General features: G+C 44.0%; 4 protein-coding genes and 1 long non-coding RNA gene across 5 annotated transcripts; 4 read left to right on the forward strand and 1 right to left on the reverse strand.

Annotated features, from left to right (window-relative positions):
- Positions 1-512: 512 nt before the first annotated feature.
- On the forward strand, positions 513-1,631 carry LOC121559026. Its single transcript, XR_005998645.1, has 3 exons — positions 513-761; positions 1,365-1,480; positions 1,592-1,631. It is a non-coding gene; the product is annotated as an uncharacterized LOC121559026 (long non-coding RNA).
- A 6,943-nt stretch (positions 1,632-8,574) lies between these two features.
- LOC121559011 (nuclear pore complex protein Nup160) lies at positions 8,575-26,730 on the reverse strand. The gene is made up of 30 exons (XM_041872305.2): positions 26,625-26,730; positions 25,890-25,998; positions 24,064-24,274; positions 23,539-23,837; positions 23,286-23,400; positions 21,008-21,241; positions 20,726-20,823; positions 20,443-20,527; positions 20,061-20,213; positions 19,761-19,931; positions 19,480-19,579; positions 19,074-19,239; positions 18,755-18,888; positions 18,256-18,419; positions 16,950-17,086; positions 16,788-16,858; positions 16,398-16,560; positions 15,976-16,045; positions 15,667-15,765; positions 13,096-13,212; positions 12,627-12,914; positions 12,394-12,499; positions 12,042-12,263; positions 11,761-11,871; positions 11,451-11,574; positions 11,021-11,122; positions 10,729-10,870; positions 10,430-10,555; positions 9,400-9,495; positions 8,575-9,261 (listed from the first exon to the last, which is right to left on the reverse strand). Exons 1-30 carry the CDS (start codon positions 26,713-26,715, stop codon positions 9,178-9,180), a joined length of 4,188 nt encoding a protein of 1,395 aa, XP_041728239.2. The 5' UTR covers positions 26,716-26,730; the 3' UTR covers positions 8,575-9,177.
- A 6,451-nt stretch (positions 26,731-33,181) lies between these two features.
- Positions 33,182-36,649, forward strand: LOC121566192 (high choriolytic enzyme 2-like). Its single transcript, XM_041872308.2, has 8 exons — positions 33,182-33,209; positions 33,590-33,664; positions 33,852-33,897; positions 34,108-34,260; positions 34,672-34,789; positions 35,499-35,677; positions 36,005-36,086; positions 36,420-36,649. The coding sequence occupies exons 2-8, from the start codon at positions 33,599-33,601 to the stop codon at positions 36,544-36,546; spliced, it is 771 nt and encodes a 256-aa protein (XP_041728242.2). The 5' UTR covers positions 33,182-33,209; positions 33,590-33,598; the 3' UTR covers positions 36,547-36,649.
- A 14,357-nt stretch (positions 36,650-51,006) lies between these two features.
- On the forward strand, positions 51,007-53,936 carry LOC121559014 (high choriolytic enzyme 2-like). Its single transcript, XM_045205158.1, has 7 exons — positions 51,007-51,102; positions 51,290-51,335; positions 51,546-51,698; positions 52,035-52,152; positions 52,786-52,964; positions 53,292-53,373; positions 53,707-53,936. The coding sequence occupies exons 1-7, from the start codon at positions 51,037-51,039 to the stop codon at positions 53,831-53,833; spliced, it is 771 nt and encodes a 256-aa protein (XP_045061093.1). The 5' UTR covers positions 51,007-51,036; the 3' UTR covers positions 53,834-53,936.
- A 6,127-nt stretch (positions 53,937-60,063) lies between these two features.
- LOC123481387 (high choriolytic enzyme 2-like) lies at positions 60,064-64,685 on the forward strand. Its single transcript, XM_045205159.1, has 7 exons — positions 60,064-60,140; positions 60,689-60,734; positions 61,277-61,429; positions 61,766-61,883; positions 62,519-62,697; positions 64,125-64,206; positions 64,540-64,685. The coding sequence occupies exons 1-7, from the start codon at positions 60,075-60,077 to the stop codon at positions 64,664-64,666; spliced, it is 771 nt and encodes a 256-aa protein (XP_045061094.1). The 5' UTR covers positions 60,064-60,074; the 3' UTR covers positions 64,667-64,685.
- The last annotated feature ends 6,763 nt before the right edge of the window (positions 64,686-71,448 follow it).

Raw genomic sequence — 71,448 nt, forward strand, 5'->3', positions numbered from 1 at the left:
CGTTGACCCAGTTTCTCTGTTAGCAAAAGTGCACAGTTGGGTGCCAGACTGATCCCCTGGTCATGAACGGATGCCAGGACCTACCAAAAGGAGCAGAAGATGGGTATCATAACATGTCCAGCAATGTGATTGCAATGGTTTAGCGACCTCCAATAATAATTTCATTCACTGGTCACTTGCTATTTTCAAAGGTTGTCAGGCAAGACCTCAGAGTACCTCACAAGTACACTTGTCACCTCCTTCATTGTTGTATCCCTCGACTCCTATGAAAAGGACACGCCATCATAAGGCCTCTGACACAGACGGCTTCATCAACAACAACAGGTAATGTGTGTTATGTGAAATGTTGTATTAAAAAATACCCAGCTTGATAAGAGTGGGCTAATTCCCCAGCCAAGCAGATACTAGTAGTAATTTTGGTTGTGAAGTGCATTAGCAAAAGGCTTTGTCCTTTCTTTAGAACAAAATGCAATTTACCACTTGTCTGTCTATTATATAACCTTGTCACAGGCCCTCCAGTCAACATCACCTCATAAGATTGTCTGCTGCAGTTGTTAGAGAAATGTCCAGTTTGCTGCCGAACATGCAGCATAGAGAAGACCAGCAAGGGGGCCTTCATCAGCTTCATGTAGACATGCCCTTGCTGTTAGCATTCCTATGAATGGAAGAGTCAGCCACATGTTGGCAAGTATCCGGCCAGCAACCACCACCTGTCAGCGGCAACAGCTTTCACAGGCTCATCATTTGTACAAATACAGAAGGTAAACCACTTCGATACATTTAATATCCCAACTGTGAAACAATTGATGTAAACCAACATTATTTGTTGCCTATTTTCTCATTCTTAGGTGCATATAATGTCCAGGGCATAACCTAGCCTGGAGGAACCAGCCTGATCGCGGTGTTCACCATTCTATTTCACTTCACATTTTATGATTTCTGAAGTAGGGTTGGGCTGATATATGATTAAATTGAATATCGTGATGTTTGACATTGACGATATATTATGATGTGCAAGACTACTCTATTTTGAACTTTACAAATCAAAACTGCAGTTTTATCAGTTAGGCTGTATCAATATATTGAAAATGATGTCTAAATTAATTAGCTAAGCCTTTTCGCCATACTAAGATTATTGAATGAGAATGCGACTAATATTGTAAATAAGTGCAAACATTGCACAGTCTGGAATTATCTAGTCATTAACGGCGCAAAACGATTATCGGATATTTGAGGTCTCCCCAAATATCACCCAACCCTAATCTGAAGTGAAATAGAAAGGTGGACGCAGCGATCAGGTTGGTTCCACCAGGCTAATCATAACCACCATTGATAATGTAATCCGTGTGTGTGTGACCGACCAGTATCTTTGATGAGGGGCCAGGAGTTGATCTACGCTGCTATGCCCATCAATGGGGCTCTGGCAAAGACTTCACCTCTTGCCTGCTCACTAACAGTCGTCGATGGGGAACAGAATTAGGTAGGTTTAGTCTTGACTTGTTCAAACTTCAACATAGTACCTGTTTGTGTCATTACCTATCCAACCTGCCATTGGTAATAGAATAGTGACTATGTGTGTATGTGTTCACAGAAACATGTATGGAGCCAACACATGGAGACTTGCAAGATGAAGGCCAGACTGATAGACGGGCTTGATACTGATTTCTCTGAATGGAGAGAGACCTGGCACTCTGCATAAACATTTTACTAGACAACTTTTTACTCGTATTGCCCTTTTAAAATATTGAATTGAATGGTATCAGTCAATATGGGGAGGGCGAAACCATGTGTATTCTGCAACCGGATCAGGGAACTCCTGTTGTATACTGGACACCATTCACGAAGGTATGATCACTCTGACGTTTGCCAAGGTAGCCCCATTACCACCAGACAAAATGCTGATAGGCACAGTATCTGTATCGGCTGGGAATGACAATGAAAGGTGCACATTGGTATATTAGCAGAACACTGCTTCTATGGTATTATGTAAAGGGTTGTTTATTCTACATTTGAAAGTTATCATCAAAACACTGAATATCTACGTAAATTCAGCAATTGCGTTCTTCTCATATTATTCTGTAGGCTACTGACCTATTCAAAGCTTCCTCCGGCATCTCACCATACATCTGCCTGTTTTGGTTTGTTGTGATTGAGAGGGGGGAAAGGTTCTGACAGATGGGTGTGTCTTGGTGATGGCAAGGACACACCCAAGAAACACCCACATCAAACCACACCCCCAAGCCAACTCACGTTTGGCTTCTGTCTGGGCACTGGAATGTATAGTCCTGTGTGGCTCAGTTGGTATAGCATAGCGCTTGCAATGCCAGGGTTGTGGGTTCGATTTCCACGGGGGACCAGTACGAAAAAGTATGGAAATGTATGCACTCACTACTGTAAATCGCTCTAGATAAGAGCGTCTGCTAACTGACTAAAATGTAAATGTGTAGTGGCCGTTTTACGGTCTCCTGACCAATTCTGCTATTTTGTGATCTTCAACTTTTTTTTGTACATAATGTTTACGCCATCGTTTCCTAAAAAAAAGGAGCTTCTGGACAGTGGTCACTAACCTAGATTTTGATTAAGATTTCTACATCAATGAGTTGGTGGCGCAGGACATACTGCTCACCACGGACCAGGCAATAATCCCTGACACTCGGAATCACAACAAACCAAAACAGGTAGAGGCGATATAGTGGCCGACGTGTGGGTAACCTGATGAAACTACGGCGGCGAGTGAATAAACCGCCTCTACCCTCTGTTCTATTGGCGAATGTACAATCACTGGAGAACAAACTGGACGAGCTCCGTTCGAGACTAACCTATCAACGGGATCTGAAGAACTGTAATATCCTAAGTTTTTCTGAAACTTGGTTGAACAAGGACATGGATAATATTCTAGCTGGTTTTTCTATCCATTGGCAGGACAATGGCAGAATCGGGTAAGCTCAAGGGGGGTGGCGTGTCTCTTTCAGAAACAAAACAGTCTCTAGGTTTTGCTCGCTTGAGTTAGAATGCCTCATGATAAGCTGTACACCATACTATTTACCAACGATTTTCATCTATTTTTCGTAGCTGTCTATTTACCACCACAAGCCGATGCTGCCACTAAGACCACACTCAACGAGCTGTATAGGGCCATAAGCAAACAAGAAAATGCTCACCCAGAGGCGGCACTCCTAGTGGCCGGTGTTTTTAATGCAGAAAAACTGAAATCAGTCATACCTAATTTCTACCATGTCACCTGTGCAACTAGACGCGAAAACTAGATCACCTTTACTCCACACACAGAGATGCATACAAAGCTCTCCCTCGCCATCCATTTGGCAAATCTAACCATAACTCTATCCTCCTGATTCTTGCTTACAAGCAAAAACTCAAACAGGAAGTACCAGTGATGCACTCAATACGGAAGTGGTCCAATGAAGCAGATGCTAAGCTACAGGCCTGTTTCGCTAACATAGACTGGAATATGTTACGGGACTCATCTGATGACATTGTGGAGTTTCCCACATCAGTCACCGGCTTCATTAATATGTGCATCGACAACATCGTCCCCACAGTGACCGTACGTACATATCCCAGCCAGAAGCCATGGATTACAGACAACATCCGCACTGAGCTAAAAGGCTAGCTAGAGCTGCAGCTTTCAAGGAGCGGGACACTAACCCATTCGCTTATAAAGAAATCCCGCTATGCCCTCCGATGAACCTTCAAAGTGTCAATACGGGACTAAGATCGAATCCTACTACACCGGCTCTGACACTCATCAGGTGTGGCAGGACTTGCAAACTATCACGGATTACAAAGGGAAACCCATCAACGAGCTGCCCAGTGACACGAGACTTCCAGATGAGCTAAATTCCTTCTATGATCACTTCGAAGCAAGCAAAATTGAACCATGTCAACACCATCATCCCAGACACCTTGCACCCGGGTGTGCCAACCTGGCCATACTCGTAATCGTATCCGACAATTGATAGTCGGAAGGGATGATACTTGTGCTCTGAAAAAATGTTTTAAAATGCCTAAGTAGATGTTGTCAAAATACCTATCTCCCTGCATGTTTATAGACCAAAAAAGCTGCAGATTAGGAGCAGCGTGCAGAGGGGTGTGTGTGTCCTTAATTTGCAGCTGGCAGACAACTTTGCTGTCATAATGCGTATCGGCAGTTAATATTTGTTTCCTACCCTCGCCTAACTTGTTAGATATTATGCACATTGATAGCTTGCTAGGCTAGCAAACGTCCTCATCATTTGATTTATCACAGTAGCAGGCTAACAAGAGGCAGCAGCGATCTAAAGGATCAGACCGAAATATGCAAGAAGTGATAGGGTGAAAATTTTTAAGCGAAGCAACTGGACAGAGAAATACACCTTCGCTCTATCCAATCAAAGCAGCAGGATCAACGTACAGCCCTCCCTTCTCTTTACAAACAGGCAAACTAGCCAGCTGAGTTAGTTAGACCACTTAGCACTTGATTGAAAGATGCGCGCTGGCACCCGGAAATCTTTTTTTACGAAAGCGGATAATTACTAATAATACTCTGATCATAATCCTCAAGAAAATTGCCCATATCAGTTACAATACTCGTTTTGTCCGACTACTCGGCACTCCCATACCTACTCCAATTTGCATACTAACCCAACAGATCCACAGATGGCGCAATATCTATTGCACAAAAGGAACACCTATGTGAGAATGCTGTTAATTGACTACAGCTCAGCGTTCAACAATAGTGCCCTCCAAGCTCATCACTAAGCTAAGGACCACGGGACTGAACACCTCCCTCTGCAACTGGATCCTTTACTTCCTCACGGGACGCCCCCAGGTAGTGAGGCAACACATCCACCACGCTGACCCTCAACACAGGGGCCCCTCAGGGGTGCGTGCTTAGTCCCCTCCTGTACTCCCTGTTCACCCACGACTGCGTGGCCGCGCACGACTCCAACACCATCATTAAGTTTGCCGACGACACGGCGGTTGTAGGCCTGATCACCGACGACGATAAGACAGCCTATAGGGAGGTGGTCAGAGAGCTGGCAGTGTGGTGCCAGGACAATAACATCTCCCTCAAAGTCAGCAAGACAAAGGAGCTGATCGTGGACTACAGGAAACGGAGGGCCTAGCACGCCCCCATTCACATTGACGGGGCTGTAGTGGAGCGGCTCGAGAGCTTTCAGTTCCTCTGTCCACATCACTAAGGACCTATCATGGTCCACACATCAACACAGCCGTGAAGAGGGCACAACAATGCCTCTTTCCCCTCGGGAGGCTGAAAAGATTTGGCATGGGTCCTCAAAGTTCTACAGCTGCACCATTGAGCATCTTGACTGAATCACCGCTTGGCATCTGAACGCAAGGCGCTACAGATGGTAGTGCGTATGGCCCAGTACATCACTGGGGCCTAACTCCCTGCCATCCAGGACCTCTATACCAGGCGGTGTCAGAGGAAGGCCCTAAAAATTGTCACTCATAAGACTGTTCTCTGCTACCGCACAGCAAGCGGTACCGATGCACCAAGTCTGGAACCAACAGGACCCTGAACAGTTTCTACCCCCAAGCCATAATATTGCTAAATAGTTTGTCCGGCTAGCTATTTGGTTAACTATCTGCATTGACTCGTTTTGCACTCGTCACATACGCTCCTGCTACTGTTTACCATCGGTCACGTCATTCCTAGTTATGTACATATCTACCTCAATTACCTCATCCCCCTGCTCATCCACTCGTACTGGTACCCTTTGTACACTGCTCAAAAAAATAAAGGGAACACTTAATCAACACAATGTAACTCCAAGTCAATCACACTTCTGTGAAATCAAACTGTCCACTTAGGAAGCAACACTGATTGACAATACATTTCACATGCTGTTGTGCAAATGGAATAGACAACAGGTGGAAATTAAAGGCAATTAGCAAGACACCCCCAATAAAGGACTGGTTTTGCAGGTGGTGACCACAGACCACTTCTCAGTTCCTATGCTTCCTGGCTGATGTTTTGGTCACTTTTGAATGCTGGCGGTGCTTTCACTCTAGTGGTAGCATGAGACGGAGTCTACAACCCACACAAGTGGCTCAGGTAGTGCAGCTCATCCAGGATGGCACATCAATGCGAGCTGTGGCAAGAAAGTTTGCTGTGTCTGTCAGCGTAGTGTCCAGAGCATGGAGGCGCTACCAGAAGACAGGCCAGTACATCAGGAGACGTAGGAGGGCAACAACCCAGCAGCAGGACTGCTGCCTCTGCCTTTGTGCAAGGAGGATCAGGAGGAGCACTGCCAGAGCCCTGCAAAATGACCTCCAGCAGGCCACAAATGTGCATGTGTCTGCTCAAACGGTCAGAAACAGACTCCATGAGGGTGGTATGAGGGCTGACGTCCACAGGTGGGGGTTGTGCTTACAGCCCAACACCGTGCAGGATGTTTAGCATTTGCCAGAGAACACCAAGATTGGCAAATTCTCCACTGGCGCCCTGTGCTCTTCACAGATGAAAGCAGGTTCACACTGAGCACGGGACAGACGTGACAGAGTCTGGAGACGCCGTGGAGAATGTTCTGCTGCCTGCAACATCCTCCAGCATGACCGGTTTGGCGGTGGGTCAGTCATGGTGTGGGGTGGCATTTCTTTGGGGGGCCGCACAGCCCTCCATGTGCTCGCCAGAGGTAGCCTGACTGCCATTAGGTACAGAGATGAGATCCTCAGACCCGTTGTGAGACCATATGCTGGTGCGGTTGGCCCTGGGTTCCTCCTAATGCAAGACAATGCTAGACCTCATGTGGCTGGAGTGTGTCAGCAGTTCCTGCAAGAGGAAGGCATTGATGCTATGGACTGGCCCGCCCGTTCCCCAGACCTGAATCCAATTGAGCACATCTGGGACATCATGTCTCGCTCCATCCACCAACGCCACGTTGCACCACAGACTGTCCAGGAGTTGGTGGATGCTTTAGTGCAGGTCTGGGAGGAGATCCCTCAGGAGACCATCCGCCACCTCATCAGGAGCATGCCCAGGCGTTGTAGGGAGGTCATACAGGCACGTGGAGGCCACACACACACTACTGAGCCTCATTTTGACTTGTTTTACATTTACGTCATTTAGCAGACGCTCTTATCCAGAGTTTTAAGGACATTACATCAAAGTTGGATCAGCCTGTAGTGTGGTTTTCCACTTTAATTTTGAGGGCGACTCCAAATCCAGACCTCCATGGGTTGATAAATTTGATTTCCATTGATAATTTTTGTGTGATTTTGTTATCAGCACATTCAACTATGTAAAGAAAAAAGTATTTAATAAGATTATTTCATTCATTCAGATCTAGGATGTGTTAGTTTAGTGTTCCCTTAATTTTTTTTGAGCAGTGTATATAGCCAAGTTATCATTTCTAATTGTATCTATTACTTTTAGTGTTTTGCTTTATTTCTTTTTCGCTCTGCATTGTTGGGAAGGGTCCGTAAGTAAGCATTTCACTGTTAGTCCACACCTGTTCTTTACGAAGCATGTGACAAAATTTGATGGCAAGCCATTTGAGAAAGCCAAAAGAAACAAGGCCAAATCAGCGGGTGCAGTTCCCCTTTAACGCTGCCAAAAAAAAGACACTATTGGCTCTATTCTTCCAAACTTTGACCCTTCCTTGAGGGTTGCTTACATTAAGTAAAAGCCAAGTGTCAGTCTTGAATATACTTCCCTGTGTATTTTCAGAAAATTTTGGAGCACAGAGTTCTTGTTGATTTTAAGTAGGAAGTTACCTCACTGTGTATGATGTAATGTTGCCAAGTCTACCTTTTTTGTTTGTTCAAGTACTAATAAAATGGCATTTAGGACAACTTAATAACAAGGAAAACTTTAATTGCATTACAATTTACAACAAACCTGATTGTGAAAGTTCACAGGCAGCAAAGTACAAAACGATTATCACAATGTACCTGTATAAAAAAAACAAAAAAAACCATTCAATCTCCAGAGGTGAATACACCTTATTGTTAGTTGGAACTCAGACAATATACACTCACCAGCCAGTTTTAGGTACACCACCCTGTTCACGAAAATGGATGGCTCCTACAGACAGTCACGTGGCCTGCTATATTAAGCAGGCATTCAGTTACTGTTTGATTTAACGTTAGAATGGGAAAAACAAGTGACCTAAGCGACTGAGCGTGGTATGATCATTGGTGCCAGGCGCGCCGGATCCAGTATCTCCGAATCAGCCGCCCTCCTGGGCTTTTCACGCACAACAGTGTCTAGGGTTTACCGAGAATGGTGCAACAAACAAAAAAACATCCAGTCAGCAGCAGTCCTGTGGGCGAAAACAGCTTGTTGATGACAGGTCGAAGGAGAATGGCAAGAATCGTGCAAGCTAACAGGCGTGCCACAAACAGACAAATAACGACGCAGTACAACTTGTGTTCAGAACTGCATCTCCTTGTCACAGATGGTCTATTGCAGCAGACGCCCACACCGGGTTCAGTGGGCACGCCAAAAAACAAAAATAATCAATAGGTGTGGGGAATGTTTTCCTGGCACACGTTAGGTCCCTTGATACCAATTGAACAAACGTTTGACACCTTGTAGAATCCATGTCCTAAAGAATTCAGGCTGTTCTGGAGGCAAAGAGGGGTCCGACCCAGTACTAGATGGATATACCTAATAAACTGGCCAATGAGTATACAGTACATGTAAGAGCAACAAGCAGGTAAGACAGACACTATTGACCTATTCCTTTCTTCCATATTCTTGAGCCCTCAAGACAGAACTCTCAACATCACCCAGAAGTTGAATGCACCAATTTGTAAGTCGCTCTGGATACGGCGTCTGCTAAATGACTTAAATGTAAATTAGACGACACAAAATGTCTGCCACAAAACAATTGGCGAAGTGCATACAAATAAGTCTTCAATTTACCCTTCTTCCATTGAGTCCGTTTTGTGTTCCAGAGAGTCATGGCCATAGTGAGACAGCACCATATGTAGGGGCAGTGGGGCCAGGCTGTACCCGATTCTCCACCCACCTCCTAAAGTGTGCACCTCCACCTTCCCCGTCATGGATTTAGCAATGGCAGAAACATCCTCCAGCTAATGATTACACCAATCCAATGCTTTTAAATCCATGACTGAGTGTGCGAGTGCACACTAGTAGTAGAGTAGACTCTGGATGCAAGCAGTGCTGTGTTCTGACAGACAGACGTGCTACTGGGCCTGGAGCCTTCTCCTCGTCGTCTGGTCCACCAGTTTGTGATAGTCATTCAGCTTGTCCTGCAGTTTCTTGTACATCTGAGAGGGAGAGGACAAGTAATGAGAGGAGCATGGTGGTGCGTTTTAACTTTTAAACTGAGGACAAAGTCATGTCAGGTTTGATGTCAGCACAGGTTGTCAAACAGATTTCAAAAATAGTATTTTGAATGGACTTACACTGGCGTTGGTCTGGGTCTTGTTGAGTGACTGGAGGAGCTGGTCGATGGACGTGTATGGGAGCCACACCAACGGTGCTGTGGCCGAGAGGGGCCTCTGTACAACACAGCATTACCAGAAAGAAACACTTAAAGGACAAACATTTGACTTTTCAATCCCTATTACATTTACATTTTAGACCCTTATCTAGAGATGAGAATCAAGTGTATTCAACTCAAATGTATTTATAAAGCCCTTTTTAGATTAGCAGATGTCAAAGTGCTATACAGAAACCCAGCCTAAAACCCCAAACAGCAAGCAAAGCATGTAGAAGCACAGTGGCTAGGAAAAACTCCCTAGAAAGGCAGGAACCTAGGAAGAAACCTTGAGAGGAACCAGGCTCTGAGGGGTGGCCAGTCCTCTTCTGGCTGTGCCATGTGGATATTATAAGAGTACATGGCCATTAAGGCCAGATTGTAAGATGGGTAAAACAACCACACATCCTAAACATGGAAGTGATGTACAAAACATTAGGAACACCTTCCTAATATTGAGTTGCACCCCCTTTTGCCCTCAGAACAACCTCAATTCGTCGGGGCATGGATTCTACAAGGTGTCGAAAGCGTTCCACAGGGATGCTGTCCCATGTTGACTCCAATGCTTCCCACAGTTGTGTCAAGTTGACTGGATGTCCTTTGGGTGGTGGACCATTCTTGATACACACGGGAAACGGTTGAGCGTGAAAAACCAAACAGCGTTGCAGTTCTTGACACACTCAAACCGGTGCGCCTGGCACCTATTACCATATCCCGTTCAAAGGCACTTAAATCTTTTGTCTTGCCCATTCACCCTCTGAATGGCACACATACACAATCCATGTCTTAATTGTTTCAAGGCTTAGAAATCCTTCTTTCTCCTCCCCTTCATCTACACTGATTGAAGTGGATTTAACAAGTGACATCAATAAGGGATCATAGCGTTCACCTTGCCAGTCTATGTCATGGAAAGAGCAGGTGTTCCTAATGTTTTGTACACTCAGTGTATAGTGTACCTCGATGCCAAAGTACTGGTGTCCCTTCCCCAGGAGGGCGTCTACATACTCCAAAACCAGCTCAGCTGCTGCCTCCAGCAGGTCATAGTTCAGGTAGAGCCTTAACAACGCTGCAGCGTCCACCCCCTGACAAAACAAGCTTGTGTTATCATACACAGGGAGCAAATGCAACTACAAAAAGGTACATTTATGGACTCCATTTAATTCATTTCTAGGTGTCCTTCTCGGAAAATGTGTATTGTATTTAGTATAATGTAAATGCATACAACAATATTTGCACAAATACTATGCTCTCTCACCTTGAAGGCATTGACCAGCCAGTCGGGCAGCGGTACGCCATGTGACAGCAGCTTGTTGAGGACACAGCGATGGTGCTGAGCATTCTGGGTAGGGTGCTTCTCCAGGTAGGAGGCCAGAAGGCGCCAAGCCTCGTCTGTCGCACTGGAGGAAAAAAATATATGTTTTTTTACTCACACGATTTCACTTCTATTTTTATTGCACTGTTTTTAATATTCCCAACAGCACCACAAGGTGGACAATGTGGTATTTTCTAGCCAATTTGTACCATGAAGAGGTCATAATTGAACCAACCTTGATTGTTTGGTTGTGATGATGGTAGACAGCTGATTGGCAGCCAGCCAGTTCCAGGCTCCATTCTGTTTCTCCTCTCCACCATACTGTAACTTTATACACCTGGAAATACAAAAAGGTGGATATTTGTAGAAACACAAAAGAAAATGTAGGGAGACATTTTTTTAAACACTGCCAGCATCACCACAAACAGGAAGAAACCCCCTGTATCTACATTAGTTAGTTAGGACAAGGCAAGACTAATTACTTTGGTGTGATCACTACAGGCTGAATACCAACGCTACAGGCTGAATACCAACGCTACAGGCTGAATACTAACTGCATGCATAATTAGGAAATTCACGTCAATCATGCTTTGTCAACGAGGGATATGCGCATAAATTCAAGTCCATCTGTGCAGTTGACTCTGCCCTAACAGCCTGTTACTTACTTGAAGGCAAGTCCCTCGAAGATGGAAGTGAGGGAGAGTTTGAAGGTCTGGCAGAGAGAGAGGGCACAGTCGAACAGTCCTGATTGGACCAGTAGGGACACCATCTCCACTGCAGAGGCGCTGCCTGCAACACCACACACAGACCAACAGATAGTACTGTGTTACATTTCTGGTGTTGTGAATTTGTTTCCTTACAGGAATAATGTTCTGCCCTTTAAATTATCATCACATTAAGAGGTATCAAGGCAAACAATCATTGGTGATAGCTTACTGACAAGTCACCTTTCATTCACTTTTGGGAATATGTTACCTGCGATGGCAGCGGAGGGTGGGTGGTGCTGGGCCAGAGTGAGGCGGCTACGGGCCAGGGCATACTCCTTCTGAAGGTCCTTCAGCTCCAGGATGTCTATCTGACCACTCACTGCAGTGACACAGACATACAATTACAATACTGTACAACTTAGAGCCTATCATCATACACATTTCACACCGTTTACCAAACAAATAGTGGTGTAAAGATGGTAATGAACAAACATTTACAGAGGTAATTATAATAATCACAAATCGATATCTATGCCTATAGTGGCTCACCTGGACCAGTAGCAAACTCTCCATCGTAGTTCCTCTTTGGTGATGCGGCGGGCCTCTCATACACCGCTCCAGAGGAGGGTTGGACGATCCAGGCGTAGTCAGGTCTAATGAGTCGTAGACAGTTGAGGGAGGCCAGGCAACAGTTGACCTGTTTCTGTAGACCGAGCTGTGTCCTTACCTCCCGGCCCAGACGCATGCCGTACTCAAACATCACCGTACCCGCTGGAGGACAGAACACACACACAGGGACAAACACACACATAAATGGAGAGTGCGTAAAAAGAAATACCGCCACCCTCATTTCCAAACAAAGTGCTAATATCTGACAGAAAGAGTCCCAGGCTCCTCTCACCTTTCCTGTAGTTGTGTCTGTTGATGTGGAAGGCGTAGAGCAGTTCGTAGTAGTTGTGGGACATCAGGTCCACTGCTCTGGCTCTGGACTCTATGATGCTGACCACCTGCAGCCAGAGAAAGAAACAAGAGGAGGGTCAAACACTTCATCTGATTGATCTAATACAATTATATAGTCCATAATGCGCTCTACTGGGCTCTAACCAAATGTAAAGAGAAAGTAAGTGTGTCTACCTCGTCGTGCAGGTTGACGTAGGAGAACTGGACCAGGTCCTGTAGCTGAGAACGCTCACACAGAACCACTACAAGCTGACGCAAACAGTCTAACTGGCTGCTGGAGTCAGGGTTCTGTGTGAGGGCTTCGTAGGCTTGGCTGTTGTGTCCCAGGTCCAGGTGATGCTTGAAGATGCGGGTCCACAGGGCAGCCTGACTCCTGGGGTCGTTGACAGCCTCTGTGATGGCCAGAGTGGCTAGATGGATGACCAGCTCTGGCAGACCAACATCCTCCAGCAACCGCAGCACCTAACACACACACTTGAGAATAAGTAAAACACTGTACCAAAAACCCCCACTAACATACACCACACGCATCCAGATTATTTTATTTGAAAGGGTTCATTGGGCGTGAGCAGCCGCCTACTTTTAAGAAATAATCCAAAAGAGCATGTTATTCATTATCTAAAGAACGGGTTCCAATAGTAACCTTGTTGTAGTACTGTAGTCTCGGTGCAGCCGCAGCCTCCCCCTCAGCTCCTGTCAATCTCAGAAGAAACTCCTCCTTCTCCACCTCTGTCGCCGCCTCCTGGAAACACTGCAATGCCTGGACACAACATGCCACAAATGGGAGTAAAAAAAAACACCTACTGGTGCTGCTCGGTCACACCTGTGAAGCAACAACTCGTAGAGAAATATTTACATATTTCACGCTTTCAGCCACTACACCTTCAGTACTACTGCAACAACTCTTCCATAGTCATAATGGCACGTTGAAATGAAACCGCAACCCTTAAATGGAACTGACAGCATTTTAGCAACATTAAATCTTATTAAAATCTGTTCATATACACCCCCAGGAAGAATGACACTTTAACCATTTTATGACAAGCGAGCACTTAGTATACGTGAACTTGAAAATGACCATATCTAAGGCATTTGTGAAAGTTCTATAGCAATATAGAGTGGGAAAGCGGCCGTGCGTTTGGACAATTAACTACAGTAAATAAAACATCTGTCTCGTCCAGGACCAGAGTCTACGCAGACCGGTGCGCCATAGCCAATCAGAGCTACAGTAGGCCTTTATTTGCCACACAGGCCTGCCATCATTCACTTTGAACTGGACTGTGTGTTTACAGGCAATTGCAACAGCGCGACTTTTGATCATTAGAACGTAGTCGGCAAAAGCCACAAAATACACCCGAATGGATTTCTGCAAATATGTCAATACCACTTGGGAGTCCTCTTACATTTGGGAACTTTACAGTCTCATTGATCAAACAACCATACAAAAAGGTAGGCTCGCTCTCCCTCAGTTATGCACATCAACAAAAATATCAACTAATGCTAGCCAGAGAATGATGAGCTAACATCTAACGAAGGAACATTAGATACACCCTCTCAAACTTTTTCAGCTAGTTGGCCGTCAAAATTGCACTGAAACGATAGGGAATTGTAGCCTATTCGTCCTTCTGCAGCTTTCCTGCCAACAATGCATGCTTGTCCCAACCAAGCACCCAATGCTAACTGGCTAAAGTTGGCTAGCTAGCTAGCTACTTCCAGACATAAATGAGAGAACACCTTACTCTGAATTTGCGAACGCAAGAGATATGCTAACTGGATAACAGTCGTTCAAGTTCTTGCTAGCTAACCAAATGACACCTGCATCACGCACCCACTCCTCCAATGACATGACATCTTCCAAGCAGCTAGCTAGCTAATGTTCCGTGTTTTTAGCTTGCTACATAAAGACACGATAGCCTTTTAGCCATGTTATGACTGACTTGTGATCGCCCTTTTTAGTTTGATTGTATTGTCATTCCCAGCCTTTGTTACATTCATCCAAAATATTGAGCCATTTAAACAGTGCATCCCGAATGGAGGCAGCAAACATTGTACCAGGCCAGCTGTGATTTACAACCTGATAGCAATATTATTTTGACTACCAAGAAATGTATTGGTGAATTATAGCTATAGTGGTCCTCTGTAGCTCAATTGGTAGAGCATGGCGCTTGTAACGCCAGGGTAGTGGGTTCGATCCCCGGGACCACCCATACGCAAAAATGTATGCACACATGACTAAGTCGCTTTGGATAAAAGCGTCTGCTAAATGGCATATTATTTATTATCATTATAGACTGAACCAAAATATAAAAGCAACATGTAAAGTGTTGGTCCCATGTTTCATGAGCTGAAATAAAAGATCCCAGAAATGTTCCATATGCACAAAAAGCTAATTTCTCTCAAATTTTGTGCACAAATTTGTTTACATCCCTGTTAGTGAGCATTTCTACTTTGACAAGATAATCCATCCACCTGACAGGTGTGGCATATGAAGAAGCTGATTAAACAGCATGATCATTACACAGGTGCACCTTGTGCTGGGGACAATAAAATGGCCACTAAAATGTGCAGTTTTTTTTCACAACACAATGCCACAGATGTCTCAAGTTGAGGGAGCATGCAATTGGCATACTGACTGCAGGAATGTCCACCAGAACTGTTGCCAGAGATCTGAACGTTAATGTCATTTTAGAGAATTTGGCAGTACGTCCAACCGGCCTCACAACCGCAGACCACGTGTAATCAAGCCAGCCCAGGACCTCACATCAAGCTTCTTTACCTGCGGGATCGTCTGAGACCAGCCACCCGGACAGCTGATGAAACTGAGTAGTATTTCGGTCTGTAATAAAGTCCTTCTGTGGGAAAATAACTCCTGATTGGCTGGGCCTGGCTCCCCAGTGGGTGGGTCTACTGAATTAATTTCAATTGACTGATTTCCTTATATGAACTGTAACTCAGTAAAATCGTTGAAATTGTTGCATGTTGCGTTTATATTTTTGTTCAGTATATTAATCATGCATTGAACTGCATTAATCTATTCTGCCAACAATGCCTTAGTGTACGTCATGGAATGTTGAGGCAAATATAACCTATTTTCAAAACCTCTTATAAAGTTGGTTTTGTAGCATAGACTGGGAATATTATATTTTTGACTGATATGATTGTTTCATATCTGATAAGTAGTTAAAACGCTGTCAGCTCCACTTTAAAAACACACCTTCTGTCCCTCTCCATTGGCCAGGTAACACTGTCCCAGCATGAAGCGGCAGGAGCCCACGTTAACCTGACACCACGGCCGAATGAGACGCACATACTCCTGGAGAGAAAAGGAGAGGTTAAAAAAGTACTCTATTTAAAAATGCATCAGTTGGCTTTTTAATTAAGTCTGCTTTGGGGTTCAATCAATAAATATATCTATTGTTCCAATTGGGAAATTGTTTACGCAGTCAAGGTTAAAAAAACAACAACCATGATCCAACACAAATAGTGTGTGAGAGGGTTGTTGAGTCCGTGGGAAGTGTCTCACCTGTAGTTGTGTGTACTGGCAGTTGCCCATCAGACACTCAGGGAACTGGAAGCCAAGGTTGTTGGGCCAGCTATAGAGATAGTGTTAAGGGCCAACCTTGACATTATTTACAGTACACCTCATTGCAACCCTCTAAGGTTAATAGTCAAATCGTTGCCTAAACACATACAATTTAGTTTAGCCTAGCTTTAATAGCATAGCATGTGCTAGCCATGTGGTGCGTAATAACAACCTTGCCTAAAGCATATTAACTCTAGCCTCGACAAGCCTAGCCGTGTAGGAGGACAGGAATAACCTTGCCTAAATATCAATTTTAGGGCTCACTTAACCTAATGTAAAATATGCCAGCCGTGTAAATAACCTTTCCTAGGGAAACATATCAACTCTTGCTTAGCCAAGCAGTCATGTGTGTAGTAGGATACAGTTGCTGAGCCAGTAGGGTGACTAAACTGGAGACCATGTGGGGCCAGTGGAGCAGGGCTGTGCCCGGGGAGGGGCTGTGCTGCCGGGAGTAGATCTGGCTAATGATGGCCTTTCGCGCTACGCTCTGGTAGAACAGCTCCACCACCGTCTGGGGGCTCAGGACTGAGGGGGAAGGAAAACAGAGTTGGATACAGGGATGTGATCAGGACAATATAGACAATCAGGACATTTCTGACAAAAGTATGATATTGGTTTGGGTTAGCTAGGCATATTTCAATGATGTATGAATAGAGGGCAATGTCAGAAGAATTCCTGATTAAACAGGAAAAAACAGTTGTCGCTTAGAGAGAGGCTTGAAGTCAACATTTAGGCTACACATAGGCACTGACCTGATCTGTTGCTGGCCATAGCAGGAGAATCAGACAGGTCCAGGACAGACAGGTGCTGTAGGTTGGCATCTCTGGAGGGAGAACACAATAAATGTCAACCAGACTGAATTCAATACGTTGCGTTGTTGGAGTGTATCTGCTGTGTGTTGTGTGTGTACGTACATGATGTGGAGGGGCACGGTGGTGGTCAGGCTCTGGGTGATGTGTTTGAGGAGATAGTAGGAGGAGAGAAGCTGAGAGGAGCGGGGGATCAGGTCCTGTTGTAACTGGAGCAGCTGAGCCCCTCCACCCAGGAACACCTGGAGAACACACACACAGTTAAGTAAAAAGAGCAGACTGACATGGGCGTGTGTGTGATGTAGGGGCGGACCCCATTAAGTCGACTGGTCGATTGTTTGGTCGATAGGCTGTTGGTCGATAGGCTGTTGGTCGATAGGCTGTTGGTCGACCAAGATTTCTTTAGTCGAGCAGTAACAAAAAACAATTATTTTCATGGTGTACAAGACACCTGTCTGAGTGGCGCCTGTCTGAGTGGACTAATCTATTGTGGAGGCCGTGGAGATGGCAGTCCATCACCAAGACATGCGCTATTGTATAAGGGTATATTACCTAAGAACAATGGTGCAACACTAGCACAAATATTTTATAACAAATGCACTTTCTCCCGCATTGGATAGTAGTCGCTGTCCACGGTTCTGAAACATCAACGTGCCGTTGAATTGGAGCCTTTTCCTAGACCATGTTGCTATGTGCATAACAGCAAAGTTAACCAGCATATTGGTGTTAAGAACAATGCGGCGGAGGCAGCAGCGGAGTTAAGAGAAGAGAAAACAGCACTTGCCTTAATTGTCTAAGAAAAGTGAGGAGAGAGGAAACGCCAACTACTGTATCAATCATTCATTCGTTAATGTCATCACACAGCATATGAATTTGTGTATTTTTATGCATATGTGTCACGTAAAGAGAGCAAAGGTTGAGGGAATAGGGAATGTTTTTCCTAAACAAATGAGGGATTTCGGTAACAGAAATTCAGTCAGAAATGGCTGTAATTATGTTGCAGCTTCAGCAACATGCACAGCGCGATAAACACTGTTGATGTTCTGTGGTGGTCGCTGCAGCAGGTAGGAGAGGGAGACAGTAGGTGCTGTTCACAGCCACTCGCTGTCATTATCTTTTAACACAGCGCAGCAAGTCTTAGCCCGGCCCGGCACAATCAAATCAATTGCGGTCAGACTCCCTCTAGCCATTTGTGCGTCTTAATTATTTCATCAAACAGTGCACTTAAAGCATCAGACAAGCACAGTGCATATAGTTGATTTGATGAAAACACATAGGATGTCTATATATGGAAAAAAAAGTTGTAACATTTCTACCAATCGATTGACGACTCTGTCGACCACGATTTTTTTTTGTCGGGGTCAACCATAGTGTGATGCGTTTGTATTTCTGTCTCAGTGTGCGTACTTACATTGTCTCCTAGGCGTAGGTAGAGCTGCTGCAGTATGAGCAGGTCCCTACAGAACAGGGCTCTGGTCATGGCCATCTGACAGACAGCCTGACACACCACAGCCACCGCTACACTGCTTCCATACAGCTGGGATAGACTGATCCGCACCGACAGGGACTGGCCTGCTGGAGCACACACACGCGAGACAGACGCGCGAGACAGACACACAGAGACACACACACACACACACACACACACAGGTCAAACACACGATCTCACACACACATCAGTTTAAACCGGTCCGTTTTCATTTGAAGGTCTGTCTGACCGCAGTTTGAACACAGACTGAGCTCAAACAGCATTCAGTTTAATTTTCTTCTCAAATAACAAGAAAACCTAAACTTACCAGTCAATAAAACAGGCACCATATAGCATTATCTAGGGCTAATCTGTGTTGATATATATTAGCCATGGTATAGCGTGGTAGGTATAGCATGGTAAAATATTATATAGGCCTTACCTGTGGTGAGAGACCCCTCGCCTCCTGGCTCCGAGTCAGTCTCCAGGTCCATCTCTCTGATCAGCACGGCCATGGCTGCCACCGGGTTACGGATGTCTTGTAGTTTGTTATGGATGTCCTCTATCACATTCTCACTACGATGGGAATGAAAGATACATAACAGTCAGTCACAAAACACGGTAATGCCTACATGTGAATGACCCATAGGAGGTCAAGAACGTTTGTTGGTTATTTTTCCAATTCATTAATTGACTTTCAAATTGGCCTCCATAGACAGTACATAGTCATTTTCAAAAACTGTTGAGGTGTGTGTACTGACTTGTCGTTGGCCAGTAGGTTCTCCAGCACCATCTCTGCAGCCCTCTCCGGTGACTGGAGATGTTCCAGGGCCTTCTCCATCTCGTAGGCCATGTCTCCCGGCACCGCGTCACTCACCAGCCTCAGACACTGCACCAGCTGCAGCACGTCACGACCAACCTCTGGGTCTGGACATAGGGAAACATGGTACGAGGAGAAACTGGGATGAGTTAGGGAGCCCCGCAGAGCCAAAATGGCAAACAATGTCTACCTTTTCAACAAGGAGAAACACATTCACATGGAGCCACTTAGAGCCATAATGGCTACATTGGCCACACTTGACAAAACCTCAGTAGGTAAAGAGCTCTCTGGATCTAAAATAGCTACTATACATTCTCAGTAGACACAGATAAATGAGAGGTCTTTACCCTCAGCCAAAGGTGTCTCTTCCTCTGAGAACAGGTACTCATCAAAAGACAGGTACAGGTGGTCCACAGCAAAGCAGGGCACCAGGAATGACACAAAGCCCTGGATCAAACACAGTCACTTATTGACTGCAATCCAGCAAAATTATTCTAATATGAAACATAAAAAGAGTATATGTTTTAAATGACCAGGTTTCCTATGTCCCCTTTTGGGTCACATGGTCCCAAATCAACTAAACGTATGCAAGAAGTTAGTGCAATGTAGTCTCTCTTCCATCCCGTACCTTCTTGAGCACACAGACCATGTGTGTATGTGGGTTGAGCAGCAGGCCCAGCGGTGTGGCCAGAGCCTCCTGGTATTGCAGACAGCAGGCGTAGAACTTGGACCAGAACTCCACCTGTAGCTGCCTGTACTCCTCCTGGCTGAACTCAAACTCAGTCACACTGCTCTGCAGCTAAAGGGGGAGATAGTCATACATCTAGGAAACGCAGCAGTGTCAGAAGGAGATTGTGTGTGTGTGTGTGTGTGTGAGTCAGAGGGGGAGAGAGAATACGCAGAAAGCAGGGAGTCTGGTCTAGCTTACCTCCTTCTCCACGGCCACCGTCACCTCTTTCTTGAGGGTCTCCCAGGGGAGATCAGTGATTCGCTCTGTGCCTCTCCTGTAAATCTGAAGGGCTTTGACTATAGCGGAGGCAGTGAATCTCAGGGAGGAGAAGAGCATGTCCAGGTAGGTCTCCTGTCATAACACAAGAGGACAAATTAGCTTGATTATAAAATCTAGTGTTTTTCTGATATGGGTAGGCACAATATGGAATAGGAGGATACTGATCAATTGCAATGATGTTTGGATAGTGGGCGATGTCATCAAATCAGGTTCTGATTAAATCAGTTCATTTAATTAAAATCGGATTAATCAATTCAAATCCCATTTGATATCAGTGATGAATGATGTGGTGTTGTCTTACCCTGGGGTCCTGGTGTGCGCCGATGTGGACCTCTTCCTCAGGGGCAGGCTGCACAAACACCTGGTTCCACTGACCTGCCGTGGAACTGTGATGTCACAATGGAGGTAAGCAGAGTAGGAGTGTGAAATGGACAGCAAAACAAATTCAATGTTTTTTATTTTACCTTTAACTGTTACCGCCCTCCAGTAACCTTTATTTAATGTTACAGATCATCTCTTGATATATAGGCATATAAGTCCATTACACTATCCAAAGGATAGTCTAAACAGCGTGTCATACTCACTGTTCGAAGTTGATGTATTTCACCACGGTTTGGTTGCCGTCGTCCAGCCATAGGCCCCAGATGGCCGTAGAAGTGAGAGCAAAGTCTACCAGTGTCTCCTGATCACACCACACACAGGAGAGGAGTCAGGCTGACAACACATTATATTTCTGAGATGAGACTTTCCACTACCTAACACACACAAACAATATCAAAATCCCAGACATTCTAAACCGACACACATTCTTCCCCAAAGACAACCCCTACTCACACACCCCCCCCCCACACCTTTCCTCCATGTACCTGTGTGGCAAACAGCGAGGAGATGTGGTCCAGGCTGTAGCAGTTGTTGTCTGTGGCCACCAGCTGCAGCACAGTGAACTGTCCCCTGGAAGGCACGGCCAGGTAGACTGCCAGACACAGCCCCGTGGAGGAGAAGGCTAGCCGCAGCCGATGGCCCTGTCCTGGGGAACGCTTCACCCCCCGGCACGCCGGCATGTATTCCAACATGTCAGCCTCCATCAGACATGCCTGGTCCTGTAGGGGGAGGGAGGGGGAAGAACGGACTTCTCATGTTAGCAAAACCTGTTTCAGTTCCAATTTTTGTATTATTCATTTAGTTGATATCCAGGTTAATATTCCTCAACATGTAATCAATTATGCTTACTTTTAGATCCAAATGAAAAAGTTTAACATCCTTCCTCTAAAGGACATTTCTTGGCACTGCTACATCCATTTGCGATATTACAACAAAGACGTTACTTTGAAAACAACTAACGCTGTTTTATTCCCTCGGACATCATTGCACACGCGATATGAAAAAGTATTTGCCCCCTTTCTAATATTCTCTACTTTTGCATATTTGTGATACTGAATGTTATCAGATCTTCAACCAAAACCTAATATTAGATAAAGGGAACATAAGTGAACAAATAACACAACAATTACATATTTATTTCATAAACAAAGTTATGCAACACCCAATTCCCCTGTGTGAAAAAGTAATTGCCCCCTTACACTCAATAACTGGTTGTGCCACCTTCAGCTGCAATGACTCCAACCAAATGCTTCGTGTAGTTGATCAGTCTCTCACGTCGCTGTGGAGGAATTTTTGCCCACTCTTCTATGCAGAACTGCTTTAACTGAGTGACGTGTGGGTTTTCAAGCATGAACTGCTCGTTTCAAGTCCTGCCACAACATCTCAATTGGGATTAGGTCTGGACTTTGACTAGGCCATTCCAAAACTTCCAATTTGTTGCTTTTTAGCAATTTTCATGTAGACTTGATTGTGTGTTTTGGATCATTGTCTTGCTGCATGACCCAGCTGCGCTTCAGCTTCAGCTCACAGACGGATGGTCTGACATTCTCCTGTAGAATTCTCTGATACAGAGCAGAATTCATGGTTCCTTCTATTAAGGCAAGTCATCCAGGTCCTGAGGCAGCAAAGCATCCCCAAACCATCACCACCATGCTTGACCTTTGGTATGATGTTCTTACTGTGGAATGCAGAGTTTGGTTTTCGCCAGGCAATACTGGAACCATGTCATCCAAAAAGTTATACTTTTGAATCATCTGTCCATAGAACCTTCTTCCAAGAGTCTTGATGATCATCCAGGTGCTTTTTGGCAAAACTTGAGTCAACTTTTTGGACGAGATGGGTCCCATTATGTCTGCCGAAAACCAAACACTGCATTCCACAGTAAGAACATCATACCAAAGGTCAAGCATGGTGGTGGTGGTGTGATGCTTTGGGGATGCTTTGCTGCCTCAGGACCTGGACGACTTGCCTTAATAGAAGAAACCATGAATTCTGCTCTGTATCAGAGAATTCTACAGGAGAATGTCAGACCATCCGTCTGTGAGCTGAAGCTGAAGCGCAGCTGGGTCATGCAGCAAGACAATGATCCAAAACACACAATCAAGTCTACATGAAAATTGCTAAAAAGCAACAAATTGGAAGTTTTGGAATGGCCTAGTCAAAGTCCAGACCTAATCCCAATTGAGATGTTGTGGCAGGACTTGAAACGAGCAGTTCATGCTTGAAAACCCACACGTCACTCAGTTAAAGCAGTTCTGCATGGAAGTGGGCCAAAATTCCTCCACAGCGATTTGTGAGACTGACTAACAACTACAGGATGCATTTGGTTGGAGTCATTGTAGCTTAAGGTGGCACAACAAGTTAGAGTGTAAGGGGGCAATTACTTTTTCACACAGGGGAATTGGGTGTGGCATAACTTTATGAAATAAATATGTAATTGTTGTGTTATTTGTTCACTTATGTTCCCTTTATCTAATATTAGGTTTTGGTTGAAGATCTGATAACATTCAGTATCACAAATATGCAAAAGTAGAGAAAATTAGAAAGGGGGCAAATACTTTTTCATAGCACTGCATGTACTAGGATTTATTTTGTTCTGTTTCTGGACGCTCATGTCCTTTTCTAAACCAAAACACAAAGTGCCTGGGGTAGACCAGTGGAACTTTCACCTTTCTCAGATTTAACAGCATGTCATGCTTCTGGACTACTGCTTATGCAGACTGACCACAGAATTCAATAGGACAGTATCTCTATGGGACTGACCCTATAGGACCACATGCGTAGTTTATGGTCCTGACACAGAGCCAAGATGAAGGTGTCGTCCTCCAGTTCCCTCACAGCCAGACTCAGGACCAGATCTCCAGGGCTCTGCTCACCTCTGGACGGGACACACAGGAGCACAGGGAGGGTTACACATACACACAAACAAAATAACCAGGGTTGGTTTACACAATGGGGGCGATTACACGGGCCCAGACTCAATCTATTAATGAAGTAAAAAAATATGTATTCTAACCTGATGGCAGTTGGCATCCAGCCAGCCAGTCTCTGCATCACAGAGCTTGTCTTCAGCTCCAGAATGGTCACGCTGGCCTGTGTGTCGTGTGGGGGCAGTGTGATGACGAGAATGCCCCCTGCGGGTGATGCCAGGGCGTAATGGGCCTCTCCCTGGTGGCTGAGCCAGGCTGCTGAGGCGGTGGGGCCTGCTGTCTGGCCCACAGGGCTGGGGATGACTGCGCTGTGGGACGGGTCTTGCAGACTCATTTTCCCCAGGTCTGTAAATATGGACTGCATCTGGAGCTCTGTCACCAGCTCCTGTAGAAGAGAGGTGAGGGAGGAAAAAGTATATTTGTATACAGCACAGTGTGTTGGGGAAAGGTTGTGTTGCGCTGTCCGTCAGAAAAGTAAAACATTGTATATGTCATCCAATTAAAAACATAGAACGTTTCACACAAATCATTTCTCCCCACTCCACTGCAACCCTGCGTCAGACACACGATTCATGCATTTTGGTTTAGAAGCATCCTAAAGAGGGACTTACGCTGCGGAACATGCGTGTGGGGTGCGGCAGCACCAGCCGGTGCACAGTCTGGTTGGTGACGATGAGGAGGATGACATTGTTGAGGGTCTCCTGGATGTGTATGCCTCCAGGCAGCAGGGGGCAGTGTGTGATCTTGAGTTTAACAGCATTGTTCAGTAGGTTGGTGTCCAGAGACTGCTCCACCAGCTGCACCGTGTCCCCGGAGGTGGACCTGGAGAGAAGACATAGATGAGACAGCACGTCAATCCCAATAAAGGCCTCGGAGGTGTGTGTGTGTGGGTGATGCATGTCAAAACAATTCTGCATTGACACATGAAGGCTAGCCTGGATCAGTGCCAGCTGCATCGTATGGATTTCTCAGTCTGGAAACTGTGTCACATACAGTGGTCCCTAGTGATGTTACGTTTGATACCGGAGCCCTGAGGCATGCGTCAGAATCGCTAAGCAGTTTACTTCAAAGCAGCGGTCCCTCAAGACTAGTCTAGGTCTAGGTCTACGACGCAGTCTAGCAAGACTAACGTCATAGAACACAGACTGGCTATAAATAGATAACATACCAGTGTTGATAAGAAATAAAAATCTGACCAAACAGAAACAAAAGAGTACATACAAATATATATATACATACAAATATTTATATACAAAAGTATGTAGACACGCCTTCAAATTAGTGGATTCGGCTGTTTCAGCCACACCCGTTGCTAACAGGTGTATAAAATAGAGCACACAGCCAATCGAGCACACAGTTTCCAATTCCCATAGACAAACATTGGCAGAAAAATGGCCTTACTGAAAAACTCAGTGACATTCAACGTGGCACCGTCATAGGATGCCACCTTTCCAACAAGTCAGTTCGTCAAATTTCTGCCCTGCTAGAGCTGCTCCGGTCAACTGTAAGTGCTGTTACTGTGAAGTGGAAACATCTAGGAGCAACAACGGCTCAGCCGCGAAGTGGTATGCCACACAAGCTCACAGAACAGGACCACAGAGTGCTGAAGCACGTAAAAATCGTCGGTCCTCGGTTGCAACACTCACTACAGAGTTCCCAACTGCCTCTGGAAGCAACGTCAGCACACAAACTGTTTGCCGGGAGCTTCATGAAATTGGTTTCCATGGCCGAGCAGCCGCACACAAGCCTAAGATCACCATGCGCAATGCCAAGTGTCGTCGACTGGAGTGGCGTAAAGCTTGCCGCCATTGGACTCTGGAGCAGTGGAAACACGTTCTCTGGAGTGATGAGTCACACTTCACCATCTGGCAGTCTGACAGACGTATCTGTGTTTGGCGGATGCCAGGAGAACGCTACCTGCCCTAATGCATAGTGCCAAGTTTGGTGGAGGAACAATAATGGTTCGGGCTAGGCCCCTTAGTTCCAGTGAAGGGGAATCCTAACGCTACAGCATACAATGACATTCTAGACAATTCTGTACTTCCAACTTTTCCTGTTTCAGCTTGACAATGCCTCCGTGCACACAGCGAGGTCCATCCAGTAATGGTTTTTTTCGAGATCTGTGTGGAAGAACTTGACTGGCCTGCACAGAGCCCTGACCTCAACCCCAATAAACACCTTTGGGATGAATTGTAACGCTGACTGCGAGCCAGGCCTCACTAATACTCGTGGCTGAATGGAAGCAAGTCCCTGCAGCAATGTTCCAACATCTATTGGAAAGTCTTCCCAGAAGAGTGGAGGCTGTTATAGCAGCAAGGGGGGGGACCAACTCCATATTAATGCCCATGATTCTGGAATGGGATGTTCGACAAGCAGGTGTCCACATACTTTTGGTCATGTAGTGTATACAAAAACATACATAGCAAGCACAACTCACCAGCGTATGAATCTGTTGCTAGTGATGGACAGGAGTTTTCCACTTTCCTCATAGTGAAAGCCTCCTGCGCTATCTGGGTATATCACACCGCCAGCAAGAGCATTCAGACCTGTCGAGAAACCACACATGACCTCTGGTCAGTTCCAATAGAAGCTTGCCCATGGTGGCTTGGCTTGTTGACAGTCTCAAACTGTTTAAGTCTGACAGGTGGTTGACCACTTGCTAGGTTTGCACCATCACAACTCTGTCCAATAACTAAAAGACAGCTGTCAATAAATGAGTTAAATCAGATGTGTTAGAATGCATGTCACTATAAAACCAATTGTCTAGCATTGACTTTCAGGAACTGGAAACTAACGCTGTAAAAAGCGCAGACCGTGGAAAGCTGCTAACAAACTACACATGCACGAGGATACCGATAATTGAGAATGTTTTCGGCGTAAGGTGTGGCTAAGCGGGGTACCGTACCGATGGTTAACTTTGGTTTAGGTTGGCGCTCGGGGGTAACAAAATCTTCCTGCAGAGGACACCGTTATCATACTAACTAGCGATCTAGCTAGTTAGTCACACGCCAGCTACATGATGTCAGTAGCTAGCATGCTAGCTAACCCGTTTAGCGCGCTAGCATGCATGGTGCGTCACTCACGACCTCATTGCATACATAGTTTGTCATATAAACCGTTCATATCAGCAAATAAAGAGCGGATGATTATTTTCATATTCATCAATATTTACCTAGGTTTACAGTTATCTCCCGGAATCTTGGTAGGGTTTCCCTCTCAAACCCACATATTTCTATGAAACTTCTTTCTAAGAACGCCGCCATCTTCCCCGCATTGAGTTGTGGGATTGACAAGGAAATGTACCGCCTTCGCTTCTTCTTCTTCTTCTTCTTCTTCGATGAGGTTTAACGACAGTTGGCATCCAATAAATGTTGCATTACCGCCACCTACTAGACTGGAGTATAACTCCCTTATACTTTGCTTTGAAAAATTACAAATAAAACAAATACCCTACCATCTAATACTACACTCACAAAATAAAAATAAAAATAATAATAACTAATAAATACTCCACTATTTAAATATATTTATTCCTACTTCAGGCCAACACCCTGAAAGAATGTGACACCACCACTTAACACACCCTGTAACTCTGCTGATGTCAAGTCTCGCACACCCAAATACCTGCCACCACAACCTCTATTTTTTATGACTTACGTTCCATCCCTGCAGGATAGTTGATAACCATTGCTATAAATGCCAAAAATCCAATCTTACTGAAACATATATCACTTGTTGGTTTATCCCTCTGTACTGGTACAGATATACTACTCACACCATTCCTCTCAGGATCCCTCCCCCTTGAACCATCTTCCTCTACTTTCTTCACTGCCTCAGCATATGACAACTTCTGCACTACTCTAACCCTGGAAACCTCAACCTGCCTTTCTCGCACCGGACATTTCGGATCCCCAGCCCCATGGGCACCCCTTACAATTAACACATACCACTACTTTCCCCAATGCCACACATTCCTTTGTCTCATGCCCTTCTGCACTTCTCACACCTAGGAACCTCCCTCCTACACACTGCTGCCACATGCCCATAAGCTTGACATCTGTAACAACGTAATGTATTTGGCACAAAAGCTCGTACCGGATAACTTATATATCCTAACATCCCTTTGTCGGGCAAAGACTCAACATTAAAACTCAAAGTAACAGACAATGACTCTTCTGTTTCTCCACTCACGCCACCCTGTCTGCGTCGCACCAAACAACGAGCATCACAAACACCGGGAATCTTCCCCTTCAGTTGGTCAGCTTTCACATTAACCGCTACCGAAGTAATCCCGCCTTTCAATGGCGCCTTTTTCTTGAGAGCGAAACAATTCACATTTCTTGCCCCCATTTGTTTAACACAGAGGGCCTGCTCCCTCTGACCAGCAGAAACACAAACAATTATCACAAGACCACTTCTGGTTACCCTCACCAATTTCACAGCACCCAACTCTGTTTTCACCCACCCTGAAACCGCACATGGATCAGCCAAAAGGCAAGGGTCCACTTTTTCCAAAAACTTCACTCCTACTGTCAGACTCATCTTTATCCTGACCCTCGGTGCTAGCCTCTGGCTCCGAGCACTTCACCACACCTACCACCTCCGATACTTCGCCCTCATTCACTTCCATTTCTCCTCCTGTCTTCAACTCACTCTGTCACACTTTCTACCATTCTTGTTTAACAAACCATCTCCCTTTTTTCCGCAATTTTAAACTGACTCAAGCTCACCCTCTTCCTCCCTCTCTCTCTTAAACCTCCTCTGCCTCTCTTTTTCCCTCCATTCCTCCACCGTATTCCAAGTATAACTCTCCTTATGATAGTCCTGCACTTCTCCTGATATACATCTAGTTCTTGCCTTGTCTAGGAACAACATTTCTCCTCCGACTCCCCCTACTCTTCCAATTTTCCCCAAGTCCAATAGGATAAATTGTACTGATTTCTTCATTATGTAGACCCTCAAACACTGAAGTCAGACATGTTTGTTTTCATGTGACGCACATCAATCCAGCTATGTCTTCTCTTCTGGCCTTTCAACATTTTAAAGCTGTATTAGCTAGCTTCTCCAGAGAGAACCTCTCTGGCTCTTATAAAACATAAGACCTATTAATTTAGCTACAGTAAAATAAAAATAGCTATTACATATTTCTACATGATTTTATTTTCAGGTACAGCTAGTATAATGATTAAGAAACATTTCACAAATAATTGTGATTTAGGACACTCAAATGTCCCAATTCGATGCTGTTAGAATATAAAATACAATAGAATAGAAAAGTTATTGTCGTGTGGTTCTGAGCCTTTGGCTTCACACTGACATTTAATAATATGCCATTTAGCAGACGCTTTTATCCAAAGCGACTTACAGTCATGCGTGCATACATTTTTTTGTGTATGGGTGGTCCCGGGGATCGAACCCACTACCTTGGCGTTACAAGCGCCGTGCTCTACCAATTGAGCTACAGAGGACCACATTGAGCTACAGACATTTACACCAACATCCAAGTATTTTCTGGATGTGTCAGAAGCGGTCAAAATGGGTCCCCTAATAGTTAATATTGTACATAAATGTACTCATTGGACAGAAAGAAGCACACCTCCCACCCACCCATAATATATTGTTGATCTAAAACTAATGGATTTGTGTGAGGACAGACGCTAGGAGACGAGCAGCAAGTACAGGGAGTGAGCATTGAATATAAACAGACATGCAACAAACCACGGACAGCGTCTGGACAGGGGAAACATAACAACATTAATGCTGACACGGGGATCACAACTGAGGAACAGACAGATATAGGAGAGGTAATTAAACAGTGATGAAGTCCAGGTGAGTCCAATGAAGCGCAGATGCGCGTAACGATGGTGACAGGTGTGAGTAATGATGGGCAGCCTGGCGCCCTCGAGCGCAAGGGGGAGGGGGAGCAGGCGTGAGATTTGTGTGTTTTCAATTTTTCATGAGATTTAAAATGTATTACGTAATATTATGTAAATGAAATATACAGCATGAGTCAACATTAAAGACACAAGTTGAAGTCGCAAATTAACTGACTTCCATAGTGTTGAGCAGTCAAATCTGTCACAGTAAAGGGCAAACAGTTGTGACTGCTTATCACAAACATGCATAGTTAATGTCAGAATATCACATGAATGTACAGTATGATACAGTATACTAGGTCTATACAATGTCATATCAAAGTTTCAAATAAAAAAGACAAGGCTCAACTGTTTGCTGACATTGGTTGATTAACCTAAATTTATATTAATTTAAATTAATTTGACCTCATCAATCATTTTATTGAGCAGTACAGTAAAACTGTGGGCCAGTCTGGCTCGGACAAGGCTTACTTACATACAGTGCCTTCAGAAAGTATTCACACCCCTTGACCTTTTCCACATTTTGTTGTGTTACAGCCTGAATAGAACATTTATTACATTTAGATTTTTTATCACTAGCCGACACAAAATACCCAAAGTGGAATTATGTTTTTAGACATTTGTACAAATTAATTAAAAATGAAAAGCTAAAATGTCTTGAGTCAATAAGTATTCAATCCCTTTGTTATGGCAAGACTAAATAAGTTCAGGAGCAGTAGTACTTGACTTGGATAGGAGCTCACCGGAGCTGAGCACCGGCACCACCTCAAATCTCTATTGCTTGAGCTCCTGTTCCTCTTATAGAATATTAGCTCAGAAATATTGCTCCTGCACCTAAATATAAACAGTACGCACCAAAAATGAGTACTGCCACCTACTTCAGAACTTCCAAGCCTATTCACAATGATATTGGGATGGATGCTGATAGGGGAAACTTGCTGAATGATCAGATAAATGATAGTCAAAGCCTTTCTTTTAGGCTATTTACAGAAATAGAAGTCCTGGATGCTTTGCTAGCAGTAGACAACAAGTAATCCACAGGGGCCGACAAATTGGATCCTGGTCCGCTTAAGTGTGCAGCGCCCATCATTGTTGGCTCAATAACCCAAATTTTTTAATTAACATTGTTATCAGGAAATATTCAAAAAGTATGGAAATCAGCTCATGCTGCCACTCAAGGACGGGGATAGTAGTGATCTTAATAATTATCATCCCATTTCAAGGCTTCCTTGTCTAGCTAAGATTCACGAATCCTTGGTAAAATGTACACTTGTACTTTGCATTTTTTTTTATCTGAGAAATGTATTTTGAATGTAAATCAATCAGGGGTTTAGGTCTGGACTTAGCACTATTACAGCAACCACTTAAGTTGTTAATGATATTGTCAACGCTTGTTATGGATACAGGTATCCTGTATGTATATTTGTGTTTTTCCTCTCCTTCTGCCCTATTCACAGGTGTCCCTTGTGTTCCAGATTGGTGGTCGTTGGTGTGTCCCACCTGTCAGTCGTCAGTTCATCTGCTGATTGCTGAGGTGGACCAATCAGTGGACACTCCTCCTGACATACCTTTTTGATAGACAGACTACCTTCATTCCTTCATTCCTTCATACACCACATAGTCATAGCCCATACATCTCACTTTGTCCTGTTCCATGTATTACTGTGGTGTCTTGTTTGCTATTGTCTAGTCACTCATTTGCTGTTTAGTCCCTATTTACCTATGTTGTTTGTTGGTGCCTGGGAAAAGGGGATTTTTTGCAAGTCACCCTTGGGCATACACTACCCGTAGGAAAACTTTGTCTAAAAACACTAGTTAGACCTGAGCGGACCACCCACTGTATTTTTGTATAGTTAGTAGCAAGCTAGCGGTTCTTGAGGCAGGCAGGATCAGTTTAGGGGTTTTTGAATTTATTATTTCATTCCTAGGGTCCAGCTCAGCCCCTTTTCCCCAAACCGTTTACCATGTGTTTAAAATAAACGTTTTGTGTTTGACGGTAGGATTGGTTGTCTGTGTATTTTGTTCTCAATGTTTCTTTTCACTATTCTAATTCGCATGAGTTATGTTACGGGTGTCTTTACCATCCAGCCTAGCTTTTGAAAACCACGGGGTTCGTAACAATGCTTTAGACACTAAAATGAAATGTGCTGCTTTGCTTGCGGACCTGTCAAAAGCTTTTGATACTGTTGATCATGCTACTTTCTTGAATAAGTTGTCCTCGATAGGCCTGAGCTCTGACGCCTGTTCTTGGTTTCATGATTATCTTAGTGACAGAACTCAGGCCATCATGATGGATGGGGTTAAGTCAGAATTTCTTGAAGTACCACGGGTCGATTTTGGGACCTGTTCTCGTCACAATTTATATAAAATCAAATCAAATGTTATTTGTCACATACACGTGTTTAGCAGATGTTATTGCGGGTGTCGCAAAATGCTTGTGCTTCTAGCTCCGACAGTGCAGTAATATCTAACAAGTAATATCTAACAATTTCACAACATATACCCAATACACACAAATCTAAGTAAGGAATGGAATTTAAGAATATATATATGTATGGACAAGCAATGACAGAGTGGCATGGACTAAGATACAGTAGAATATTATATTATATTATATCTCCCGAGTGGCGCAGTGGTCTAAGGCACTGCATCGCAGTGTTAGTTGTGCCACTAGAGATCCTGGTTCGAATCCAGGCTCTGTCGTGACCGGGAGACCCATGTGGTGGCGCGCAATTGGCCCAGCGTCGTCTAGGGGAGGGAATGGCCGGCAGGGATGTAGCTCAGTTGATAGAGCATGGCGTTAGCAATGCCAGGGTTGTGGGTTCGATTCCCACATGGGGTATGAAAAAATTAAAATTAAAATAATGTATGCACTAACTGTAAGTCACTCTGGATAAGCACATCTGCTAAATGACTAAAATGTATATACATATGAGATGAGTAATGCAAAATATGTAAACATTATTAAAGTGACTATTGTTCCTCTGTAGCTCAGCTGGTAGAACACGGCGCTTGTAACGCCAAGGTAGTGGGTTCGATCCCCGGGACCACCCATACACAAAAATGTATGCACGCATGACTGTAAGTCGCTTTGGATAAAAGCGTCTGCTAAATGGCATATTATTTATTTAAAGTGGCCAGTGATTTCAATAGGCAGCCTCTAATGTGCTTGTGATGGCTATTTAACAGTCTGATGGCGAGATAGAAGCTGTTTTAAATTTTTTCAGTCCCAGCTTTGATGCACCTGTACTGACCTCGCCTTCTGGATAATAGCAGGGTGAAAGTTTATTTTTCATAAATGTTTTACAAATGTTAATTCTTCTTCCACTTTGACAGAGTATTTTGTGTAGATCGTTGACAAAAAAAGTACAATTAAATCAATTTTAATCCCACTTTGTAACACAATAAAATGTGGAAAAAGTCAAGGGTTGTGAATACCTTCTGAAGACACTATAGTTACTTACCTACTTACTTACTTGTTTACTAACTAACCTAAATACTTACTAACTTATAGTAAAACTGTGACTAACATAATGTTATAACATTGCAGTAGTCATTTGAGGTGGTCTTACTAACCATTGGATACAGGCACCTGTCTCCACATTGTGGTATTTCACATGCCTTGGGTATTTGCAAAAGATTAGATAGCATTTTCAAGGAATAGAGAAGTTTGGAAAGGCTATGCTTTTCCAACTTTCTCTGGTTGGTGTGAGAATTAGCCATATGTCATCGAGACAACATACCTGCATCTTATCAGCAGAAAGGGGTGTTTTCAAATGTCATTACCAAACGGTCTATGAATGGATCGTTTTCCAGTCAACTGCATTATATAAGGTGCAGTGTCTGGATCAGTGAACCAACTTCACTTCATTTCCCGAAAGGTAAGAGTGTTGTTCATGTGCTTTGCCTACGCTATGTCATGCATGTGTAGGATTTCAATTTGACCAGTTTCTCACTGCAGGAAAATAACCCTGCAGCAACAGGAAAGGTGATTATAATTAATGGACATTTATGTAGTGGTTGATACATTTTTAGTTAGGGCAAATCAAGTCTGACATTTTAAAGTGGAAATTACAAACTATAGAAGCCTTTTTTAAACCTTGAATACACTACAAGTTTGCATTTCCCGCTGTGGAAGACATTTCCTCCAACAACAGAGTGATCTAATTAAAATCCTACACCTGTACTACAGGAAAGTTACAGTAAATAAATTACTTTCTGTGGTGGTATTCAGAGTTATTGACAGTGTATAACCTGGCAGGTTGTTGACATGTCTGCATTGAAGTACACTCTGGGCCTTCTGGCCGTGCTTGTAGTGGCCACCTGGGCCGAGGAGGTGAGTAAAACTCTACTAAACTTTCCACGGTGTGTTTTGTGTCTGCATTCATGTGTTCATGTGTGTGTTCATCCATTTACGTGTGGACGTCTGCATGCATATTTTGTGAAACAACCTAACTATTCATTATAAGGTGTTTGCTGATTTGTCAATGTCATTATTTCTCTCTCTGTCTTTGCTGCCATAGGAGCTCTCTGTCTCTGAGCTGCTGGAGAAGGCCAACAGGAATGTTGGTAAGACAGTTTTTAAATTGTGATATACAATACCCGCCAAACACTTTCAGATAACATTATGAGTGATATGAAATATTATATAAAGATGTATTAGAAAATAAAGTTCCATGATCGCATTGCTTTTTAGTCCAGTACTAGGCTTAATCAGTATCCGGGAAACTGATCCAAAGTGTCACACTTTGACATCCTGTCCTGTCCCCATCCCTCCAGTGCATACCCGCAACGAGCCCTTGATTGTTGATGACATCGCCTACGTCAACGAAGCTGAGAGGAACGCTGACCCCTGCACGTCTCGCGGCTGCATGTGGCCCAAGTCCAGCGACGGCAAGGTCTATGTGCCCTATGTCATTGCCAACCAGTACTGTGAGTACCATGTCATAATGATACCTTATTTTACAGATGTAGGATATTAATTTGAGCTAGTTTGCTACAGCAGGAAAATAATCCTGCAGCAACAGCAAATATACATTATTATGTGGATTATAATTAATTGATTTTTTTTAGTGGTTCATACATTTCTTGTTAGGGCAAATCAAATCTGACATTTTAAAGTGTAAATTAGAAACGTCAGAAGCCCTTTTAAACATCAAATACACTACAAATGAAGATCCTACATCTGTACATGAGTCCCAAACTACTGTATAAGGTTATATAAGTAGACCATATAAGTAACATCTAATCATTACTGGCCATTAACTGTATTGTGTAGCAAGTTTCATGATACAGTAGTCGTTTTTTAACAGTATTTTTCTTGTCCCATCTGTGTGCTGCCAGCCACCAGGGAGCTGGAAGTCATTGAGCGTGGTCTGCAGTCCTTCGCCGGCTTCTCCTGCATCAACTTCGTCAAGCGCACCAACCACAGAGACTACTTGCACATCCAGTCCCAAAACGGGTACGTATACTATGGAATTACATATAGAATCGTAAGAGCTATGAATTATATGAGTATCTTTATGACGTACACAAACAGGCTGAGTTGGGACCAATTATTTATATAAACCCTGGATTGCTGATGCTATATATTGGCCACTAAGAGGCTTTGAAGGCACCGGTCGGCCATATTGGCACTCCCCAGTTGGAGCAGTCCTCAATAGGAATGATAGAATTCTAAACTATTTCAATGAAATATTTCAAAGACAAAATTACATGTATGCATTAAGGCATCTGTCTTAGAATAAACGTGTCAAAGAAACAAATGTAGATATTAATAAATGTATTTCTATAGCTTCCAAAATCTTTTTTACATTAGAGGAGGAGTACCAAGATGGCTGCGCTGTGACTTCAATACAGCACCTAGTGTCAGTTATCCAGGGTTTATATACATCATTAGTTAGGAAAGTCCAGTGAGACATGAAACCACATTATATGGCATGACACTTTTATGGTAACAAATCAAAATCAAATCAAATTTTATTTGTCACATACAAGCGAAATGCTTGTGCTTCTAGCTCCGACAGTGCAGTAATATCTAACAGTGTGTGTGTCTGTGTTTGTGCGTGTGTGGTTGAGTGCATGTGTGTGTGTGTGTGTTTGTGCAGGTCTGACAGAGACATTTAAAACAAATTGCACTGTTATAACTCTGTCCAACCCTCTCATGGCAGGTGCTGGTCCTACGTTGGTCGTTCTGGCAACGCCCAGGTTGTGTCGCTGAGCCGTTCCGGCTGTGTGTACCACGGCACCACCCAGCACGAGCTCCTCCATGCCCTGGGCTTCAACCACGAGCAGACCCGCAGCGACCGTGACAACCACATCCAGGTTCTCCTCCAGAACGTCCAGTCTGGTAGGATCCCTTTCTCTTTCCCATGTCCCCATATAACCATGTACATACACAGACATTCTATTATATTCAATGCTATTATATTCTATGCATGTGTACACGCATAGCCGCGGGAAGTAGGGGTGCTGCAGCACACCCTGATAAATATATGTAAAATATATATATATACTGTATATTATCCTAAATATATTCCTGTGGACATGTGTACACACACACACAAACATGTACAGTACATATACAGGCAAACACAAACACACTGTTGCATTCATCACCAACCGTTGCATTTATTTATTAGGGCAAGGTGAATCTAACGTATTCTCTCTCTTCCAGGCATGGAGCACAACTTCAACAAGATTGCCACCCTGAACCAGGGAACGGCCTATGACTACAACTCTGTCATGCAGTACCACAGGTTAGTCAACATCGTTTTACCACTTTCACATCAGTAGATGCTTAGTCAGTTGAGTAATTGTCAAACCAGCCTCATAAAATTCTAATTCTGTGCAGAGCCTGTGGTCTAGCAGTAAGACACCCGGCTTCAAGCCCATATCATTTTTGTTGAATTGAACTTGATGTTCAATCCGATTCCCTGATCCACCCTTCCTACTGTCTCCACTTCATCTACCTGAACCCCTCTACTTCTAATCTGTCTAGATAAGCATGAAAACATGACCAAAAATATGATTACATGGTAAGCCTACCCCCACTCATCCCAAGTGTTCATGATGATGTGATGTGATTGTAGGTATGCCTTCTCCAAGAACAACCAGCCCACCATGGTTCCCATCCCCAACCAGAACGTGGAGATCGGCAATGCCTCCCAGATGAGCCAGAGCGACATCACCCGTCTCAACAGGCTGTACAACTGTTAAACAGACACCTTGTGTTTCTGTCCTCTCTCGTAAGGTAGTGTCGATGATTCAGTGTTGATATAAAAACACAGAATAAAGTTGAATAAACCTCCATGTAAAAATATACTGCATTTTTGTTTCATTATTTTAAATGTCTTCATATATTTTTTTACAGCGTGGATAAAAGTCCTGGGTTGAAATACTATTTGAAATCATATCAAATAACCTAGTTTAGCTGGGCTTGATTGAGAATGCGTGGCGCAATAGAACCAATGAAATACTCTCAAAACTGTAAACCCTGCCTACTGGGCACAATTGGGAGGCTAGAGCAAACACTCAAAGCATATGAAACATTTGAAATAGTATTTGAACCCAGGACTGGTAGATACAGCTGTTTGCACCAATCAAACTGTTGGACACCAGCCCTGCTCTATCACTAGGCTACTAGTCCTAACTGCAGTCAGTCCCAATGCTGACCACAAGGGGGCGACACATTACTACAGAGCATTGTCAGGAAAAGTCTACTCGCACAGGTGTCAAACTCATTCCACTGAGGGCGGCGGAGTGTCTGCAGGTTTTCGCTCCTCCCTTGTACTTGATTGATGAATTAAGGTCACAAATTAGTAAGGAACTCCCCACACCTGGTTGTCTAGGGCTTAATTGAAAGGAAAAAACTAAAACCTGCGTAAACTAGGTCCTCCATGGAATGAGTTTGACACCCCTGGTCTACTGTAATTACAAACAAGAGTTTAATGGCTGTCTGTATTCTGGCTTGGATCCCGACAGACATTCTTCACAAAAACCATTCTTCCATTGTGTGACCCAATCTACTTGAGAAACAGACACAGCCTAATTCAAAAGGTTTGGTATGAAATGCTAAGTAGAGTCGAAGTTAAATCTGATCAGTAGCGGTGTGTGGGTAAAATCACTGGAGAAGCCAAGTATCCCCCCCAAAATGCCATATTACAACATATGTGTTGTGATAATTGCATTGTTTTCACTATAACCTGTTAATTCATATGCCTTGCGACTGTGATATATAGGCCTAAAGGCCGAGACAATAAGAAGACACAGTGGCAGAATAAATTCAACCACATCTTTATTTTATCACAACACCGGATAGCAACCATATTGCATGTACAGTAACAGACAGTTACATGACCGACAGCATGGTCAAGCAAGTGAATGTTTCCGACATTTTCGGACTACTATACAACTATTGATTTCGAACCACAGAGAGTTACCACAAGTTGCAAAGAAAACATGAGCTGCCTACACTAGTCCAGCACCATTTCAACTTCAACATCATCAAATCAACACTGCTTAGTCTAATAGTGACAACTAAAAATACCTCTGTGGTCCTCTGTAGCTCAGCTGGTAGAGCACGGCGCTTGTAACGCCAAGGCAGTGGGTTCGAGTCCCGGAACCACCCATACACAAAAAAAAAAATGTATGCACGCATGACTGTAAGTCGCTTTGGATAAAAGCGTCTGCTAAATGGCTTATTATTATTATAGTCCAATCAACGTAAGCTAAATATGATGTGGCTGTCCATGGTTCTGATTTCTGTGTGTGCGCGTTCGTGCAAGTAGAAAAACATGTTGACTCACCCTACTCGTAGAGAAACACCAATGCCATCCTCCTCTCTTTCATGTTGACAAAACGGTTATAAATCTGTCATACAGTACACATTTTTATTTTTTGTTGTCCTAGGCTATCTGGCTAAAATGCTTGCTCGCTAGCCTAACTTCCATTAATGGGCAACGTTAGATAGTTAACATTAGCCTTTTACATCTAGCTACATATTGAACTTCTATCCTCTCAGGCCAGGGGCACAACAATGTATGCATTAATGGTTGGATCAGAATCGCCATTATAACCATTGGCCATTACGGAGAATTAAGTAAAACCACAAATCCAAATCCCTATCTCCATCCATGGCTAATTTAGGAAAGGGCCAATTTTAGCTAGCTAGCTTGCCACCGGAGGACAACACAACGGGATGCAACAATTAAAGTTTTCTGTCGATGACGTATGCTCTCAATGGGATTTAATAGGAGTGACTCCTAAATCCAAACTGGCTTCCCTTGACCCTTTATTTTTGGTGCGTCAGGATCATTCACAGTTGAGCTGGCACATTTTTTAAAACCTTTTTTATCAAGGGAGGACAAATGCTTGCTGGCTTCCCTTGACTTCAATGCTACGGGAGGCAACAATGTCATACTCGTTTGGACCAGACAATATGAGATAGATGGCCTACATGTAGTGATACAGAGGAGTGCTGTTTAGCTGGCTCGGATGCTTTCTCCTGTGAGATACATTCAGCCTCTTGCGAATTGAAGGAAATGTATGAAACACAGAGAGATAAAAGATAAAATAATGTATATTTATAATCTGATAAACTGGTGTAAAACCCCTTGCACTGCCACAGTTGGTGGAGAATGTGGGCATAGCGCCCCCTGTTGGTTGAGAGAGGCATAGGTATTTGACTCCGGGTATAGCGACACTTGATATAGGGAGTGTCCTAGTGCCATGAGGAGGTTAAATAGGCATAGTAAAGCCTCCCTGGGTTCCAGTGGTGTGGCGAGGTTGGACCATCTGCCCTCATCGATTCCAAGACTGGTGTGGTCCTCTGTAGCTCAGCTGGTAGAGCACGGCGCTTGTAACGCCAAGGTAGTGGGTTCGATCCCCGGGACCACCCATACACAAAAAAAATTTATGCACGCATGACTGTTAGTCGCTTTGGATAAAAACGTCTGCTAAATGGCATATTATTATTATGGTGTGGAAGCTGTGAGGAGGACAGGCATGTGTGGATCAAATGGGACCAAGAGGCTCACCTTACATTGGGGAGCATGTCAGTGGTAGAACTACAAGGACTGCGACCAGCCTGAAAAGCAAGGGAGGTGGTGCTGGGAGTTCACCTAGAGAGGGGTGAAGAAAGCTTTTGTTGGGGACAGCCCTACCTTCTTCCAGACCCACCTGCACTGCTACAGTCTCCACCCTCTGACGGCCCTGCTACACTATAGCCGTCGGGCGTCCCGCATGGCATCAGCCCTCAGACGTTGAGGCTAATCTGACAGTGCTGTGCTCGCGTTGCGTCACGTCCAATGGCAGCGTCCAAGCTCAAGAATTGCCTATAAATTCAATTCTGGACGGCTGACGCACATTCATTCTATCTTGTGAATTGAAATAATGAAAAATAAAGTTGATTTTGGTTGCATATGGCCTCCACTAGACACCACTGGTTATTTTACTAAGATTTGGGAAGTTAAGAAGCTACTAGCTAGCTACATGGACTATGTTCACAATGTAAACAAAAGCAACATGTGTAATTACAGGATCATTTAGTACAACCACTAGCAACAATTTAAGAGTACTTGCGAAAAACTGGACCAAAGCTATTGTACATATGAATAATCGATGAATATGGTACAGTAGGGAAAAACTGAATAAAGATGGTCTTCCCCTCTACTTCTCTACCTCTCAAAACAACGTGCTCTGTGTAGTAGGTAGAATGTCACATTGACGCGACACTGCAGGCAAAGCAATGCGAATAGCGGAGCTGAAGTGAGCGCAAGCCAGAGAAAGATTCACCACTGCTCCAGCCTCCACCCTCTGAGCCGAAGCCAGAGGTGGCTTTGCTGCTGCCTGAGCAGCTCCAAGAAGAGCTTCCACTTCCACCCTAGCCAGAGCAATCACTGCACTACTGCCAGGAGTGGGAACCTGAGGGTGCCTGGCCACTGCCCCCATTCATGCCAGAGAAAGAACCCTTACCAACTCTGCTCCCGCAGGTTCTCGCCGTGCCACCAGGAGCACCGCCAACAGTGCAGTCCTTCGCCGTGCCACCAGGGGGACTGCCAACACAGCAGTCCATTGCCATGCCACCAGGGGGACTGCCAATGTAGCCGGCGCGGTCTGTTCGTTGCCGACTACTGCGTTGTGTTCCGGTGCACTGAAGACAAGACACTGGCGTACTTGAAGGCACTTTATTGTGTACAACTCTCTCAATCTGTTCAACATCAAAGAGAGAAAATGTTCAAAACTCTACCCTCGACCAGAATCCGCCTCTCCCAGCCGAGTACAATGCAGACTCAATATAATCACATTCAAAAATACAAGGAATAAAATACAACATCATTGGAAAATAAACATTGCATCTGGTGTATATCTTATGTATGTGTCATATTCATGTTATCTCTGCCAAAAACTCTGAGCTTTTAGCCTTTACATTAATACTGTGCAACATGACATAAACCATCTTTCAAATGGGTAATACATACAGTAATATGCACGAAGCAACATGTAATCCTTCACATTTGAGCTTTTCAGTGCCATTAAACACTAATCAATACATGAAAACATTTTAAATGAACACATTTTTAACCTGATATAGGGAATACATACCTGTTCAACATCAAAGAGAGAAAATGTTCAAAACTCTACCCTCGACCAGAATCCGCCTAACATAAAAAGAACAACGTGAGCTTCATACAAGAGGATAGAATGATGATTGCTAACTTACAGCTAAACAGAACACGAGGTTAGCTAAGTTAGCAATTTCTCAACTCTCAAAAATGTCTAAATTCACGACACAGCTTGATTAAATGTACGTACACTCATCATATAATATACATACAAGTTACTATGTGCACTGAAACGTTTTAGTTTTAACAGGTATATCAAGTTTATGTCACGCCGAAGTGAATACATACCTCTCCCAGCCGAGTACAATGCAGACTGAGAAAAGCATGACCTCCCCTCCGCATATAACCAAACCAACTCTAGAGGGCGCACTTACACAACTAACTCTCCCAATATCTGTAGACTACACGAAATGCTGAACAATACAATATTTTGGTGAAATCAACTCACAAAATAAAATAAAAAATAGAAAATGAACGGTTGCAAAAATCTGTAATTCTTTGACCTGTTACATTCACCCCTCTTTAATTTCACCAAAATCCTTCACACTTCGAGGGTGGAAAATAACCAAAAACATATAGAATAAAACTCTTGTCCACTTGGTCCAAGATAGCCCTGGGACTCCATTTCCCATATACAGCGTATAAAGCTACTTACAAAGTAAGTTAAAAGAAAACAGCAGTTGATCAGGCTACTGCCCCTTCTAGTGAATATGATGCCTTATACATCATATGAAATCTTGGAACACTTTCCCTCCATTATGAACATCTCATGACTCAGGTCATACTACTGGTAATAAAGAAAAATATCTTAATCTCAAAAATGTATCTAAAATAAAGAACGGAAAGACAGTGACCTTTTGACTCCTGTAACAAAACCCTTGGTGAGTGGTTTTTGCACCATGTTCTCTATCAAGCGATCGACTGCCTTAACAACCCTGCCAGTACGTGTTCTGACAACCTGACTTTCAAACCCTTGTACTTGGGAGGGTATCTGACTATCAATCAGTGTAACAGGTGAATTGACGTCCGAAGACCCTGTCTCATCTAAGTCAGGAACATCAACTGGGGCAACAGAGTCAGTGTCAGTCATGTGCAAATCAGGGGGGTCACTGGAATCCGACAAGTCTCTCACAGGTGAGTATTCATTTTCCCCTTGGCCTCTGACCTCTTTAGACTGGGCTCTCGTGGGTGTCAGTTGAACAGACTTCCTGGACAGAGAGTGGGGCATCTCATTCTCCATCTCAGACTCATCAGCTTCTCCAATAGACTCAGAGTCAGAGGATGCGTTTAACCACGAACATGTACGGTCCTCAGAAGCATCTACTGCTAGGCCACTCAAAGCATCAACAGAAGGAGGCTGAAGCTCACTGGCCACATCCGAGGCAGCTCCATTCATCTCCTCATCGCTTAGTTCTGGCATGGGCAAGAAGCTCACATCCAACATCAAATTCCGATGAACAACTTTTGTTTTCCCACTTTCGTCTCTGACTTTGTAAACGTGAGTCTGAGGGTTCCGGTCTATGATGGTATACATAGTGGCTTCCCACTTATCCGCTAACTTCCTCTTCCCTCTCTCTGCTTTATTAGCTAACAAAACTCGGTCGCCAACGTTCAAGTGGGTTCCACGAACTCTCTTGTTGTAGCCATCAGCTTGATGTTGCTGTCCTTTCCTCGCATGCTGCTGTGCTATGTCGGCAGCCACATGGAGGTTCGCCATCAGTTTCTCTGCATAGGTCTTATAATTCACCACGACTGGATCCCTCAAGACTTGTTTGAAGACCATGTCTACTGGGAGTCTGGGCACTCGACCATACATCAAATAGAATGGAGGATATCCAGTTGTTTCATGAGTGGTGGCATTATACGCAAAAGTCAAAGTCTGTATCTGTTGGGCCCAGTGTTGCTTAGCTGTCAGGGGTAGGGCACGCAACATACTGCCAAGTGTCCTATTGAACCTTCGGTTTGCCCATTTCCCATGGGATGGTATGCTGTTGTGTGTGTTTTCTTAATCCCTGTGAGGCTGAGGAGTTCAGCTATGAGTTTGCTTTCAAAATTGGCCCCTTGATCAGAATGTATTCGCTCTGGGAAACCATAGATGCAGAATACGTTATCCCATAACTTCTTCGCTATTTGCTTTGCAGTTTGGTTTACGCAGGGAAAGGCATGAGCCAATTTTGTAAAGTGGTCTGTTATGACTAACACATCGACAGATCTTTGCTTAGGAGTCCTCAGCACTCCAAAATCAATGCACACCAGCTCCATGGGTGCCGAAGTGCGAATGCTCTCCAAGGGAGCTCGGGCAGCTGGTTCAGGGGTCTTTGCAAGGATACAGCGTTGGCAGCATTTCACATATTCCTTGATGTCTCTTCCCATTTGCGGCCAGAAGAAACGCTGTCGGGCGAGGTGTGCTGTCCTAGCCTGCCCTTGATGCCCAGCGAAGTCATGCACACCAGCGAGAGCTTTGGCCTTCAAGCTAGCAGGCAGCACAAACTGATACCTCTTCTCTCTGCTTAATGGGTCTTTGGTTACCCTATATAGGACTCCGTCCTGGACTTTTAGATGATGCCACTGCTTGCACAGTGTCTGGGTCGTAAGAGATAACCTCCTCCTCCCTCGCCTAGGTGGTGGCTCACCCCTCTGAATGAGTGGCAGGACTTCCCTGATAACTGGATCTATTTCCTGGCTGTGCCTCAGCTCGCCGATGGAGAGGGCTGGAAGTGTGTCTTGTTCTGAGGGCACCGCCTGGGGAAGAACATTGAGAAACTGTGTTGCTCTTATCTCTGCTCCCCTTTCCCACTCTACATGAGCTTCACAAGCAGATTTCACATGAGAGGGTTCTTGACTGCTGGCCAGCCTGTCTTGAGTGGGGTCCATAGTTACACAGCACCCTGCATCAAGTGCCTGGAGACACTGGGTCTTACTCCGGAAGAGATCTTGGACTTTCTCCTCTTTGGTTCCCTCCGCCTCGGCCAAAAGACTTCCATAGGGCTCACTGATCAACCTTTGGCTCACTGATTTAGCAAACGGATCTCTACTCAGGGCATCTGCCACAATGTTCTTTACCCCAGGAATGTGTTTGATACTGAAGGTGTAGGGGGAAAGCTTTGCCACCCACCTCTGTTCGCAAGCGTCAAGTTTTGGTTTGGTCATTATATAGGTCAAAGGATTATTGTCGGTCCACACTGTAAAAGTGTGGCCTTTCAACCAGTGGCTGAATTTTTCACAAACACTCCATTTGAGCGCCAAGAACTCCAGTCGGTGAGCAGGATACCTCTTTTGTGAGCCAGTGAGGGTCTTGCTGGCAAAGGCGATCGGGCGTGCCTTCGTTTCTCCTTCTGGTATCTGGGACAGAACTGCCCCAAGGCCATCAAGAGACGCATCAATGGACAAAACCAAGGGCTTAGAAAAGTCTGGATGGCTAAGGACCACACAATTCAGGAGCTTCTCCTTAAGGCCGGCGAAAGCGAATCGCAGTCAAGGGTCCAATCCGCAGGTTTGAGCTTTCTGTAGACTCCCGCATTCTGACTGTACTTCCCGGCCTTTCCTCTCCGTTTCTGGCCAGCTGTGAGAGCAAACAGGGGTTTTGCGATGGAGGAGCAATTTGGTATGTAGTGTTGGTAATAAAATACCATCCCCAGGAACGACTTCACTCTGCGAACTGAAGGAGTGCAGCCATCATCTTCCATCAAGTCCCTCTTTGACATTTTGGTGATGACCTCGACCTTCTCTGGGTCAACAGCAACACCGTCACTGTCAACGATGTGTCCGAGAAACTTCACAGATCTCCGCAACAGATGGCATTTTTTTGGACTCAACTTCAGATTGTGCTCCCGTAGCCTCTGGAAAACAACCTCTAATCTGCTGAGGGCCTGCTGTTCATTGGGGGCAAATATCAAGAGATCATCTAGGTAGCACAAGAGACTGCTGAAGTTAAGATCGCCAAAGATACTCATCATCATCCTCATGAAGGACGCTGGACTGTTGCAAAGCCCCTGTGGCATTCTGTTATACTCGGGCAGGCCTAATGGTGTTGTGAAGGCGGTATACTTTTTGTCCTCCTCATGCATGGGCAAGTTATAAAATCCAGACGTGAGGTCCATGGTGCTGAAGACAGCATTACCGCCAAGGGCAGCCAAGCAGTCCGATTGATGGGGCAAAGGATGAGCATCCTTGATAGTTCTTGCATTCAGCCATCAAAGTCTGTGCATATCCGGAGGTCGCCATTTTTCTTCCAAACCATCACGAGTGGAGAAGCATATTCACTCATTGATTTCCGTATGATTTCCTGTTCCTCCATCTCGGTGAGAACTTGGCGCAGCTTTTGATAGTGGGCTGGCGGCACTCTGCGATATGGAAGACGGAAGGGACGGTCGTCAGTGAGGCGGATCCTATGGGCAAAGCCCTTGGCTTCTCCACAGTCAAGATTATGCTTTGAAAATATATCCTGATATTTCTCCAGCAATGTCACAAGTTGGAGCTTGGTGGAGGGGCTCGCTTCACAATGATCAATGTCGACATTTCCTAGACCAGACTTCTGCAGTCTGTCTTTCAGGTCACCGTTGTCGTCCTGTTTCACATGAGTCACTCCAACAGAGCCAGCATCACTCTGACAGGAACCCTGGAACAGTGTGAGATCTTCAGCTGCAACACAAGTAGAGAGCGTCCGCAAGCTTGCTGTTCCTTTTCAGTGTGAGTGGTTTGTCTGAGATATTAGTGACTTTCATGGGAGTCCAGCCATCTCCCCATAACGGTGTTACCACTCTCCCCACCATAATGCCCCGAGGCACACACCTGGAGGTTGTAGGCTCCACCATAACTGTACTCCCAGGTGACTTGGGTATATTACTTGGCAGTCTTCCCCACAGCAGGTACTCTTGTTTGGGAAGGAGAGTCACCGCCTGAGTTAGCTTCACTGTCCCTACTTTTCCTGGGACATCTTCACCCCTCCATCTTGTGAGACTGGTCATCATTTCTAGAAACTGTTCGCCATCTGGAGACCCTTTTGTGTTGCTCGAGATAAGTGTCCAATAACTGTTCTCGTTTTTCAGCTGATGCAGTACACGTTTCAACATGTTGGTGCCTACTATTATGTCGTCTTTCTGACCAGTGATCACCAGAACTGGGACCATGCACTTTACCCCATACAGACTTAGTTCCATGTCATACATGCACTTGGGGCGCACTTGTACTCCTCCACAGCCAACAAGGATGATATGCTGTGAGAGTTCTTGATGTGGGGTCAAGACGCTATCCGATAGTAGTCTCTGCTCTGCCTCTTCACTTATCGTGCAGGCCATTGAGCCTGTATCGAGGAGCCCTTGCAACTGAGCACAGCCATTAACTGTCACCGGTGCGTGAAATAACTCACTGAACGTCTCAACTCTGTGAATTTTTCTGAACAATTACCGTGCAATTATCAGACATTGCTTTACAGACATTGACATACATCTCCTTCAATTCTTCACTTTCTTCAAGGGTTGAATCTTCAACGCTCACACATCCCCTTTCCGTATGTGAGCTATCTAGTTTAAACTGGCTCCAACTTGCTCAGAGTTAGGTGGTGTGTGCGCTAACTGTGGCTGAGCGTTAATTATTGGCCGGCGCTGTTGGCATTCTCTCTTCCAGTGGCCGGGCTTGTAACAGCCCATACAGAGGTTCGCCTGTCTACAGTGTGCAGTAGTTGAATGTTCGGCAGACTGACAGACTTTACATCTACTCTGAACAATGGCTGCTGGCCCCCTGCTTGGTGGCACGACTGCTGTTGTGTGTGCCGTCTGCTCTAGCACACGGTCCAGCAAGCCAATGAGAGACTGCATGCAGATGCTCTCTGTCTGAGGAGAGGATGGAAGCCCCATTGCCTTTGGGTAACCAGTAAGGTCTGTTGGGTTTTCAGCAGCGACTGTCTCTGTGGTTAATGCCTGAGCATGTGCACCAATGTTCTTTGGCCGATAAGATTTGGCTTGACACATTGTTCTAGCCTCTCTCTGATGTTCAACGAGGTGTTCATGAATCTCATTTGCTGTCCACTTTTCAGCTGTTTTGCACTTTAGGACACTTGCAAGAGCGGGGTCGGGACAGTGTTTCACCAGCATCATTGTGACTTCGTGAGAGGGGTCCTCAATGTTTCGCCCCTGCCTTCTCAGACACTCATCTGCGACATCCACAGCCTTGTTCAAGCGTATCCAATAGTCCATGGGACTTTCTCCAGCCAGAGGAAGTGTGTTATAGAAATCTGCTAAAGGCATAGAGGAGTAGGTTAACTCACTGAAATGTTGTTTCAGAATATCAAAGACGAGCTTGGAGTTCTCAGCTGGCTGCAGCGATGGCATACTGCGCAGGGTAACTTTAACAATGTCTCTAGCCTTTCCCATTAGTCTTGACATTATCTCCTGGGAGTGCTCTTGCGGGTGTACACCCCTCTTATTCAGGTAAACGCTCATAATCTCTTCCCACTCATGCACTGTGTGTTTGTCTGTTCCATCACCCCTGAAGTACGGCGGCTCTTTGACATCTGTCTTCATGACTAACTTTACTCCTGTCATGTTCAAATCAGACTGTCCATATCCTAAGTTCAGGCTAGGCGTAGGAGTGGTTTGGTTATCTGCACTACCAACAGATCTCTGTAATTGGCTAGCAATGTTCTCTCCTATTTCATGAGCTAACTGTGTGATGAGACTCCCTAGGTCTGCAGAACTCACATGTGAACTAGACACTGGCTGACGTGGAGAACGTTCATCTGTTTGGGTGTGAGTGTATGAAAATGCAGGACAACCCACTGAACTAACACTGCTTGCAATGTCTGGAGCATCTCCTAAGCTACGCATGTGTGGTGCGGGGGAATATTCATCAGTGCGTAAGCGTGTGGACGAGAGTACAGGTCTGCCTAGTATACCAGCACCCCTAACCGGCGTGCTCTCCACCATACTCATAAACCTGCCCCTCCCCAGGCTTACCCCTGCAGCATCTCCAACACTAAATGGTGTCTGCGCATCCTTGCCATCAGCCATTTTATTTTATTTTTTTAAATAGAAAGTTGTAATAGACTATGGTAATGATATGTGAATCACCAGAACATGTGAATATGAAAAAAAAATTGTACAATGATAGAAGTAGCTGAGGTAAGCTATTAAGAGCTACAATTTACACATTAATGTTTGCCCTTATACTTGTCAACGTTCCGAAGAGGTTCCTACTCGTCACAGCAACCACCGGCGATCACCCTGGCGATGATCTGAAGCGAAGATATCCGGGTCACGGCACCAATGTAGCCGGGCGCGGGTCTGTTCGTTGCCGACTACTGCGTTGTGTTCCGGTGCACTGAAGACAAGACACTGGCGCAGAAGGCACTTTATTGTGTACAACTCTCTCAATCTGTTCAACATCAAAGAGAGAAAATGTTCAAAACTCTACCCTCGACCAGAATCCGCCTCTCCCAGCCGAGTACAATGCAGACTCAATATAATCACATTCAAAAATACAAGGAATAAAATACAACATCATTGGAAAATAAACATTGCATCTGGTGTATATCTTATGTATGTGTCATATTCATGTTATCTCTGCCAAAAACTCTGAGCTTTTAGCCTTTACATTAATACTGTGCAACATGACATAAACCATCTTTCAAATGGGTAATACATACAGTAATATGCACGAAGCAACATGTAATCCTTCACATTTGAGCTTTTCAGTGCCATTAAACACTAATCAATACATGAAAACATTTTAAATGAACACATTTTTAACCTGATATAGGGAATACATACCTGTTCAACATCAAAGAGAGAAAATGTTCAAAACTCTACCCTCGACCAGAATCCGCCTAACATAAAAATAACAACGTGAGCTTCATACAAGAGGATAGAATGATGATTGCTAACTTACAGCTAAACAGAACACGAGGTTAGCTAAGTTAGCAATTTCTCAACTCTCAAAAATGTCTAAATTCACGACACAGCTTGATTAAATGTACGTACACTCATCATATAATATACATACAAGTTACTATGTGCACTGAAACGTTTTAGTTTTAACAGGTATATCAAGTTTATGTCACGCCGAAGTGAATACATACCTCTCCCAGCCGAGTACAATGCAGACTGAGAAAAGCATGACCTCCCTCCGCATATAACCAAACCAACTCTAGAGGGCGCACTTACACAACTAACTCTCCCAATATCTGTAGACTACACGAAATGCTGAACAATACAATATTTTGGTGAAATCAACTCACAAAATAAAATAAAAAATAGAAAATGAACGGTTGCAAAAATCTGTAATTCTTTGACCTGTTACACCAACACTGCAGTTTCTTGCCGCACCACCAAGGGCACCACCATTGCTGCTGCAATCAACCACCAATCAGGAAGTGCAGTTGACCTTTAAGCTTTAAACTAGTCATTTTTACATTTACATTTTTGGGGAGGGGCATCCGTGGAATGGCCAATCTTCAGTTGGCCAATGGCCTCCTTCATGGGGGAAAGAAGTGTGGTGAAGCAGGGCCAAGCCTAGCCAGCATGAGGACTGTTCCCTTAAAGAGGGTGTGGCAGCCCTCTAATTGACTTAAACGGTAGGTAGCATAAACGCAACCACATATAACAGTTGGGTTTGCAATAGTATACGAATCAAAAGTCCCAATGCAAAGTTTCACCTAACATTTATATTTTACGGAGTTTTTACATAAAACCGATCAGAATTACGAAGAATGCCAAAGTCATGTCAGAAAATGCTTTTCCAGAGTGTGATGTAATTTTAAGGACCCGGCAAGCCAGCTTATTCCCTATAATTTAAATTCCAAAAGAATTAACTACAAATGTATAACTTCAAATTAAATCAAATTGATTGCATGACCACTGGTTTCAATTACATTTTCAGCCAACTTACAAGTAAATACATTATGAATTTACTGTTACAAATCAAATTGCAAGGTTGCTAGCCAACTAGCCTTCTAATGTTAGCCCTACTAGCCTGCTAACGTTAGCCCTACCAGCCTGCTAATGTTACATTATCACTGAATGAGTCCGCCAGTTGCTATCAACACCTAGCTTACAGCTACATCAAAGTAAACCAACGTTTTGGAAATACATAATGCCATCTAACCAAATATCAAAGAATGTTAGCTATATGCAGTTATCTTAGTCAGCAAGATAGCCAGCCAGATATTTTGCCAACTAACCTAAATTGATATTAATTTAATTAATTTCACATAATATGAATCGCATGTTATCGAGCACTACAGTAAAACTGTGGGCGGTACTGGCTCGGACAAGGCTTACTTTAATGCTTACTTATAGTAAAACTGTGGGCGGTACTGGCTCGGACAACGCTTACTTACTTATAGTAAAACTGTGACTAACATAATGTTATAATAGAGTAGGCATTTAAGGTGGTCTTATGAAACATTTGGACACAGGCACCTGTCTCCATTTCACAGGCCTTGGGTAGTTGCAAAAGATTAGGGAGCATTTTCAAGGAATAGAGAAGTTTGGAAAGGCTATGCTTTTCCAACTTTCTCTGGTTGGTGTGAGAATTAGCCATATGTCATCGAGACAACATACCTGCATCTTATCAGCAGAAAGGGGTGTTTTCAAATGTCATTACCAAACGGTCTATGAATGGATAGTTTTCCGGTCAATTGCATTATATAAGGTGCAGTGTCTGGATCAGTGAACCAACTTCACTTCATTTTCCGAAAGGTAAGAGTGTTGTTCATGTGCTTTGCCTACGCTATGTCATGCATGTGTAGGATTTCAATTTGACCAGTTTCTCACAGCAGGAAAATAACCCTGCAGCAACAGGAAATGTGAATGATTGTGTGGATTATAAGTCATGTAATTGTTTGTAGGGGTTGATACATTTTTAGTTAGGGCAAATCAAGTCTGAAATGTTCAACAGAAAAGTAGAAATTCCAAACTTTAGAAGCCTTTTAAAAACTTGAATACACTACAAGTTTGCATTTCTGGCAACAACAGGCTGATCAAATTAAGATCCTACACCTGTGCTACAGGAAAGTTACATTAAGTCAGTTAATTTCTGTGGTGGTATTCAGAGTTATTGACAGTGTATAACCCGGCAGGTTGTTGACATGTCTGCATTGAAGTACACTCTGGGCCTTCTGGCCCTGCTTGTAGTGGCCACCTGGGCCGAGGAGGTGAGTAAAACTCTACTAAACTTTCCACGGTGTGTTTTGTGTCTGCATTCATGTGTTCATGTGTGTGTTCATCCATTTCTGTGTGGACGTCTGCATGCATATTTTGTGAAACAACCTAACTATTCATTATAAGTTGTTTGCTGATTTGTCAATGTCATTATTTCTCTCTCTGTCTTTGCTGCCATAGGAGCTCTCTGTCTCTGAGCTGCTGGAGAAGGCCAACAGGAATGTTGGTAAGACAGTTTTTCAATTGTGATATACAATACCCGCCAAACACTTTCAGATAACATTATGAGTGATATGAAATATTAAATAAAGATGTATTAGAAAATAAAGTTCCATGATCGCATTGCTTTTTAGTCCAGTACTAGGCTTAATCAGTATCCGGGAAACTGATCCAAAGTGTCACACTTTGACATCCTGTCCTGTCCCCATCCCTCCAGTGCATACCCGCAACGAGCCCTTGATTGTTGATGACATCGCCTACGTCAACGAAGCTGAGAGGAACGCTGACCCCTGCACGTCTCGCGGCTGCATGTGGCCCAAGTCCAGCGACGGCAAGGTCTATGTGCCCTATGTCATTGCCAACCAGTACTGTGAGTACCATGTCATAATGATACCTTATTTTACAGATGTAGGATATTAATTTGAGCTAGTTTGCTACAGCAGGAAAATAATCCTGCAGCAACAGCAAATGTACATTATTATGTGGATTATAATTAATGTCAGAAGCCCCTTTAAACATCAAATACACTACAAATGAAGATCCTACATCTGTACATGAGTCCCAAAATACTGTATAAGGTTATATAAGTAGACCATATAAGTAACATCTAATCATTACTGGCCATTAACTGTATTGTGTAGCAAGTTTCATGATACAGTAGTCGTTTTTTAACAGTATTTTTCTTGTCCCATCTGTGTGCTGCCAGCCACCAGGGAGCTGGAAGTCATTCAGCGTGGTCTGCAGTCCTTCGCCGGCTTCTCCTGCATCAACTTCGTCAAGCGCACCAACCACAGAGACTACTTGCACATCCAGTCCCAAAACGGGTACGTATACTATGGAATTACATATAGAATCGTAAGAGCTATGAATTATATGAGGCTCTTTATGACGTACACAAACAGGCCGAGTTAATACCAATTATTTATATAAACCCTGGATTGCTGATGCTGTATATTGGCCACTAAGAGGCTTTGAAGGCACCGGTCGGCCATATTGGCACTCCCCAGTTGGAGCAGTCCTCAATAGGAATGATAGAATTCTAAACTATTTTAATGAAATATTTCAAAGACAAAATTACATGTATGCATTAAGGCATCTGTCTTAGAATAAACGTGTCAAAGAAACAAATGTAGATATTAATAAATGTATTTCTATAGCTTCCAAAATCTTTTTTACATTAGAGGAGGAGTACCAAGATGGCTGCGCTGTGACTTCAATACAGAACCTAGTGTCTGTTATCCAGGGTTTATATACATCATTAGTTAGGAAAGTCCAGTGAGACATGAAACCGCATTATATGGCATGACACATTTATGGTAACAGTGTGTGTCTGTGTTTGTGCGTGTGTGGTTGAGTGCATGTGTGTGTGTGTGTGTGTGTGTGTGTTTGTGCAGGTCTGACAGAGACATTTAAAACAAATTGCACTGTTATAACTCTGTCCAACCCTCTCATGGCAGGTGCTGGTCCTACGTTGGTCGTTCTGGCAACGCCCAGGTTGTGTCGCTGAGCCGTTCCGGCTGTGTGTACCACGGCACCACCCAGCACGAGCTCCTCCATGCCCTGGGCTTCAACCACGAGCAGACCCGCAGCGACCGTGACAACCACATCCGGGTTCTCCTCCAGAATGTCCAGTCTGGTAGGATCCCTTCCTCTTTCCCATGTCCCCATATAACCATGTACATACACAGACATTCTATTATATTCAATGCTATTATATTCTATGCATGTGTACACGCATAGCCGCGGGAAGTAGGGGTGCTGCAGCACACCCTGATAAATATATGTAAAATATATATATATACTGTATATTATCCTAAATATATTCCTGTGGACATGTGTACACACACACACAAACATGTACAGTACATATACAGGCAAACACAAACACACTGTTGCATTCATCACCAACCGTTGCATTTATTTATTAGGGCAAGGTGAATCTAACGTATTCTCTCTCTTCCAGGCATGGAGCACAACTTCAACAAGATTGCCACCCTGAACCAGGGAACGGCTTATGACTACAACTCTGTCATGCAGTACCACAGGTTAGTCAACATCGTTTTACCACTTTCACATGAGTAGATGCTTAGTCAGTTGAGTAATTGTCAAACCAGCCTCATAAAATTCTAATTCTGTGCAGAGCCTGTGGTCTAGCAGTAAGACACACGGCTTCAAGCCCATATAATTTTTGTTGAATTGAACTTGATGTTCAATCCGATTCCCTGATCCACACTTCCTACTGTCTCCCCTTCATCTACCTGAACCCCTCTACTTCTAACCTGTCTAGATAAGCATGAAAACATGACCAAAAATATGATTACATGGTAAGCCTACCCCCACTCATCCCAAGTGTTCATGATGATGTGATGTGATTGTAGGTACGCCTTCTCCAAGAACAACCAGCCCACCATGGTTCCCATCCCCAACCAGAACGTGGAGATCGGCAACGCCTCCCAGATGAGCCAGAGCGACATCACCCGTCTCAACAGGCTGTACAACTGTTAAACAGACACCTTGTGTTTCTGTCCTCTCTCGTAAGGTAGTGTCGATGATTCAGTGTTGATATAAAAACACAGAATAAAGTTTAATAAACCGGCATGTAAAAATATACTGCATTTTTGTTTCATTATTTTAAAAGTCTTCATATATTTTTTTACAGCGTGGATAAAAGTCCTGGGTTTAAATACTATTTGAAATCATCTCAAATAACCTAGTTTAGCTGGGCTTGATTTAGCATGCGTGGCGCAATAGAACCAATGAAATACTCTCAAAACTGTAAACCCTGCCTACTGGGCACAATTGGGAGGCTAGAGCAAACACTCAAAGCATATGAAACATTTGAAATAGCATTTGAACCCAGGACTGGTAGATACAGCTGTTTGCACCAATCAAACTGTTGGACACCAGCCCTGCTCTATCACTAGGCTACTAGTCCTAACTGCAGTCAGTCCCAATGCTGACCACAAGGGGGCGACACATTACTACAGAGCATTGACAGGAAATGTACTGTAATTACAAACAAGAGTTTAATGGCTTTCTGCATTCTGGCTTGGATCCCGACAGACATTCTTCACAAAAACCATTCTTCCACTGTGTGACCCGATCTACTTGAGAAAGAGACACAGACTAATTCAAAAGGTTTGGTATGAAATGCTAAGTAGAGTCGAAGTTAAATCTGATCAGTAGCGGTGTGTGGGTAAAATCACTGGAGAAGCCAAGTACACCCCCCCACCCCCAAAATGCCATATTACAATATATGTGTAAGGATGTAGCTCAGTTGGTAGAGCATGGCGTTCGCAACGCCAGGGTTGTGGTTTCGATTCCCACGGGGGGCCAGTATGAAAAAAATTAAATAATAATAATAATGTATGCACTCACTAACTGTAATAGCGTCTGCTAAATGACTAAAATGAGATAATTGCATTGTTTGCTCTATAACCTGTTAATTCATATGCCTTGCGACCGTGATATATAGGCCTAAAGGCCGAGACAATAAGAAGGCACAGTGGCAGAATAAATTCAACCACACCTTTGTTTTATCACAAAACCAGATAGCAACCTCTGTCCAGTGATGTCCACAAAGCATATTGTATGTACAGTAACAGACAGTTACATGACCTACAGCATGGTCAAGCAAGTTAATGTTTCCGACATTTTCGGCCACCACTATTCCAGCATCATTTCAACTTCAACATCAAATCACCTCTGCTTAGTCTAATACAGTGACAACTAAAATATATAAAAAACAATTTAATCCAATCAACGTCAGCTAACTATGATGTGGCTGTCCATGGTTCTGATTTCTGTGTGTGCGCGTTCGTGCATCTTTATTTTTATCACAAAACCGGATAGCAACCATATTGCATGTACAGTAACAGACAGTTACATGACCGACAGCATGGTCAAGCAAGTTAATGTTTCCGACATTTTCGGACTACTATACAACTATTGATTTCGAACCACAGAGAGTTACCACAAGTTGCAAAGAAAACATGAGCTGCCTACACTAGTCCAGCACCATTTCAACTTCAACATTTCAACATCATCAAATCAACACTGCTTAGTCTAATAGTGACAACTAAAGATACCAAAAACAATTTAGTCCAATCAACGTAAGCTAAATATGATGTGGCTGTCCATGGTTCTGATTTCTGTGTGTGCGCGTTCGTGCAAGTAGAAAAACATGTTGACTCACCCTACTTGTACAGAAACGCTAATACCATCCTCCTCTCTTTAATGTTGACAAAATTGTTATAAGTCTGTCAGAAAGTACACATTTTTATTTTTTGTTCTGGCTAAAATGCATGCTTGCTAGCCTAACTTCCATTCATGGGCAACGTTAGCTAGTTAACATTAGCCTTTTACATCTAGCCACATATTGATCTTCCATCCTCTCAGTCCAGGGGCACAACAATGAATGAATTAATGGTTGGATCAGAATCGCCATTATAACCATTGGCCATTACGGATAATTAAGTAAAACCACAAGTGTTTCCCGGTCAGGATATTATCCAATGTGCCTTTAGTCAATTTACTTGTCAGGGACCAGTTTACAACTAAAACATTTATTTCAGAGGCTGAATACGATGCACTCAACCAGATACTGTAAAGCAAAAAGACACACCCACATCAAACCACACCCCCAAGACAACTCTTGTTAGACTTCTGTCATGGCCGCTAGCATTTCTTAATGAGCGTTGATGAAAAAGAGGACAAATCAGGAAGTGCAGTTTACCTTTAAGCTTTAAGCTAGTCCTGCTTGACTTCATGCTTTTGTTTTCGGAGTTTGTGCTTAATGTTGTAGAGCTCTGGAAGTGCCAGGATTTCATTTGACTTTTGTAAATAAAAGCCTCTTTGTTTGCTCCAGTCTCCTGTGCCTTTACCTATGAGTCATTGCCTATGCCCAACCCCCATAGATGTGTAAAACCCCTTGCACTGCCACAGTTTTTTATTTTTTATTTTTTTATTTCACCTTTATTTAACCAGGTAAGCCAGTTGAGAACAAGTTCTCATTTACAACTGCGACCTGGCCAAGATAAAGCAAAGCAGTGCGATAAAAACAACAACACAGAGTTACATATGGGGTAAAACAAACATAAAGTCAAAAAATACAACAGAAAATATATATACAGTGTGTGCAAATGTAGCAAGTTATGGAGGTAAGGCAATAAATAGGCTATAGTGCAAAATAATTACAATTAGTATTAACACTGGAATGATAGATGTGCAAGAGATTATGTGCAAATAGAGATACTGGGGTGCAAATGAGCAAAATAAATAACAATATAATAATAGGGATGAGGTAGTTGGGTGGGCTAATTTCAGATGGGCTGTGTACAGGTGCAGTGATCGGTAAGGTGCTCTGACAACTGATGCTTAGTTAGTGAGGGAGATAAGAGTCTCCAGCTTCAGAGATTTTTGCAATTCGTTCCAGTCATTGGCAGCAGAGAACTGGAAGGAATGGCGGCCAAAGGAGGTGTTGGCTTTGGGGATGACCAGTGAGATATACCTGCTGGAGCGCATACTACGGGTGGGTGTAGTGGAACAGGTTGAGTGGAACAGGTTGAGAGCTTCAAGTTCCTTGGTGTCCACATCACCAACAAACTATCATGGTCCAAACACACCAAGACAGTCGTGAAGAGGGCACGACAAAGCCTATTCCCCCTCAGGAGACTAAAAAGATTTGGCATGGGTCCTCAGATCCTCAAAAAATTCTACAGCTGCACCATCGAGAGCATCCTGACTGGTTGCATCACCGCCTGGTATGGCAACTGCTTGGCCTCCGACCGCAAGGCACTACAGAGGGTAGTGCGTACGGCCCAGTACATCACTGGGGCAAAGCTTCCTGCCATCCAGGACCTCTATACCAGGCGGTGTCAGAGGAAGGCCTTCAAAATTGTCAAAGACTCCAGCCACCCCTAGTCATAGACTGTTCTCTCTGCTACCGCACGGCAAGCGGTACCGGAGTGCCAAGTCTAGGTCCAAAAGACTTCTCAACAGCTTCTACCCCCAAGCCATAAGACTCCTGAACAGCTAATCATGGCTACCCGGACTATTTGCACTGCCCCTCCACCCCATCCTTTTTACGCTGCTGCTACTCTGTTAAGTATTTATGCATAGTCACTTTAACTCTACCCACATGTACATATTACCTCAACTACCTCAACTAGCCGGTGCCCCCGCACATTGACTCTGCAACGGTACCCCCCTGTATATATAGCCTCCCTACTGTCACTTTATTTTACTTCTGCTCTTTTTTTCTCAACACTTTTTTGTTGTTGTTGTTTTATTTTTACTTTTTTGTTTAAAATAAATGCACTGTTGGTTAAGGGCTGTAAGTAAGCATTTCACTGTAATGTCTGCACCTGTTGTATTCGGCGCATGTGACCAATAAAAATTGATTTGATTTGATTTGATTTGATTTGTTGCTATGGTGACCAATGAGCTAAGATAAGGCGGGGATTTGCCTAGCAGTGATTTATAGATGGCCTGGAGCCAGTGGGTTTGACGACGAACATGTAATGAGGACCATCCAACAAGAGCGTACAGGTCACAGTGGTGGGTAGTGTATGGGGCTTTGGAGACAAAACGGATGGCACTGTGATAGACTACATCCAATTTGCTGAGTAGAGTGTTGGAGGCTATTTTGTAAATGACATCGCCGAAGTCAAGGATCGGTAGGATAGTTAGTTTTACGAGGGCATGTTTGGCAGCATGAGTGAAGGAGGCTTTGTTGCGAAATAGGAAGCCGATTCTGGATTTAACTTTGGATTGGAGATGCTTAATGTGAGTCTGGAAGGAGAGTTTACAGTCTAACCAGACACCTAGGTATTTGTAGTTGTCCACATACTCTAGGTCAGACCCGTCGAGTAGTGATTCTAGTCGGGTGGGCGGGTGCCAGCAGCGTTCGATTGAAGAGCATGCATTTAGTTTTACTAGTGTTTAAGAGCAGTTGGAGGCTACTGAAGGAGTGTTGTATGGCATTGAAGCTCGTTTGGAGGTTTGTTAACACAGTGTCCAATGAAGGGCCAGATGTATACAAAATGGTGTCGTCTGCGTAGAGGTGGATCTGAGAGTCACCAGCAGCAAGAGCGACATCATTGATATACACAGAGAAAAGAGTCGGCCCAAGAATTGAACCCTGTGGCACCCCCATAGAGACTGCCATAGGTCCAGACAACAGGCCCTCCGATTTGACACATTGAACTCTATCTGAGAAGTAGTTGGTGAACCAGGCGAGGCAGTCATTTGAGAAACCAAGGCTATTTAGTCTGCCAATAAGAATGTGGTGGTTGACAGAGTCGAAAGCCTTGGCCAGGTCGATTAAGACGGCTGCACAGTACTGTCTATTATCGATCGCAGATATAATATCGCTTAGGACCTTGATTTTGGCTGAAGTGCACCCATGACCAGCTCGGAAACCGGATTGCATAGCGGAGAAGGTAAGGTGGGGGACCAATGCAAAGTTTCACCTCACTTTTATATTTTACGGAGTATTTACATAAAACCGATCAGAATTACAAAGAATGCAAAAGTCATGTCAGAAAATGCTTTTCCAGGGTGTGATGTAATTTTAAGGACCCGACAAGCCAGCCTATTCCCTATAATGTAAACTCCAACATAATTAAAAAATGTATGCACTCACTAACTGTAAGTCGCTCTGGATAAGAGCGTCTGCTAAATGACTAAAATGTAAATGTAAATGTAATTAAATATAAATGTAGAACTTCAAATTAAACCAAACTGTTTGCATGACCACTGGTTTCAATTACATTTTCAGCCAACATACAAGTAAATATATTATGAATATACTGTTACAAATCAAATTGCAAGGTTGCTAGCCAACTAGCCTTCTAATGTTAGCCCTACTAGCCTGCTAACGTTAGCCCTACCAGCCTGCTAATGTTAATTAATTTCACATATCAATCATATGTTATTGAGCAGTACAGTAAAACTGTTGGTGGTTCTGGCTCGGACAAGGCTTACTTTAATGCTTACTTATAGTAAAAACGTGTCTAACATAATGTTATAATAGAGTAGTCATTTAAGGTGGTCTTATGAAACATTTGGACACAGGCACCTGTCTCAATTTCACAGGCCTTGGGTAGTTGCAAAAGATTAGATAGCATTTTCAAGGAATAGAGAAGTTTGGAAAGGCTATGCTTTTCCAACTTTCTCTGGTTGGTGTGAGAATTAGCCATATGTCATCGAGACAATATACCTGCATCTTATCAGCAGAAAGGGGTGTGTCATTGTCATTACCAAACTGTCTATGAATGGATAGTTTTCCGGTCAATTGCATTATATAAGGTGCAGTGTCTGGATCAGTGAACCAACTTCACTTCATTTTCCGAAAGGTAAGAGTGTTGTTCATGTGCTTTGCCTACGCTATGTCATGCATGTGTAGGATTTCAATTTGACCAGTTTCTCACTGCAGGAAAATAACCCTGAAGCAACAGGAAATGTGAATTATTGTGTGGATTATAATTCATGTAATTGTTTGTAGGGGTTGATACATTTTTAGTTAGGGCAAATCAAGTCTGAAATGTTCAACAGAAAAGTGGAAATTCCAAACTTTAGAAGCCTTTTTAAAACTCGAATATACTACAAATTTGCGTTTCTGGCAACAACAGGCTGATCAAATTAACATCCTACACCTGTACTACAGGAAAATTACATTAAGTCAGTTACTTTCTGTGGTGGTATTCAGAGTTATTGACAGTGTATAACCCGGCAGGTTGTTGACATGTCTGCATTGAAGTACACTCTGGGCCTTCTGGCCCTGCTTGTAGTGGCCACCTGGGCCGAGGAGGTGAGTAAAACTCTACTAAACTTTCCACAGTGTTTTGTGTCTGCATTCATGTGTTCATGTGTGTGTTCATCCATTTATGTGTGGACGTCTGCATGCATATTTTGTGAAACAACCTAACTATTCATTATAAGGTGTTTGCTGATTTGTCAATGTCATTATTTCTCTCTGTCTTTGCTTTTTAGTTTGTTTAAAATAATATTTATTGAAGTTTTTAATAATAGGTTAGTTAAAATAAATACAATTCATCTTTCAGATCAATACATGGGTTTTTTATTACATCACAAGGGTCACATATTTAATAGTGTCCATTGAAGCTTTTTTAGGCCTACTTGTCCAGCTTTCTTCTTATTATTAGTTCTGTTTTGATTTGTTTAAAAATAGTGTTTGAGGGGACAAAAAGTTGTTTTATAGTCATAACACATCTTGTCTTCCAAATTATTGTTTATAATGCATGCATGCATATTTTGTGAAACAACCTAACTATTCATTATAAGGTGTTTGCTGATTTGTCAATGTCATTATTTCTCTCTCTGTCTTTGCTGCCATAGGAGCTCTCTGTCTCTGAGCTGCTGGAGAAGGCCAACAGGAATGTTGGTAAGACAGTTTTTCAATTGTGATATACATTTTACATTTTAGTCATTTAGCAGACGCTCTTATCCAGATCGACTTACATTTAGTGAATACATATATTTTTTATACTGGCCCCCCGTGGGAAACAAACCCACAATCCTGGCGTTGCAAACGCCATGCTCTATCAACTGAGCTACATCCCTGCCGGCCATTCCCTCCCCTACCCTGGACGACGCTGGGCCAATTGTGCGCCGCCCATGAGTCTCCCGGTCGCGGCCGGTGGCGACAGAGCCTGGATTCGAACCAGGATCTCTAGTGGCACAGTTAGCACTGCAATGCAGTGCCTTAGACCACTGCGCCACTCAGGAGTACATATACATATACAATACCCGCCAAACACTTTCAGATAACATTATGAGTGATATGAAATATGAAATAAAGATGTATTAGAAAAGAAAGTTCCATGATCGCATTGCTTTTTAGTCCAGTACTAGGCTTAATCAGTATCCGGGAAACTGATCCAAAGTGTCACACTTTGACATCCTGTCCTGTCCCCATCCCTCCAGTGCATACCCGCAACGAGCCCTTGATTGTTGATGACATCGCCTACGTCAACGAAGCTGAGAGGAACGCTGACCCCTGCACGTCTCGCGGCTGCATGTGGCCCAAGTCCAGCGACGGCAAGGTCTATGTGCCCTATGTCATTGCCAACCAGTACTGTGAGTACCATGTCATAATGATACCTTATTTTACAGATGTAGGATATTAATTTGAGCTAGTTTGCTACAGCAGGAAAATAATCCTGCAGCAACAGCAAATGTACATTATTATGTGGATTATAATTAATGTCAGAAGCCCCTTTAAACATCAAATACACTACAAATGAAGATCCTACATCTGTACATGAGTCCCAAACTACTGTATAAGGTTATATAAGTAGACCATATAAGTAACATCTAATCATTACTGGCCATTAACTGTATTGTGTAGCAAGTTTCATGATACAGTAGTCATTTTTTAACAGTATTTTTCTTGTCCCATCTGTGTGCTGCCAGCCACCAGGGAGCTGGAAGTCATTGAGCGTGGTCTGCAGTCCTTCGCCGGCTTCTCCTGCATCAACTTCGTCAAGCGCACCAACCACAGAGACTACTTGCACATCCAGTCCCAAAACGGGTACGTATACTATGGAATTACATATAGAATCGTAAGAGCTATGAATTATATGAGGCTCTTTATGACGTACACAAACAGGCCGAGTTAATACCAATTATTTATATAAACCCTGGATTGCTGATGCTGTATATTGGCCACTAAGAGGCTTTGAAGGCACCGGTCGGCCATATTGGCACTCCCCAGTTGGAGCAGTCCTCAATAGGAATGATAGAATTCTAAACTATTTCAATGAAATATTTCAAAGACAAAATTACATGTATGCATTAAGGCATCTGTCTTACAATAAACGTGTCAAAGAAACAAATGTAGATATTAATAAATGTATTTCTATAGCTTCCAAAATCTTTTTTACATTAGAGGAGGAGTACCAAGATGGCTGCGCTGTGACTTCAATACAGAACCTAGTGTCTGTTATCCAGGGTTTATATATATCATTAGTTAGGAAAGTCCAGTGAGACATGAAACTGCATTATATGGCATGACACATTTATGGTAACAGTGTGTGTCTGTGTTTGTGCGTGTGTGGTTGAGTGCATGTGTGTGTGTGTGTGTGTGTGTGTGTGTTTGTGCAGGTCTGACAGAGACATTTAAAACAAATTGCACTGTTATAACTCTGTCCAACCCTCTCATGGCAGGTGCTGGTCCTACGTTGGTCGTTCTGGCAACGCCCAGGTTGTGTCGCTGAGCCGTTCCGGCTGTGTGTACCACGGCACCACCCAGCACGAGCTCCTCCATGCCCTGGGCTTCAACCACGAGCAGACCCGCAGCGACCGTGACAACCACATCCGGGTTCTCCTCCAGAATGTCCAGTCTGGTAGGATCCCTTTCTCTTTCCCATGTCCCCATATAACCATGTACATACACAGACATTCTATTATATTCAATGCTATTATATTCTATGCATGTGTACACGCATAGCCGCGGGAATAGGGGTGCTGCAGCACACCCTGATAAATATATGTAAAACAAAAATATACAGTACCAGTCAGAAGTTTGGACAAACCTACTCATTCCAGGGTTTTTCTTTATTTTGACTATTTTCTACATTGTAGAATAATAGTGAAGACATCAAAACTATGAAATAACACATATGGAATCATGTAGTAACCAAAAGAGTGTCAAACAAATCAAAATATATTTTATATTTGAGATTCTTCAAATAGCCACCCTTTGCCTTGATGACATCTTTGCACACTCTTGGCATTTTCTCAACCAGCTTCACCTGGAAAGCTTTTCCAACAGTTCCCACATATGCTGAGCACTTGTTGGCTGCTTTTCCTTCACTCTGCGGTCCGACTCATCCCAAATCATCTCAAATGGGTTGAGGCCGGGGGATTGTGGAGGCCAGGTCATTTGATGCAGCACTCCATCACTCTCCTTCTTGGTAAAATAGCCTGTGTCTGTTACTTGATCTCAGTGAAGTATTTATTCAGGCTGCAATTTCTTAGGCTGGTAACTCTAATGAACTTATCCTCTGCAGCAGAGGTAACTCTGGGTCTTCCAGTCCTGTGGCGGACCTCATGAGAGCTAGTTTAATCATAGCGCTTGATGGTTTTTGCGACTGCACTTGAAGAAACTTTCAAAGTTCTTGACATTTTCTGTATTGACTGACCTTCATGTCTTAAAGTAATGATGGAATATTGTTTCTCTTTGCTTATTTGAGCTGTTCTTGCCATAATATGGACTTGGTCTTTTACCAAATAGGGCTTTCTTCTATATACCCCTCCTACCTTGTCACAACACAACTGATTAGCTCAAACGCATTAAGAAGGAAATAAATTCCACAAATTAACTTTTAACAAGGCACACCTGTTAATTGAAATGCATTCCAGGTGACTACCTCATGAAGCTGGTTGAGAGAATCCCAAGAGTGTGCAAAGCTGTAATCAAGGCAAAGGGTGGCTATTTGAAGAATCTCAAATATAAAATATATTTTGATTTGTTTAACACTTTTTTGGTTACTACCTGATTCCATATGTGTTATTTTATAGTTTTGATGTCTTCACTATTATTCCACAATGTAAAAAATAGTAAAAATAAAGAAAAGGAGTAGGTGTGTCCAAACTTTTGACTGGTACTGTATGTATTACCCAAAACATCTTCCCGTGGACATGTGTACACGCACACACAAACATGTACAGTACATATACAGGCAAACACAAACACACTGTTGCATTCATCACCAACCGTTGCATTTATTTATTAGGGCAAGGTGAATCTAACATATTCTCTCTCTTCCAGGAATGGAGCACAACTTCAACAAGATTGCCACCCTGAACCAGGGAACGGCTTATGACTACAACTCTGTCATGCAGTACCACAGGTTAGTCAACATCGTTTTACCACTTTCACATCAGTAGATGCTTAGTCAGTTGAGTAATTGTCAAACCAGCCTCATAAAATTCTAATTCTGTGCAGAGCCTGTGGTCTAGCAGTAAGACACCCGGCTTCAAGCCCATATCATTTTTGTTGAATTGAACTTGATGTTCAATCCGATTCCCTGATCCTCCCTTCCTACTGTCTCCACTTCATCTACCTGAACCCCTCTACTTCTAATCTGTCTAGATAAGCATAAAAACATGACCAAAAATATGATTACATGGTAAGCCTACCCCCACTCATCCCAAGTGTTCATGATGATGTGATGTGATTGTAGGTACGCCTTCTCCAAGAACAACCAGCCCACCATGGTTCCCATCCCCAACCAGAACGTGGAGATCGGCAACGCCTCCCAGATGAGCCAGAGCGACATCACCCGTCTCAACAGGCTGTACAACTGTTAAACAGACACCTTGTGTTTCTGTCCTCTTTCACGAGGTTGTCGATGACTCAGTGTTGATATAAACACAGAATAAAGTTCAATAAACCGCCATGTAAAAACATATTGTATTTTTGTTTCATTCTTTTTTTACAGTGTGGATAAAAGTCCTGGGTTAAAATACTTTTTGAAATCATATCAAATACTTTAGCTGGGCTTGATTGAGCGTGCTTGGCGCAATGGAACCAATGAAACAGTTTCAAAACTGTAAACCCTGCCCAACTGGCAGATTTGGGAGGCTAGAGCAAACACTCAAAGCATTTAAAACATTTGAAATTGTATTTGAACCCAGGACTGGTAGATACAGCTGTTCGCACCAATCAAACTGTTGGACACCAGCCCTGCCCAATCACTAGGCTGCTGATGTCCTAACTGCAGTCAGTCCCAATACTGACCACAAACGGGCGACACATTACCACAGAGCTTTGACAGTAACTGTCTATTGATCCCATTGATGACTATACTACCGTGTCATCAGACTCCCCATCTCCCACATTAGAATTAATTTGAATCCAGATTATGCTTTAGTGCATCAACATTTTAGACACTATCTACTGGGATATATTCATCAGATCACATCACCATCCCTGAATTTAGATGCTCAAACTGTTTAAATGTTTGTATGGCAGAGATTCTATTACCTGCATTTCTTAATGTAAGCACGGAGGTGTTTGCACTTCAAGCACACAGCACCACCAGTAAGTTGTCTCGAAAACCAGACCCTAAATTGTGGGAGGCAACGCAGATGTCCAGAGAGACTAACCAGTAAGTGTGTGGTTGTGATGAAGAGCTGACCAGATGGATCAATATATCTTCATTATCTGCCTACTTGCCGTGAAAGTATAGGTTATAGGTCTACTGTAATTACAAACGAGAGTTTGATGGCTGTCTGCATTCTGGCTTGGATCCCAACGGACATTCATCACAAACACAATTCTTCCATTGTGTGACCCTGTCTACTTGAGAAAGAGTCACAGACTCTAGTTCAAAAGGTTTGTTCTGAAATGCTAACTAGAGTCAAAGTGAAATCTGATAAGCTTAGTGTTACACATAACTGTATTGAGTATCACTGATCTACACAATAGTATTTCTGGGCCAACTCCTGAATGAGTTTGTCTGTAACATGTAACTTCCTGGTAGGGTTGACAGTCATGCCATGACGGTGTTAAAGTCATCAAGTTTCTACATCCATCTGAACTGATGTCGTGGACCATTTTTGAACAACGGTGTCTTTCTGTCTGACGCTTGGTGCCAGTATCAGGGTCACGACCCTAGGCTAGGATTCGCTCTGAAAGCCTGAGTGGGTGGTTGGGGGGGCGAGGGAGGGGGACGGGTAACCCTCTAAAGTTCATGCATGGACGGCAGGTAGCCTAGCAGTTAGAGCTTTGGCCCAGTAACAGAAAAATCTGTTGATGTGCCCTTGAGTGAGGCACTTTGCTTCAGGGGCGCCGTACTACTATGGCTTCACCGCACCTACCAAAGGTTTTTATAACTACCCAAGATAGACCACAGCCTGTCGTTTCCAATGGGAGCAAGTTAATCATAGTGGGCAGACCAAGCAAGGAGGTGGGCAGAGCCAAGCATGAGCAAGCGAGATCCTATTGGTGCGTTCTAGCATGTATTCGCATATTTCTGTTAGGCAACGCCTACTCTGTGAAGTGCGCTTGTGCAATAATTCAATTGCACTTCTAAATAAAATAATTTTACAAAGGGTAAAGTGTACACAACTTAGTCCAGTTTGTTCGTAACAGATTCTAGTTTTATTAACAGAAATCTGTATTGAGATAAAATGTTTCATCGAGGAGAAAATTAGCAGAATGTCAGAAAAAATTAATCTCTCTCCATCTTCTACTACTGCCGGCCACTGTGCTTCCGCCTGCTCCGTCTGCTCCATCTGCTCCACCTGCTCCTCCTACTCCTCCTACTCCGCCTGCTCCTCCTACTCCTCCTACTCCGCCTGCTCCACCTGCTCCTCCTACTCCTCCTACTGCGCCTGCTCCTCCTACTCCGCCTGCTCATCCTGCTCCTCCTACTCCGCCTGCTCCGCCTCCTCCCCTGCTCCTCCTACTCCGCCTACTCCTCCTACTCCTCCTACTCCGCCTGCTCATCCTGCTCCTCCTGCTCCTCCTACTCCTCCTGCTCCGCCTGCTCCTCCTGATCCTCCTACTCCGCCTGCTCCTCCTACTCCTCCTACTCCGTCTGCTCTGCCTACTCCTCCTACTCCGCCTGCTCCTCCTACTCCTCCTGCTCTTCCTGCTCCTCCTACTCCGCCTGCTCCTCCTGCTCCTCCTACTCCGCCTGCTCTGCCTACTCCTCCTGCTCCGCCTACTCCTCCTACTCCTCCTGCTCCTCCTGCTCCGCCTGCTCCGCCTGCTCCTCCTGCTCCGCCTGCTCCTCCTGTACCTCCTGCTCTTCCTATCCGGACCCTCTGTGTCTCCCCATTTGAAGCTTCTCACCAGGACATGCGATTAATCCGGGACGGAGTAATTTTTTTCGGGCCGTCTGGTCTGTCTGCCGAATGACCCAACGCACAAGCACACTGGTCCTAGTGATGGCTGCCCTGCTGCCCAGTGCCCACCCCTCCTCCCACTCCTTCCATCCTCGTCACCAACAGGAAACTATTGTGCCCGCTGTGTGTCCTGACAATGAGCGAGTCACTGTGAGCCAAGTCCCCAAAGAGGGCTGGGGGGGAGAGGGGAAGAGCGGCATGTAGCCTAGCCTCAGGTCAGTTTCCCATGTAGCCTAGCCTCAGGTCAGTTCCCCATGTAGCCTAGCCTCAGGTCAGTTCCCCATGTAGCCTAGCCTCAGGTCAGTTCACCATGTAGCCTAGCCTCAGGTCAGTTCACCATGTAGCCTAGCCTCAGGTCAGTTCACCATGTAGCCTAGCCTCAGGTCAGTTCCCCATGTAGCCTAGCCTCAGGTCAGTTCCCCATAGCCTGCCTCATCTATCACTGTCAGTCCTGTCCACACATCTCTGGTTACAGAGGCCTCTCTATCTCTCTCTCTCTCTCCCTCTTTCCCTATCGCTCTCTCTGTCTCTCTTTCTCTCTCTCCCGCTCTCTCTCTCTCTTTCTGATGGCTACTTCCTTTGTGGGCTGTCCTGAGTGTCCTCACATCCCCCAGGGAAGACACTCCGTATACTGTGTGGTAGAAACAGATCTAGGATCAGATTTACCCTCCTCGAATACTTACCTTAGTAATGCAACACTGACCTTGGGTCAACATGTAGGGGCATGCAGGAGGACTTCTTTGAATCACCTCTTTTAGGTAGGATATCAATTACACAAGACTTAAAACCTGTGGGGCCTAATTACCCATTTTGGTTTACTGCATATAACGTGTACGACAACACATTTCCTAAGATCCATTTATCTCCATCATAATATTGTTTCTACAAAAAGCATCCCATAACACCTTTCTATATTGTTAAAAGCTTGAGTTAATTTTTAAGTCCCTTTGCTGTGGTTCACCTCAGCTTAATGCTAATTGTTCTGCAGTACATTGCATGAGCATGTTGTATGAGCATCATGTAAAACAAGGCTTCCTTAGATTACCATTCACATGGGGTCCTAATGTACTCTGGTCAAAGGTAGTGCACTCTAGTTGGCAGGGCTCTGGTCAAAGGTAGTGCACTCTAAAGTGAATAGGGTGCCATTTGGGATGCAGCTCAGGTCTACTGTTCCCAGCCAGTCCCATATCAATAGTTTATGCTGCGATGCCCCTGGCCCCCCCCTGGCCCCCTCCTGGCCCCCGCCTAGGCCAAGCCCCCGCCTTGCCCTGGGGACGCTGGTTGGCCAATTAGCCTAACATGATTAGCCAGATTTGGCCCAGAGTCAGTTTTCAATTAGGCCGAGTGAGCAGGAACAGTAGCTCCCTTCAGCGGTTTAAAAATAGCAGTGTTTGTGTAGCTTACAGCAATGCCAGGGTCCACAGTTTACACCCAGTAAGTTACACACAAACGAGAACAAATGTTCAACCCCAACTTCAACTTTGGTCATCCCACAGTCTCACAATTAAATATAAGTAGTCTTGAGGTTTGCGATGAGGCAAAAGGTCGTATGTGAGGGTAGTTTATTTTGGGCAAAAAGTATTCAATACCATGTTGCAATCGAATGAGATGTAGCATATAATGTAATAAGTAAGCATTGTGATGTCACGAGAGGCTGTGTCCTGGAGGGACGTTACATCCCCCTGAGGTGGCTGCAAACCCAGACAGCTATGGCTCCATCTGCTGGTATGGTCGGGAACTCCACCCCTCTATGGCCAATCTTCCCACGCAGCTGAAACAAATGAGGAGCTGATGAGCTGAAGGTTGGGGAAGGGAAGAGACACAGTCTCCAACCTGGGCTCTCTGGAGGACAAGAGTGCTGCACGTCCACTTCCATGAGGAATATAAGGATTTGGAGATACTTACCTTTGGGAAATACTCACCTTTGGATATATGCACCTGTGGAAATACGTGAGAGACATTTGGAAGGACTTTTTGCTGGGTTGGCCACTAGCTGCAACGTGGACTACAGTAAGGCTGGGGAAAAGTTATCTGAGCGAGTGAGAATTATGATTTTGGATGTGGAAGAGACATCCCTGAACTGTTAACCCTTAAAGAGCCACAAGAGAACAGAATTTTGTTATATTTTCGTTAATTTCCCAAGACCTATAATAAAATCCTTGTTTTGTTTGAACCTTGTCTCCTTGCACTACTTGAGCAATCCCGCTGAAAGCTGTGTAGCCTCTCGTGACGTCACAGCATACAGTAATTATATTCCAGGGTGGGAAAATGAACAGTTATGTAATGTGTTTTGTTGACTGCCAGTTTAGTTTATTAGGATCCCCATTAGCTGCTACTATGTCTGGGATCCACATAGAGCATACAAATACATTACAATGTACAGAACAGTAATAGACAAGAACAACATAAGATAACTTTAAATTAAAATTAAATAAAAAATAAAAAATAGTTATATATAGGAAAGACACCAAGAGACAACAAAAATGCTATTTACACACTATTCATATACATATACAGTGCCTTCAGAAAGTATTCATATCGCTTGACTTATTCCACATTTTGTTGTGTTACAGCCTGAATTCAAAATGGATTAAATACACACAATACCCCAAAATGACAAAGTGAAAACATGTGTTTAGACATTTTTGCAAATGTATTGAAAATGAAATACAGAAATATCACACCCCTGAGTCAATACTTTGTAGAAGCACCTTTGGCAGCGATTACAGCTGTGAGTCTTTCTGGGTCTCTAAGAGCTTTCCACTCCTGGATTGTACAACATTTACCCATTATTATTTTCAAAATTCTTCAATCTCTGTCAAATTGGTAGTTGATCATTGCTAGACACCATTTTCAGGTCTTGCCATAGATTTTCAAACAGATTTAAGTCAAAACTGTAACTCGGCCACTCAAGAACATTACATTTACATTTACGTCATTTAGCAGACGCTCTTATCTAGAGCGACTTACAAATAGGTGCATTAACCTTATAGCCAGTGGGATAACCACTTTACAATGTTTTTTTTTTTTGGGGGGGGGGGTGGTGGGTTGGGGTAAGGGGGGGGTAGAAGGATTACTTTATCCTATCCCAGGTATTCCTTAAAGAGGTGGGGTTTCAAATGTCTCCGGAAGGTGGTGAGTGACTCCGCTGTTCTGGCATCGTGAGGGAGCTTGTTCCACCATTGGGGTGCCAGAGCAGCGAACAGTTTTGACTGGGCTGAGCGGGAACTATGCTTCCACAGAGGTAGGGGAGCCAGCAGGCCAGAGGTGGATGAACGCAATGCCCTCGTTTGGGTGTAGGGACTGATCAGAGCCTGAAGGTACGGAGGTGCCGTTCCCTTCACAGCTCCGTAGGCAAGCACCATGGTCTTGTAGCAGATGCAAGCTTCAACTAGAAGCCAGTGGAGTGTGCGGAGGAGCGGGGTGACGTGAGAGAACTTGGGAAGGTTGAACACCAGACGGGCTGCGGCATTCTGGATGAGTTGTAGGGGTTTAATGGCACAGGCAGGGAGCCCAGCCAACAGCGAGTTGCAGTAATCCAGACGGGAGATGACATGTGCCTGGATTAGGACCTGTGCCGCTTCCTGTGTAAGGCAGGGTCGTACTCTCCGAATGTTGTAGAGCATGAACCTACAGGATCGGGTCACCGCCTTGATGTTAGCGGAGAACGACAGGGTGTTGTCCAGGGTCACGTCAAGGCTCTTCGCACTCTGGGAGGAGGACACAACGGAGTTGTCAACCGTGATGGCGAGATCATGGAACAGGCAGTCCTTCCCCGGGAGGAAGAGCAGCTCCGTCTTGCCAAGGTTCAGCTTGAGGTGGTGATCCGTCATCCATACTGATATGTCTGCCAGACATGCAGAGATGCGATTCACCATCTGGTTATCAGAAGGGGGAAAGGAGAAGATTAGTTGTGTGTCGTCAGCGTAGCAATGATAGGAGAGGCCATGTGAGGATATGACAGAGCCAAGTGACTTGGTGTATAGCGAGAATAGGAGAGGGCCTAGAACTGAGCCCTGGGGGACACCAGTGGTGAGAGCACGTGGTGCGGAGACAGCTTCTCGCCACGCCACTTGGTAGGAGCGACCGGTCAGGTAGGACGCAATCCAAGAGTGAGCCGCGCCGGAGATGCCCAGCTCGGAGAGGGTGGAGAGGAGGATCTGATGGTTCACAGTATCAAAGGCAGCAGACAGGTCTAGAAGGACAAGAGCAGAGGAGAGAGAGTTAGCTTTAACAGT

This window comes from Coregonus clupeaformis, chromosome 19, assembly GCF_020615455.1.
Source record: "Coregonus clupeaformis isolate EN_2021a chromosome 19, ASM2061545v1, whole genome shotgun sequence".
Classification (NCBI taxonomy): domain Eukaryota; kingdom Metazoa; phylum Chordata; class Actinopteri; order Salmoniformes; family Salmonidae; genus Coregonus; species Coregonus clupeaformis.

Bases quoted from the DNA above. Each gene is read 5' to 3' on its own strand.
- LOC123481387 (XM_045205159.1), top strand. From the start codon at position 60,075: ATGTCTGCATTGAAGTACACTCTGGGCCTTCTGGCCCTGCTTGTAGTG. The intron at 60,735-61,276 runs GTAAGACAGTTT...CCATCCCTCCAG, and splicing joins GAAGGCCAACAGGAATGTTG to TGCATACCCGCAACGAGCCC. The intron at 62,698-64,124 runs GTAGGATCCCTT...TCTCTCTTCCAG, and splicing joins CCTCCAGAATGTCCAGTCTG to GAATGGAGCACAACTTCAAC.
- LOC121566192 (XM_041872308.2), top strand. From the start codon at position 33,599: ATGTCTGCATTGAAGTACACTCTGGGCCTTCTGGCCGTGCTTGTAGTG. The intron at 34,790-35,498 runs GTACGTATACTA...CTCTCATGGCAG, and splicing joins CACATCCAGTCCCAAAACGG to GTGCTGGTCCTACGTTGGTC. The intron at 36,087-36,419 runs GTTAGTCAACAT...ATGTGATTGTAG, and splicing joins TCTGTCATGCAGTACCACAG to GTATGCCTTCTCCAAGAACA.
- LOC121559014 (XM_045205158.1), top strand. From the start codon at position 51,037: ATGTCTGCATTGAAGTACACTCTGGGCCTTCTGGCCCTGCTTGTAGTG. The intron at 51,103-51,289 runs GTGAGTAAAACT...TTGCTGCCATAG, and splicing joins TGGCCACCTGGGCCGAGGAG to GAGCTCTCTGTCTCTGAGCT. The intron at 52,965-53,291 runs GTAGGATCCCTT...TCTCTCTTCCAG, and splicing joins CCTCCAGAATGTCCAGTCTG to GCATGGAGCACAACTTCAAC.
- LOC121559011 (XM_041872305.2), bottom strand. From the start codon at position 26,715: ATGGCGGCGTTCTTAGAAAGAAGTTTCATAGAAATATGTGGGTTTGAG. The intron at 24,275-25,889 runs GTGAGTTGTGCT...TCTTCTCTCCAG, and splicing joins AGCAACAGATTCATACGCTG to GTCCACCTCCGGGGACACGG. The intron at 20,824-21,007 runs GTACATGGAGGA...TGGTGTGATCAG, and splicing joins CCTCGCTGTTTGCCACACAG to GAGACACTGGTAGACTTTGC.